The 72,089-nt window shown below is 39.4% G+C and overlaps 2 protein-coding genes across 3 annotated transcripts; one reads left to right on the top strand and one right to left on the bottom strand.

The window, feature by feature from the left end:
- The first annotated feature begins 12,448 nt into the window (after positions 1 to 12,448).
- Positions 12,449 to 59,599, top strand: rbpjb (recombination signal binding protein for immunoglobulin kappa J region b). Of its 2 annotated transcripts, XM_041985768.1 has the most exons (12): positions 12,449 to 12,685; positions 20,205 to 20,390; positions 39,458 to 39,496; positions 46,979 to 47,074; positions 49,270 to 49,435; positions 49,536 to 49,710; positions 52,483 to 52,620; positions 52,784 to 52,896; positions 53,074 to 53,214; positions 53,358 to 53,513; positions 53,652 to 53,755; positions 55,484 to 59,599. In XM_041985768.1, exons 4-12 carry the CDS (start codon positions 46,986 to 46,988, stop codon positions 55,806 to 55,808), a joined length of 1,407 nt encoding a protein of 468 aa, XP_041841702.1. In that variant the 5' UTR covers positions 12,449 to 12,685; positions 20,205 to 20,390; positions 39,458 to 39,496; positions 46,979 to 46,985; the 3' UTR covers positions 55,809 to 59,599. The 2 variants fall into 2 exon arrangements, with proteins under 2 accessions (XP_041841702.1, XP_041841701.1); XM_041985767.1 differs by lacking the exon at positions 20,205 to 20,390.
- A 1,434-nt stretch (positions 59,600 to 61,033) lies between these two features.
- Positions 61,034 to 71,258, bottom strand: cckar (cholecystokinin A receptor). The gene is made up of 5 exons (XM_041985769.1): positions 70,932 to 71,258; positions 70,070 to 70,321; positions 62,815 to 63,076; positions 62,382 to 62,509; positions 61,034 to 62,198 (listed from the first exon to the last, which is right to left on the bottom strand). The coding sequence occupies exons 1-5, from the start codon at positions 71,056 to 71,058 to the stop codon at positions 61,594 to 61,596; spliced, it is 1,374 nt and encodes a 457-aa protein (XP_041841703.1). The 5' UTR covers positions 71,059 to 71,258; the 3' UTR covers positions 61,034 to 61,593.
- Positions 71,259 to 72,089: the final 831 nt, after the last annotated feature.

Below are 72,089 nucleotides of genomic sequence, written 5' to 3'. Positions count from 1 at the left end.
ACCAACAAATGAACGCCAAGCTCAAATCCAACCGCAGGTCGGCGAGAATGAGCTCGGGGACTACCGTGGTGTGGCTCTTTTGTAATGTATATCAAGTTCACCAAGGGCCTTTTCATCTGACAGGCCATTGTTAAGCAAAGCTCGCCGGCGTTCCACTCCCCTCTTAACCCCACCCACCTGACACGGGAGCAGGTTGGCTTGCAATTGTTTTATGGAAATATACGCGGGCCTGGCCGGGTGTCTGTCAGGCGAGGACAGGAAAGAAGGGGGGGATTCTGTGTCAGTGTGTGCGTGCGCTTGTGAGTGTGTGTAGGTGGATGGTGGGGGGTGGATGTGACGCCGACCCCAGCAAACGCCCCTGACCCTGAGCAGATGGCGAGGCAGGGTCTCTCCACTGAGCCAGAATTAATAGCGTGTGCCATGTCACATTGTCTGAGACAGGCCTGACTAAACCCCCCCCCCCCACCCCTACCCCACTCCCCTCACCCCCCCACTTATATCCTGATTTTTGTACTGCCCCACCTTCACCCTCAGCCTGTCATTTCTTTTCCCCCTCATCTTCTTTCTATCTCTTCTTCACCTCTCCTTTTCTGCTTATCCCTCATTTTTAAGTCTCTCTTTATCTTTTTTTCTTTTCTTTTTTCTTTTTTACCTTTAATACATCACCCCATCCTCTTACAACCCACATTACCCCCACTATATCCACAACTTCAAGCTTCCCCTCAAAGTGCTTACTCTTCCACGCACTCGTTTGCTCATTCATTCGCTTATTCATTTATTCACATGCACCTTATTCATCCCTCCTTTTAAGAGCAACTCATTCACAGGTTTGCCCACTCGCCGAGGCTTTATTGGAGGACAATTAAGGCACCTGCGTTTCAAAAGCTCCCTCACTGAATGGCTGCCACCCCATTTCCTCACCCGTCTGTTCACACCACTACTACTGTTCACTCGTTTACTTGTCCGAACATCCGGCCTCACTCGCCTGCTCATGTACACTCGCTTGACTATCACATGCTGTCATTCAGTCACGCCAAATAAATGCAGATATAAGCTCTTTTTCTTTTGGGGTGGGATGAAAATATCTACAGGACCTCCAAATCTCTTCCAACTGGACAAAAAAATTCTCCTTAACATGCTTTTTTTTGTATTGAATGGATGCAGTAGTAGCAGGTTTTTTATCGATTCCAGCTCCCACTGACAGTCAGTACAATTAAGTGAACAGCTGAGTTTAACTACAGTTAGAGTTGGACCTAGCCATTTAATTAGACCACTGTCCTTGTCCCTACAATACATGCACAGGGTTATGGGTTACTCACCAAAGTACGCCTAACACTGTGACATTGTGGACTGTATGAGAAGATGTTTAAGACATTTTGGAGCTTCTAACATCTCTGTAGGAGATCATTGTACATGTAAAAATAGCCAAATTCACTCCGCAGGTATTGTCTTTACAATATTTGAATAGTAATTTCTTTCTTAAGGGATGCTTTTCTGTCACAATTTATCGTGCATTTAACCATCTAACAAAAGAAATTGTGAAATATGTTCATAGAACAGCTGTATTGGGAATTGGCCTATATTAATACACATTTATGAATCACTGTTTAGCATACTGTTAGATAGAACTCTGATGCGTGTATAGATGCATCTCTCATTTTTGTCTTGTTGAGTGTACATGCAGGAATCATTCTGTCCCTATCCACATTATCTGGGTGTATCAATTCGATTTTAAGAGGATTTTCTAAGTTTGCATTTCACCCTTTATTGGGAAAATGATCATATTTGTACACGTCATTCGATATACAAAATGGTTCAGCATACTAGTCCATGAAATCAAAGAATCACACTGAGGTCTCCACATCGATCATCAAAGAACAGGCCACATCCCAGCTACGTTATTGAGATTGGTGTTCGGCATAGAAAATTTGAGAAAACCGTTAATATTGACCACTTATTTCTGTATAACTGTAGTTATTTTGTATTTAAAAAGTATACAAGTTTAAAAGTCTTGTAATAACCTTTTCTGACAGTTTTTTCCATGGCTGAAAATGAAAATTTCTTAGTATTTCAATGAGTGTCCGATAAAAGGCCCAGTTTCAGTTATACTATGACAATATATTGTTTTTTTTTTTTGTTGTTGTTTTTTTGTTGAAGTGTTGTGTAAATGTGGCCAATAATGTGAGCTGAACTTTGGGTGGAAACATGTTTATTCTGTGTGCTACCATTTTTGCTATATTTACTATTTGATTAAATTAAGCAGCTTGCAGGTTAAAAGAGGCACAATGGATTAACAGTTTCCAGCTAGCAGCTTACGCTAATGTCTGACTGGGCCTCAGCAGTACACTAAAAAATAATTTAGCTTTTCTTAGACACAAGCTTATTTACTCTGACCATCCACTCATGTTTTTCAGTTTTGTGTGCTGATGTGGACTTAAATGGAGTGGGACACAGGTGGTGGTGATGAGGTCCAAACTGTCCTTTGATAATAAACCAAAACTTGAGATGTTGCAGCAGCAGGAAAACCATTGTGGTTGCCTTTTAGTTCTCTGAAGTGGTCTGCATGGGTTTTTCAGACATGTTATGTAAGATTCTGAACCATAGAAAGGAAAAACTCAGTCTTGAACGAAATGTGAATTGCATAGGGAATAGCTAAAAAAAATATTATGAAAAATTTAGCTCATTAGCTTGGAAAACTAAAATGAAAATGCTAGATAGCAAGTAAGGTAGCTAGATAGCTAGTGAAATAACCACTGATGTAAGACATTACCTCAAAGCACTTGTTCAAAACAATTAAATATCTTTTGAAAAACAAGCTATAGCTGCCATTAAAGTTAGCCAGTTAGCAAGCTAAGTTTGGTTTAGCAGTAGAAATAAATGTTAGCATTGGCATTTGGTGCTAAAATTACCAAAGCTGCAGTAAAAATATCTCAGTGACTAATGTGATGTATTAAGGAAAATATCCTCAGATGACATGTCCTGAATAGAAAGCAGGAAGTAGGGAATCCCACACAGAGAAAGAGTAAACAGCTATTGTTATTAGCTTTCAGACATGTAAGCTGGTGTGGAAGCAACAGTACCTGGATATGTTTCCTATATTTTATGAGTGCAATGAGGGCTCCTTCTAGAAATGGGAAGAATTTAATTGCCCTGTGTTAGCATTTAAAGAAAGGGGGGAAAAGGATAACAAAAAGGTCAGGGCCTTTGACAAAATGGAAGTATCTTAATGCTCTGCGACTAAGCATAGGTTGGGTTAGCACTGTCGCCTCACAGGAAGAATGTGGAGGGCAGGGGGCCATCTGGGGCCTCTCTGTGTGGATTGTGGATGTTCTCCCTGTGCTTGCTTATATTCCTCTGGCTGTGATGGCTTTTTTTCTACAGTCTCAATAAGCGTTAAATCAATTGATAGTTGTCTTTATGTGTTGACCAGGAACCTGTCTGTAATAACAAATATAATATTCTATATTATTATTTTACTTTGTTAATCCCAGCTGGAAAATTCTTTCTCTGCATTTAACCAGTGGGCTGCCAGGCCAGATTCTGGAGCAGTTGGGGGTTTAGGGCCTTGCTCAGGGGCCCACAGGGGTTTACCTCAGTTGCCAGCCCTGGGACTTGAACCCATGTTCTCCAGACTCAAGACCACGTCTATAACTATAAGATTGTTTTTTTTTTTTTAGTTTTTTTTTTTTTTTGCTGACCCAAACTACAACCTACATTTTTAGCCCATCTTGGCAGCCATGCTTGTAGCCGAGCCTTGACTAAAAATCCCATTATGCCTTGTTTGAGTGCAGGTGTCCACTATCTGGTCTGTGGATCCGGAAACATCTCAAACACATGCAGGACCTCCCCCCTCTTCTTCCCTGGAGCGGCAGGGTGGCTGCCAGAAGCAGGACAGAGGGTCAGGGGTATGTTCACCCCTCCTGATGTGCCCCCACCTTCCAAATCCTAATCACCAGTCCTCTTCCTGCCCCTCGCTAACCCCCACCTCCCTTGTCTCTATTGGCCCACAGACAGATAGCCAGTGAGGAGGAGTGGAGAGGAGGGCGCAGAAGGTCATGGCCTCTGCGGTGCAGCCACTTGGCCAGAGAGTGTTTTTGCGAATGTTTGCATGCTCCATGTGTGGGCGTGTGCGGGTCGATCTCATACTGTATCAGCTCTGCTCTTCTTGTGTGTCACAGAAAGTTTTCTTATTTTCTTGTTTTTAGGAAGGCAGCCGCTACAAAATGGTTTTTTGGTGCGGGTGTGAATGTTAATCTGTATGTGTGTTCTTGTTGAGACAGAGAGACAGTGTGGGCGTTAAAGAGGCAAAGGTCAAGGTTTGAGAGGTTCATTTGGCTGAAGCTTGCTCCCTCTAAACCCCCAGCAACCAAATATGCAGTGGTTACCACAGTAAGGCTGTCTATCTAAACACCATCTTCCAAACAACTGCAATAGCAGCCTACATTTTTTAAGTCACATAAATATACAATGTATCATGTTTTACAAGTTCATGAATGCAGGAGAAAGAGAAAAACTGAGACCAAAAGTATGAATATTAGTTTAATAATCATAGAAGCAAATTCTTATTTTTCATTTTACCAAAGCAAGTTATTAGAGAAACAAAACTGCCTTTCCTTGAGGTTTGGGCCTAGCAGAGCAAAGCACTTTGTACCCACAAATAACTGTCCATCAGTCTTTTTGTCATGATATAATACAGCCTGTCATTCGCTCTTGTTAAAAAAAACATTAAAATTCTGCATTGTAATCTTATCAGTCTGCTTCTGCTATAAGCCTTCACCACAGTTTGGTTCCAGGAATCTTAACTGACAAGGAAGGCATGCCAAGCTAAACGAGTTATGCTCTTAGTTTACTGAACGTGAATATCCCAGGAGCATTTACAGAAGAGCTTTACTTTTGTTGGAAACTTGCTTTGTTATGACATTTTTGAACCTGTTCCTGATTAGTCTCTTAAGGATTTGAATTTTGGACATGCTTTTGCTATTTTCTGGTACAAAACATATGAAAACACTGGTTTTTGGCCTGGCAGATCACAATACTGAACATTTAAGACTCAGACGATGAAGTTTCAGCCACATCATAACAACAGACAACATGAATTGCGTTTAGGTTAGTGGATTCTTGCAGTGTGTATTCCTTATAGCCTCCATAATTCCTGCTTTTGATATATACACATGCAAAAGAAGTAAGAAAAGAAAAGTGTTTTACTACTGCATGCATCGGCTCACATTTTCTGAGTTAAAACATATACATGTCACACGCAAGAATATGAAAAAGAAAGAAACATGCATTTAAGGAAGTGCTACAGAAGTGCAAGTGGTTGGATGCATCACAGCTGAATAATCAAAGAAAGTGCAGATGAAGAGAAAAATACAAGTCAGACATTGCCTCACTCACATATGAATCAATGAATTTTGATCATGTGAGATATGTGACTATTATTTCAGAGCTTACTCATCCATGGAGGGTCTGATGATGTATATTTATTACAACACAGTCCCAAAAAAAGGAAAGGGGGATGGGGTGGGGGGTCATACCTTTGAGTTTCTGTGGCTGTTTTCTCCATTCTTAACAGCACCTTGAGATGCTATTCAGCAGTCCCCATGGTAGTTATGAAAAACATTGGAGAGTATAACACATTTTCTGTTCTCAGCAACATCCTCCCCACTGGGTTGAGAACTGGAAGCAGCAAACTCTACAGAAAGCCTGTTTGGCTGTTTTTACAATTCCCCTGTGCTGAAGTTTTAGAGCGACTGAACCTTCAGATTTTACTTCATATTTAATCTGATTCTGTTTTTAAAACATAGTTTTCCCCCACAGTGAAAGGATAAGATTTTTAGTAGCTGGATATGAAACATGGCAATCAAGGCATTTTCTGTAGTTTTGGATTGATTGGTTTTATAAAGAAAAAAGAACAATGACTTTTGTTTGAATACTGTAAATTGCAAGGATCTTAAACTCCAGCCACTGTCCCACAGGTGTTAGATGCTTCCTGGCTCCAACACACCTGGTTTAAATTAAATAGATCCAACAGCTTATTGTCAAGTCCGGTAGAAAGATCCATTAATTTGATTATTAGCTAGGCTAACCATGACATAGCTTTGAAATGAATAGTTCCACATTCCCATAAATATGTTCAACATTTTTCTTGCCAAGATTTGGATGACAAAACTAAAGCCAAATTTAAGTTTGATCAAGATAAATTTGCCCCTAGTAAGGCAACTTAACACAGAGACTGAAAGTAAGCTGAAACCACTGGCCTAGCAACTTAGCAGGGAAAACAAAGCTCCTGTATGTTAGCCATAGACAGAATGTTTAAGAGGATCATAGCTAACATCCCATCACAGGTAATGAAGATTCACACTTTTAAGGCTTAAGTTCAGCATTTTGGACATTGCTATCTTGGTTTTCTGAAAAAGGACATTTGCATGAATGCAGGATGGATAAACTGTATGTAGAAACCTTAAGACATGGTGTTCGCTGGTGCAGTAAAGACTTGTTACCCACATCCTAATATGCAACCTTGATTATAATCTTTTATACCCAAAATGGGACAAAAAACATTATCGTGTTACATTGATGAAGACATGAAGTTATAGCAAATAAATTTTAAAAAAGTAAAAAAATTCAATATTGTTACTCATACTGAGCCATGCTAAGTTTAGCTGTATACTGAACAATTCAGTTGAAATGTAGGTTCACTGGTATTGTGTTTGTCAGATTTTGTGTTAAGCTAATGAGATTTAACATGTGCTAACTAGTCAACTTAATATGCTTTGTTGGGTAGATTTGTTAACACTGGGCAGAACCAGGCTAGCTAGTTTCTTTCATTCTCAGACTTTGTGCTAAGATAACTAGCTTTTTTAATCAAACCAAGACTGGTGTCGATTTTTCAATCTAACTTTTGGAGAAGGCCTTCTCCAAGCACTTTGGTGGTCTTGGAGATGGCATTCAGTCATATGTCTTGGGGAGTCCTGTGGAGAGTGCTTCAGGAGTATGGGGTACCAGATCCTTTGTTAAGGGATGTTCAGTATTGGAGCTTGGCCCAGATAGCCGGCAGTGAATTTGATCTGTTTCTAGTGAGGGTTGGATCTGCCAGGGCTGTCCTTTGTCACTGATTTTGTCCATAATTTTTATTGACAAAATCTATTACACTTAACACAACCAGCATGTTGGGCCCATTTTGGTGGACTCAGGGTTGGATCTCCATCTATTGCAGATGCCTTCCTGATTTGCTTTACTCATTCTTCAGCTCTCATTGAAACAGTTCACTGCCGAGTGTGGAGAGGCTGGGATTAGGATCAGCACTTAAAATCCGAGATCACGGTCCACAGCTGGACTCTCTGGAGTTTGGAAAGGCTTCAAATATCTCAGGATCTTGTTTGTGTGTGAGGAAAGAATGGAGCGAGAGATCGACTGGTGAATAGGTGCAGCATCCACAGTGATGCAGGCTCTATATTGATCTGCCATGGTGAAGAGGAAGCTGAGCCAAAAATGCGAAGCACTCAATTTACCAGTCCATCTATGTTCCTACAATCACCTATTGAACAACGAGGAGCCATATTAGGTGGCTCAGGCATCTGGTTAGGATGCCTCTTAGACACCTCCCTGGTGAGGCATTCTGGGCACATCCCACCAGGAAAAGGTAGACCCAGGACACGCTGGAGGGACTTTGTCTCTCAACTGACCTGGTAAAATTCAGGACATCTCGGACAAGCTAGAAGAAGTGGCCAGGAAAAGGGAAGCTTTGGTTTCTCTGCTTGAACAGCTGCCCCTGCAACCTAGCCTCAGATAAACGGTAGAAAATGGATGGATGGATGGATGGATGGATGGATGGATGGATGGATGGATGGATGGATGAAAAAAAAAACAAAGAACTACTCTTTATCTGGCTCCATTATTGTAACCCATTTTTATGACACTTTAAGCAACTTAAACAGCCAAAGTCTTAAATAGCCAAAACCTCCTTTATGTCTTATTCAGGCTGCCATAGAAGTCCATCAGTGCTATTCTTTAGGACAGTATGTTATTATAAAATGTGTCCTTATGTACAGAAAAGTTAAAACTATTGTTGATATAAAAAATTTTCGTGTTTCACTTGCTTGCTAGGTATGTCACATGTTTTCCAAGGGACAGTTTTTTCTGCACAAATGATAGGCGTCAATTTGCTTTTTTATTCCTTTACTTTCCATAAAATAATGCATTCGACATATTTTCAGCCCTCTGCTTTTTAAATCAATGTACAATACCCTGAGGCCAACAGTTCTTTAAAAGGATGGCGACAAGACACAAAGCCAAGTCGGCCCAGACTGGGGCTCATAACTTTTTATGAAAACGCTTCCCCCTAGTGAAAACAGGGATCAAATCTGCAGTGCTCAGTCCTCTCCAGGGTTATTTGCAAAATGCAGTGGTTGCAGGAGATACGTCCTGTCATTTGCTTTTTGTATCTTATTTTTTCTGCTGATAACCATTGCACTGATGGATTTATGGGTCTTGTGACTGTTATAAGCATATAATAAAGCTCTGCATCATCAATATAAAAGGCTGTAATAAACACACTCAGTGGATTCATTGCTCTTCAGTGCATATCCAGGATCCAATCAATTATAAGACAAAGAGCAGATTATAAAGATTTTCATTAAAACCACAAGTCATGAATTGTATTTCTAAAGGCAGATGCTTCAGAGTCATGCTGGCTTAAGTTTGTAATTTGCACACACACTGTCATATACAGGATATGTCAGAGCTGCCAAACAGTGTGGATGTGCAGTTCTCACCTCACACGCTTTTGGCAGCTTGAACTCACCATGAACTGCTAAAGTCCAGGAAAGGGGAAACGTCTCTTTCCTCATGTCTCTGAGTTGCCTCTCTTTCAAAAGCAAACTTGCAAAACAGGCAGCTTCAGCTCCCTTGACAGTCTGCAAACTTATCACCCTGTCATTTTTTAGCAAAAGCAAGTCAGGGTCTCTGAAGTCTTTGGGACCTAATTGTAATGACAGTCATGTGATTAAAGAGGGGGGCTTTGAAAGGAGGGTTGGGGGAGCAAAGGCGTGTCCCCTTCGGACTTATCGTTCTCTCCATTTGTCAAGCCATGAGCTCCTGTCCACCCCTGAGTTTTCCCTTGTGACTGGAGAGCAAGACAGATGCCTGGTGGATGGACAGACAGGGACGCCCTTCTCTGATGTGAACTTAGTCTCACACTAGCTTTCTTTTTTTTTTCACTTTAGACGTCTACTGAGGGAATTACATCAAGTGGTCTGGTCGCTCAGCTGAAAAAGAATACGAGTTATGTGTCTGTGGATGGATGCCGTGCCAATTTCAGACTTCCTGTCTGTCTGGCGCTCAGCCCATCCCTCACGTCCACATTTATCAGCATGTCTGTCTTCTCGTCAGTCTTTCACTTGACCCAGTGTTTCAAGACCCACCTGTCTGTCACTGCTTCTCACTTTGACTGTGCCTTTGCGTGTCTGCTCATTTCAGGAAGTTTCACCATCCCTCTGGCTGTATCAAATGACATTGAGTCAAGAGAGCTTCTAATCATGAAACTTTAGCTGCACTTCCTTAATTGCTTTGCCCTCACCTCTTTTTCTTTTTGTTTTCACTCAAATCTACAGATAAAAATATTTTGCCCCCTGTTACATCTCTGTATTTATAATAAGTTTTAGTGGTGCTTTAGTTTAGCCGATAAGCTGGATGTGAAAATTGCCTGGATCTTAGAAAAAATTTCAATGATTTAATCTCAAAAGAATTATGACTCTTTAATGCTGATTGGTCCCCCCTTAACCAAATAGGCCAAATCTATACAAAGACAAAAGAGATAGAATGATGCAGTCATGAATGGTGTTTCCACATGGGGATGAGGATTTTTCTTTCTTTCTGTCTGACTTTTTCTTTTATTCTGAGCCACGAGCTTAAGCAGTCAAGTGAGTGGATTTATAGACCTGAGGCTTATGGCTAAGCTATGATTGCTTGCATTGGTTCTGCTTCTGTAAAAATAAATGGTTTTAACTCCTAATGAGAGAAAGGGACACAGGGGAAGATTGTGATGATGAAGAAAATGTTGAAAAAAATTAGAGGCGACTCATAGAGAAGAAACAGGAAAAACCTAGAGGAAGACCTACATCTTGTTTGTGAGTGGCCTTTTAAGCATGTTGTGTTTTACAAGAACCCAAAAAAGGTCAAAGTTCAACTCTTGCATTTCTTAAATTACCCATATATTTTCTGTAATCATAAAAATGAAGTATCTTTTTCTGCTTTTCAGTTTTCCTCTGAGTTTCTCTGAAAATAGGTTGCATTTGTGGATGAGGTTCTTTTTTTTAAACTGTGTTCAGCTGTAAAACTTTTGAGGAAACTTATGCTTCCCTATTCAACTCTGAGTGTAACTGGAGGTTCTCTGATGGCTATAAAAAAAAAAGGGAAAGGAAAAATGGTTGAGGGCAGGACGAGGTCCTCGTCTCTGCGTCTTTGTATCGCGGGCTGCATGCCAGGCACACTCTCTGCTGCTCAATTCTCTCCTCCCCCGTTTCTCTCTCCTTCTGGCAGGACAGTGAAGCTCTGTAAAAATGAGTTATGCATCTGAACAATATAAAATGTGCAGATTTAACTGGTGAACGCTAGGGGATTTTGCATCTGCCACTTTGTCTAAAGAAACTAACAGTGTGGTTGCATCTTGATGTTAATTATCTGTCACAGAGGTGAAGCAGAGATGCTATTTCATGCACTTGAATCTTATGATTGGCTCTTGAGTTAGAGCTTTTCTTTTGTTCTTCATGCCAAAGGTTATTTGAAAAATTATCACACTTAAAAACATTTTATGCAAATATGTAGCTGAAGCCAGAAGCCCTTCCGTTTAGCTTATAGCTCTGGAAACAGAGCAAAAACGCCTCCAAGCACATTTAAAGATCACTAATAAATATTTTTTTCAACATTTGTTTAATCTGCTAAAACATAAAACATGTGTAAATATCTTTTATATGAGCAAGTTGAACTGAACTTGCTGCTGAACTTGTTCTTTAATTTTGGGCCCACTTATATGAATAAAATCATCTAAGCTTGCAGCTCAAAAAAATTGAACAATCCTGCTTCTGTTTGTGTTGGTTTTTATTTTTAGTTTTTTTTTTTTTTCTTTTTCAGCCAAAAGCCACACTTTTCCATACACAACAGCCACGAGAAGATCACACATGCAACATCTAACAAACAAAAGGATCGACTTGCCATCGGTGTGGTCTCAGAGGCCTTTGTTGTTTCTTTGAAGTTAAAAAAAAACTCCCAGCAGAAGTCACTTGTTAGGTGAACAAAGATGCCAAATACATTTAAATGAAAGCTGTGAACCTACATGAAGGTTTATGGCTTTCCGGACCCTCCCAGATAAACAAGAATGGCCTGACCTGTTTGTTGTGGGGATGATATAACACACTAACTTTTGGAATGCACCCTAACTGAGGGAAACACACACACACACAAAGAGAGAGAGAGAGAGAGAGAGAGAGAGAGAGAGAGAGAAAAACTAATAATGGCTATACCACATTTCCAAGTGTGATCATTCCAAATAATAGGCTCCCTTGTACTTTTGACTGAGGTTTGGTTTGGAGGGTAGTCATGGGACTCCCCAATGTGATGGCAATGCACTAATCTGCCCTGTAAGGCCCATTCACATGTGTTCACACCATTGTTTCCAAATTCTAAACAGGGAGTGCAATGTTACCCAAGGGAGTTGTAAGTTTGGTGTGTGTCCATTAATTCCTGCTCTTCAAAATAAATAAATAAATTAATTAATAATAATAATAATATAGCATGTACTTGGAGGCTCATCACCTCTTGTGCTTGATGTGTTATTTCCTTTTTTTTATTTGTAATGGGGCATATCTGTGATGCAAAACTCTGAAACATTGGACAAAACAGAGCAACAAACTGTAAAAACCTCCATGGCATTACAGATAATATAACAAAATAACAGATATTCAGCTTTTGTTTTTGTATGCTCAAATATGGAGTTGTATTTTAAGATCTATTCTGACTTTGTTGCGTTATCTTAACTGCTTTCTGTTTTGCAGTAGTCTTCTGAAATTCAAATTTATTTTTAATTATTTTGTAATGTTTTACACCCAAAGCATACAAGTATAGTGATACTTGTATGTATGAGAATAGAATGTTGGCCTTTAATAAGATGCAGCTGTTAATGCGGAAAACCATCATGAGAAGACAGGATGCATTTAACAACATGTGTGTGAGCCTGGGAAAACCAAGGTTTCCCTCGCCACTAGCGGTTTTCCCCTTAAACCGATCGGTGCTGTAATTTATTACCCGGTAAACACGTGGGAATAGTATTTCAGTGCGACAAGATAAACAACTGCTCTACTTCACGCATATCTCGCGATAAGGGACGCTCCCTCTGTGCTCGTCTATTGTGAGAGTTTTCCAACTCTCGCGTTAACTTCGAAGTTTCCCACGCCTGTTGTTGTGGCGTCTGCCCTTTTCGCTCACTCTCTCTCCGTGTATTGCTGTTGCGTGCCGCCTCCCCTTTTCTCTGTCTTCCTCAACCACCCCCTTTCTCTCTGTCTCCCTCTTCCTTACACCTCCAGTCTGCTTCTGTTGTCTCGGCGGATTGTTGGACTGTGGGAGAGAAAGGATATCGCGAGTACTGGAGTTTTGGTGAGAGTTTGTGGAAGATGGCGCCTGTTGTGACAGGGTGAGTCTGAGATTCGGGGCTCGCGGTGGGAAACAGAGTTGAGGGGAAAATAAGTTACTGACCTGAAATAGCTTAATATTACTTCATATAATGTTGCCTGTGTAAAGTCAACTGTTTTGTGAAACACTGTAGTGGCCAGAAGTCGCTTCATTATGTCAGTGTGTTTGCGTGCGAGTGTTTTCCTCTTTGACCAGTTATCGTTACTTGCCTGAGCTGACTGTTGCTGCAGTGTTTGGTGAGCTAGCCCCAGCTAAGCGTTACTTCACCCCCGGTGGTCTCCTCTTCGACACAACGGAGTGCTGTTAGCTGGCTGGCTAGCATGCGGGCTAAACACAATCAGTTAGGCACATTTCAGAAAATAATTTAACGCCAATATGCCTTCTCCTTTTAGATGAACTCGCATTAATGGCTCCGGTAGAATCTCTTACATTCTATATGTTTTAGAAACGTGCTCACCCGCTAACCGGGCAGCACGTTTACGTGTCGGATTCAAGACTCCGCTAGCTGTCCGATAATGGACGATAGCTAGCAATGTTCCACTGAAACACGTTGCTGCTTTGTGACCAGTGTATCCCCTTTGCAGTGTTTGTAAAACGTTGACTGTGTCTTTTGACGCCGCTACAGAGTATGGGTTTGCGCGGTGTGCTTACTGTAAATATATAAGCTCAACCTTACAACACATGTTAAATAGGGTGTACTTTTATTACTTCTGTTTAAGTTCAGCTTAGAAGTCGTATTTACGACACGCATAGCTATAAAGTTCTTATAAAAACGAAATTTTGAGACTGAATTATCAATACCGTGTACATTTATGTACAGCCATGTGTTGTTAACCCTGTAGTCACCGATGGATTAGTTTGTGTACAACGGAGATGTGATGACTCAAGTCATGAAACACCTTTTTGTCCAAGTCTGGGTTATCATCGGATTTTTCCCAGTTTGAAAGCGCCCATCATATTAGGTCATTGCTAATAGTCTTTTCAGATATAAACACATTAAATTGGCAAATACGCTTAATATGACTTATGTGTTATTTACATCTTAAAACAGCAAAATGCATTGTTGGGTCAAGTGTATGTTTTCATTGTAAGTAGTAGTCTTCTGCCATGTGATCTTATCATTTTACAAATATAGGTCACAGTCTGAGCCTAATGCTACGTTCAAATTAGTCGATTTGCCTTTCTTTTATTTTTTCTTTTTGTAAATCCTGTTAAAATTAGTTTTCACATTAGCTAGACACAGCCCCATTTTTTTGCTCTGTCGATAGCAGTAATCCCCACAGACAGCTCAGTGGGTGACACATTTCCATGGCTTGGTGGAGGTGTGTGTGTGTGTGGTGGAAGTAGAAGGGGGAGTGAGCATGTTCATTTGGGGCTTTCCAGCAGACCTGAGCTGATTTCGGTTAGTTGGGGGAGGAGGCAGAAGGGCCGTGGGGGCAAGCAAAAGGGCAGGAAGGTCGGGTCGGGGTGGCTGGCCACCTGTCCAGATGATATCTCCAGATTCATGTGTGTTTGACTGTGTGTTTTCTTAGGAGTGGGGGTCACTGTGGAAAAGCAGCATTATATGGTGGCGTGTTTGGGTGAGAGAGGTTTAACAGAATATAAAGTGCCTTAAAAAGGTTGTTCACAGTAACAGTTGGCGGCAACAGAGAGCCTAGCCACTTGCCCCCACATACGATGTAAATGTTTGTTGCCCTACACAAGGAGCGGCTCAATAACCATAGGGTTGTAAACGTGTTATGAATCATGTCTACGCTGTTGGAAAAAGGCTCAAAATATATAAATTTTACTAAGAGCTATTGCTTATCCAAACTTAATTGAAAGTATTTATTTGCAGTCTGAATTGTTGGATCATATTATATATTATGTTTAATTTTAGCCTAATTTTATTTAGTGCTGTTTAACAAACAGTTTAAGATCGAGCTACTGTGCTGTGTCTCAACATCATCTTTGCTACAGTTGTTAATGGATCTGAGGTAACAATTGACAACAGGCTGTTTTTTTAAGAATGAGTCTTTCAGTATGTAGTTACTTCTAACACTACTGAGCTTCGTAGCATGGACTACAGATGGTGGTTATGATGCACTATACACAAACAATGTTTTGGGTGTTGAAACACCCATAATCTGCAGACTTGAAAGATCACTGTCAAGAGTTTGTCGGGATGCAATTTGCTTGAGTTAATTATACTTAAAACTATGTAATTTACTATTGCTCACACTGGGACTTCTATTAAACCCAGCTTACACTGAAAATCAATTAATCAGTAAATAGATTTTTATCTGAAAGGACCAAGTAAAACCTTCATGTTGAATATCCACAAAAGCACACTTATATCTCCAAATCTGAAAACTAAAAACGGTTCATGTATGAAAAGGTACTTTTTATTGGCTATAGCTCAAAACCCTTGACAGTGTACTACAATATGACATTAAAAAAAATTCAGGGTGGAGAACACCATCTTAAAGGAATTTTCTTTTGTTACATTCATATCAAATAAATGCACAAAACGGAGCATTTTGAATAATAAAATAGATATTAGGGTTGCAAGTGTATTTAACAGTGTTTATAAAAGGAAAATAAGAGGTTAATCATGTCAGAAATTTTCACAATTTCTTAAAATCCATGGTGAACTTGGTAAATTACTTACTGTTTTATTATCTCATCAGCATATAAAGATGCTCAGTTTTCAATTGATATAAAACAGAAAAGTAGTTAAGAATGTCGTACCTGCATATTTGTTTGAACTAATTAATAAGTAATCCAATTGGGGCAGATTTTTATGAGTTTTATAACTGATCATCATTATGTTTCAGTTTAGGAGGACACCATGTAGTGTTTATGCTTCTAAATGCTGGAATAACCTGCATGTTTTATGTCCTGTCATTTGCCCCGTTAATCAGAATTTTCTGCCCTTGTTTACCACTGTCTTTAGTTGGATTTATACACGTGCAACGTCTGTGTAAAGTCTGTCTCCAGGTTTCTGGATTTCTGGACGTTAATGCTGAATTTGAGCGGTAACCGCCATTTTTATTTGTTTGCGCTGTTAATGTTTACCTTGAGTTGGACTGATACCAATATTAGCATTGGAAATACTTGCCGATCCTGCCAAAAGTAAAGGGATCGGGATTGATGAATATTTCTGTCTAAACCATAGACTGTATATAAAAGATAGATGAACCCTTCATGATGTCACCTGTGGGTTTCTGAAGAGCTGAATTGAAGCTCATTGGGCGGTTCCCACCGTCGCCATCTTGGCAGCGTCACGCATGTCATCATTCCTGAAAAATCCAAAAATGGGCAAAGAGGTGGAGCTGAGAGGGGCGCTGCGAAGGTCGGTGTAGATTAACACCCATCAAACTCCGAGCTGCCTGTACCTAAGCGCTACATTTTACCGCCGGAGGTTGCCGCTTAGTCTAAAGACAATCAGATACCGCATCAGATTTGTTTCCTTCCCAACCCAACCCCACCACACATACACAGGGAGATACGCAGTCTTGCGTGACGATTGTTTTGAGCTTGAAGACGGAGAAGCAGCTGCACAAGTCACTGCTGTGCTACCATTTAACATTAGTGTTATGTTAGCAATTGTGATTACTCATTAGATAAACCCCACTAGCAAAACGACAACATACTGAACATACAGGGCTTAAGTTTCCAGAGGCTGTAAGTTTTAACACCAGCAACCTTATAAAGCATCTGGGTTTCCATCACATGAAGGAGCACATTGTTGCCTTAATGAAAAATCGCAACGCACTACAGGAATAACAAACATTGGCAAATGCTTTTATAAAACGTAAGGAATTTGCGAATGAATTACACAGCAAAAACACAGTTTTATAACTTTTTGTTCAAAGTCTATAATAAATGTAATTTATTTAAATTATTAATTTAAGTGTCAGCTACACCGGCTCTACCGTACGCAAATGCGAATATAAATCCAGCTTTACTTTTAACATCATAGGTTGCTACCAAGTGTTTGGACCCATGTCCCCTGTGTCTGCTGAGCAGAAAATGTAGATCAACTTTTTTTTTTTTTCCCCTCCTTCTTCCTGGCAAAGAAACTGATTGTGTAGCTGAAAGAGCAGCACTGTTCACCTGAGATGATAAAAGCATGAATTACTTATTTCAACACCGCCCTGCTATAGCTGTGCCTTTGGGGGGCACAGTTCCATTTAGCTCAACCCCCTCTGTTTTCCTGCCACATGGGAGGCAAAAAAAAAAAAAAGATGGAGTCTTTCAGACCAAAAGCCAAGCATCTCAGTGCTGGTGTAACAATACTACTGAACCTTTCTTTGAGATACAAACTTGTGTTCTTGTATTTGCCAGCATCTGCGTTCCTTTTAGGCCCTAGGGCTATGTTGATCTGATTAAGTTTGTGTGTATATATGGAAGAGAGAGTCAGTGTACCTAGACATAAAAGTTGTGTGTGTATGCCACATGCAAACCTTTCCCTGGGGTCCTCTCCTCTTCCCTGCTTGCTTTTATAAAAGGAAAGATTCAGAGAGAGCAACAGATGTCGAGGCGCTGACCTTTATGGTGGCAAAGGCTCAGACGAGAGTTAAAAGAGATGCCGAGTCACCCTCCCACCCCCTCAAAGCAACAGCCCCATGTCCATCCGCAGGCACACACACTCACAGTCTGCTACCTTAGCTGCAGCACTGATGGATAGGTTAACAACGTTGATAATAAGAGCCACCTGATCTGTGCTTCACCTCAGGATCCTGCTGCCTCCAAAGCTGCAGTACATCCAGTCAGAGATGTGAAAATCTTCAAAGTGTGTGGCGTGTGGAGGTTATAACCCAGGGGGAAATGTGCAAAAATCACTGTCAAAGCAAATGTTTCATAGCCAGAAATCTTTGAGGGGGCTGGGGGTAGGTTATTCATTTGATTACAATAGCCTATTATTTTGGAGATTCATACATGTCCATTACGTCACCAATGAACCTTGAAGAATATAGTTTAATTTGGGTTTCAGATTCAACTTGTTTGGTCAAGCATGGGTGGGTGTGTTAAAGCACCACACACCCAAATTGACTCAGTGACTTCATTGTCTTATTTCATAAGGTTGTTTATGTCTGTCTATCGCAGGGGAACAAGAAGACACCCCAGGGAATAGAAATGTACATTTCTGTAAAACTTGGCTTGGATTACTGCCAGCATGGCACTCCTCATTCTTGGTCTTTAGTTACCTGCTCAAATTTTGCACAAACCAGAAATACAAGCATAGTACAGCATGTACCTGCACTGTTACTTCCGTCTTGTGTATTCAAAGCACAAAGGGGCTGTCTTTATTGACAATATGTTTAATTTGTTAGTGCAAGGTTGTAGAAAAACCAAAGCCTGACATAATGGTTGGATTTCTATGCAAAACCACAGCGAGGAGGAAATTTATTTGAGCAAGGCTTGGGATGTTTCGCTCTTAGCTCATAGTTTTTGTCTGACTCTTCCAAAGGTCTTGCTGATCTTTGGTGAGGATGGAGCAAAACATGCTGATGTAAACTGAAAGCCAGTGTGGTTTTGAAAACATCCCTGGCGTCATGTTTGACAGAGGCCCAAGTCCTCTCGGTGGTGTTGTTGTTAGCATCTGCTTTATTGCTTAGCTAAGACAGGAAAATGGGACCGTAGAGTCAGAAAGCTAACAAGGCAAGCGGAACATGTAGTGAAAGGACATACATCTGACTCTTTGTCTTTCAAACATTCACTCTCCCACTTCCAAGCGAATTTCCTCACGATGGCCCCAGAATTTGTGTGTGCCCCCTGTTCCTTTGCTATTTGTTGTGATTACAGCTTCACCAAGGGAATGATTGTTTCTACCGTGTCAGCAGTTTTTGCCCCTGCTGTCCCTCTACATTCAGGATGTTTCATTCAGAAAAACATGAGCTGATTTGTCCCAGTCTGACTCCTGTTTGCTTTCACTCCACTTCAGCGAGCAATTCCTTCTTTAACTTGCTTCCTATGTTTGAGCAGCTCACTTTGAGAGGAAAAAACACAACACTTGTTTATCATTCAGAGGAAGATGTGTATGATTTAAGTTATTTAAACAGGGAAGTCATATCTAACCACTAACATACTGCTTGGAGAGTTCGACTTAAAGGAAAGCAATTTTATTTGCACTTTTTGGAGCAGATAATTGCCATGTGTGAGGGTTCAGAAGCATTGTTCAAATGTCTTGCCATTGTCAGAAAGTTCTGTCAGACAGCTGTACTGACCCAGTTCCAAACATACACAGGGTCTCCTGTGTTGGGAAAACCCCCGACAATGCCACCTTCTAGAGCTGTAAGCAACTGCCACTATTACTGTGTTAGATAAGGGGGGAGTGGCAAGTAGTACGCCAGCCTGTAGTAAACCTTCCAAGCAAATGTTATTGTAGCCTTGGGGTTGTTAGTGGCATCATATAAGGTCTGCTGATAACCTCAGAGCTCTATTCTCCTTTCCTGTTTGGGTTGATGACTGATAAAAATGAATAGTTTTTGTGTTGCTTGATTGTTTTGCAGCATCACCTCACTGGCAAATCAAAGCACAGCAGCGTGAGTTTATGAATATGGTTTAGTTGTTTATATTTAATCAAATCAAGCTTACTTTGAAATAGTGTTGCACCTCTTCTTTAAATTTCCTTTGAACCCAAATTTCTGACTCCTGCAAACCAACATCCAGGGAGAGCACTTTTATTTGCTCAGACAAGTGATGGCACATCTGCAGGGATGAGCCATCCGCATTCTCCTCTGCAACAGTAAGAAGAAGGAGTTATCATGTGCCAGGAAAGTACTGAAGGAAAAGAACAGAGGGAGAGGGGTTGAGATTCCAGGAAAGTTAAACTGTTATCTCCAAATGTTTCTCCGCATTGTCTGGTTGTTTAACTAAGCCTGGCGGAGACTTTTACTGAAGAATCCGCCTGGTGGCATTCCTGTGGCTGTTGACGTCAGGAGGTTTTGGCCTTTGCTTGGAATCACAATGAAGTAATGGACGTGCATGTCGTTTTGTAGAAATGTCTATTGATTGTGGTTTAGGAAACAATGCTTTTTTCTTTTTTTTTCTTCTTTACTTGATGAGAGGGCTGTTTTATGTTGTGGCTGATCATATTGCGCTTGTGGCTTGCAGTTTGATCTCTACTCTTTCCATCATTTTGGAAGCACTGCTGAAGAATTTATGTGGGATTTCACATGAGCTCATGGAAGGAAACTAATTGGCTTTTGTATCCATTTTGTTCAAAAAAGTCATGATCAGTAGGGTTTCTCTATTTATCACACTGCAGGATTTTTTAGAATTTGACTTTAAATATCATAACCTCAACCCAAACTTGTTTAAATTTCTGGAAGAAAAGCTAAGAAGACTTCTCTTTCATTTACAAACATTCAGCTACTATTCGTAACTCATATTCCCCTATATTATCTTATAAATCTCTTTTTTTGCCACCTCATTTGTTTACCAAATCATTGTGCTTGTCAAAGATTCAAGAAACACTTCTTGTCTCACAACATGTTCATGATAGCTGTTTTTTTTTTTCTTTTCTTTGAAAGAACATGTTTTGAAGAGGAACAAATAGCAGGAACAACATCCCCCTTCCCCATCAGCAACACTGAAACCAGACTGCCGTCTTAAGCTGACAGACTCATTGCTGAACTGCACACATACGCATAAGCGTGCTTCGGTCTCTACATTTGGTTTGGTTTGCCAAGGATCATCTCTCAGCATGTGGGCTAAAGGTCATGTCTCACTCTCCCTCTCTCTGGTTCTGCCAGGAATTCTATCTTTTTTTTTTTCTCTTGCTGCAGTGCAGTCAGTGTTTTGAATGGTTTTGAGGCAAGGGCAGGGCAAGATAGTGGTTAGCTTGCTTGAGCTGATAAATGCCAAGAAACTGCGCTGAATTTGAACACTTGAAAGACACATTGAGCGTTGTGTGGAGCTAGAATGGTTTGATAATCTCTTTTAAACAGTTTGCAAATCATTTGTTGCAGTGATTTTAGAAAAATGTGATCATTGATGTGTATTAAAATTTATTAGAGGTAGCTCCAGAATTGGATGCTAATCTTGGTTTGTGCTTTATCATTGGTCAGCTTGTTGGTCAGACAGATTATAGAAGATACACGAATTACCTGATTTCATTGTATTCAGACATTTTTTTAAAACCATTCCCCTAAAAATGGAGTTGGAAGAATAATTTACAGCCTGAAAATTTATTTAGTTGTTTTCTCTTTTTGCCACAGTTTTCCCACTTTTGTGGGTTTTTGTTGTAAAGATGAAAATCTTTTATGCATTACCAACAATAAAAATGTTTGTGAACAAGAATGAGGTATAGGAAATTGTTAGTCTTTATTTAAAGCATTACTTTTAAGTGGAAAAGGAACATTATAAAAAACAAAATGAAAGCGCCAGCTTCACTGAACTGAATGAAACTAAATATTTCCAGTATTTCCCCTACTATTATACTAGCCCCAGCCCTCCCAAGGTTAATTTTATCTCTTCTTCTCTATATTCCACTCGGTGTTACCCCCCATAGTGAAAGGCATCTCCTCTTCGGCTATGTTTTATGAAATGTTAATGGCTACTCAACCAGCCATAAAAACCCAGCTTGTTTGGTTGTTACACAGCAGTCTCTCATCAGTAGTTTCATAGACAACAATTCATAGGATTTTTTTTTCTCATATTTTCTTTGTGACAGCTTCCAGGTGTAGCTAAGACACATGGGGTGAGTTTGATGGTGGCTGCTCTTGTTCTGGTGATGCTTGTCCTTGTTTATCAGCAATTGTCAAATTTCTGGTTTGTGCAAGTTCTTCCATGTTTTCTGCATCGTGCAAATTAAAGAACGGTAGAAAAACGTTCTATAGACAGATTTTGTTTCTTCATCTTGAAATAATATTTGACTCACTTGTACAATTCTTTACCGTACAGGATGCCTTATGTGCTATTTGCAATTTAAGAGCACCACACAATACGGTACAACTGTGGATCAAAGCCAATCAGAGGCAAATACCCACCTCGTCCCTACCTTTACCAATTTTTTTTTTTTCTTAAATCACAGTTTGGGTAAAGGGGGAAATGAACACAATACACAGACAGACAATCTGGGAGATAAACGTCCTACACCTAGACATGTAAAATGTCACCCTCACTGCTGTGACCAAGGAAAAAAACATTAGTCGTACTCCACAAACTTTTGTCGCAGGTGTAGATGAAACGGTTGCACTTCAGAGCCATGACAGACAAAAACTAAATACGATCAATTGAGATGATTCAGTAAATCATCAGTTGTTAGTTGTAGTCATTAATCATTAGTGTGTTGACACAATCAGAAAATACCAGCTGAAAAATCAATGTTGAAATTCTGTAGCACAAGCAAGAAGCAACCACAATTTTCCAAGTAAACATCAAACTTGTGCCAGTGCATAGTTAAAACAAAGGAAAGGAAGCAAAGACAGTTGACTATAACTTGTGCTCTGCAATGCAAATGTCTGCATATTTTAAGTTTACGTTTGGTCTTCACAGCAGTCTGTGTGGTTAACGTCTTCTTTACCCAATCCACAACCTGCTCCTGCTTCGAAGACTGTTTTACACCACAAGCTACTGTAGTGTTGCTGTGGTCAATGTAGACTCCTCACAACACTTCCCCCTGGGTTCCCTCTTGTTCCAGCAGTGAGTCATCAACCCAGCAGAGTGAGAAAGGGGGAGAGGGAGCGGGAAAGGGTGGTTCACTCAAGGTTCAAATCTCTTTTGCATCTTCCCCTCTCATTTCTCTCGTCACAGTTTCTCCTTCAAGCATGTGAGTTGTATCAGCCCCAAATCCCAGCTGTTTCTTTTTTTTTCCAGCTGTTGTCGCACTTGTCACTCTTTTGATCAGATGATCACATTTCTGAGTTCCCTGGCCTGGTTATTTTTAATTTGCTTATTTTCAACATTTATTTAAGGGATTGTGGTTTACATTGTTTTCCAATTTCCTAAAATGGGTTTTGTTGAGGTCTTAGCTGACAGTCTTCTGGTTATGTGGATATATAACATGTATAATAATACAAGCATTGTTCAGCAATTACTGTACAAACATTGATGCAACCCGGTTAAGGGGTTAAACAACCTACATGACTTTCATCTTTATTTCTGCCTTTTTGTGTCACTAGTGAGATGTTAGATCTTTGTGGTTTGCACAGGTAATTGCGTTTGATTGAACTTAGAACCAAATACTCAAATGGTAAAAATTACAATGGAAAATAAAATAGGATGTCAAGAGGTTTGTGTATTTGTCATATATGTAGGCAAAGATAGTCACATTCAAGTGGTAAATGTCACCCACACATAAACCAGACTTTTTTTTTGTGGGGCATCGCTTGGCTCTTGTTTCCTGTTTAATTTCTCTGCCTACACAGAGAACAACACTTATGACTTTTACCCTGCAAATGTCCCTTCACAGGCTCACAAGCTTCCCCTCTTAATTTCTATCGTAAGCTCAAGCTTTGTCAGACTTGAGAGGAGTGATTTAACTTTGCACTCCATGATGCAATTGTACTGCTGAATTTTATTTAAAGGTGACGCATGACCTTTTTTTTCCACAAGCTGACACACTTTCCTGATAACTTCATTAAATGTCGATAGTTTTTGGTTGAAATATGGCAGACATTTCAACTCTCCCCTTTAAAGCTACGAATTTACAGCTCTTCACCTTGCAACTACCCTCACCCCTCTTCCTCAGGAGGTGTCTTGATTATGACCTGTCTTGCAGCTTCCACCTACAATGTAATTTTAAACTGGTTACAAAATGCACTCAATAAATCTTGAAACATGTCATTTTATGTTATGTTTGAGGTGATTATATATTAGTGTAAAAGCTAATACACCTCAGCTCACCTTAATGAATGGCAGTTTTATTTCTACATACTTAATTTCTTTCTTCCGCAGTTCGTCCGCAAACAGCGCGTACTGATCCCTCTTTAAACATGAACTGGCAACTCATGTTGAGCTGGGCTGCTATGCAACTTTATACTTCATTCCAAAGTCACATAGTTTTCCTCCATCATATATTGACTCTATGAAACTTACGATTCACTCTTGATCCACTTCTCTGTGTTTCACATGTTATCTGAGGAATGAATGGTAGCAGGTGGTACATGGTATAGAGGACACAGAGTCAGAGCTGTGGGATTCACAGGAGACTTTGTTCAAGATAAAACAAGCATTAACAGATTGTGTGTGTGCACATCTTTCAGGACAGATTATATGTTCACAAGTAATAGAGTATGTTCTTCAGTATGTTCCAGCGCCAATCTCAGCGCCAGATTACACTCATTAAAGTGTAAAGTTGGTGTGCATCTCGAGGTCTTATTGTGTGCCAGGCGAGAGAGTTTTGAAAAAAATCCACCCTGAGTGCTCCATATGGAGCATTGATGTTGGAGAGTGCGGTCAAGAAGGAGAGAGGTGGAGGGAAGGAAAAATGAAGGGAAGCAGGGAGACAGCTTTTTTGGCTACTCTGCCTCTGTCATTAAGCTCTCCCATGTCAAAGACAGATGGAGCTGGTGCCGTTTGTGTATATGTGCATGCAGGCTTTTGCAAGTGCAGGCTGAGGTGACCCACCCAACTCTACACACACACACACACACACTGAGCCTTGCTTTTCAGTCTGTCCCCAGCAGGGTGTCTCAGGGCAGTTAGCAGACCTCTGCCATCTGCAGTCACTCAGCCTTGAGGGTCAGACAGCTCGTCAGCAGCAGCTTAGTTCACTGTGTTTCCACTCGTATCCCCAACTTAAAATGTGATGGCCGATGGACTAGTGGAATGGTAAAAAATTTAAAGAAATGGACCTAAATGCAGATGAAATTTTATTATATATATCAAAACCAGAACTGACCATTCTTAATGTTTTAGACCAGATTAATATATTTGGTATTCTTTCTGGATATGAAATTAACTGGAAGAGGGCGTTTTTTCCATTTTATATGGATGATTTGGGAAACATTGATGGATTTCCATTTAAGATTTGCTCAGATAAATTGTTACTTGCTTCTTCAGGCTAATTTCTTCCTTTTAATAGATCAATTACGTACCAAATTGATATTCTGGGAAACTCTCCTAATTTCTTTAATTGGAAGGGCTAATCCTATAAAAATTATATTTCTTCTGCAGATGCTATACCCGTATCAAAATATCCAATTTTTTCTAAATAAAAAGTACTTCTAAATAAAAAGGCAAATAGATTATTTAATGTTTCCTTTCTTATGGGGATATAGAGCTTAGGGAATTAGCAAAACTAAACTGAAGATAAAAGGTGGTTTGGGCTTCTGACTTCGCTATATCTGTTAAGAGTTTCAGTCTGGCTGGACTCCTGCTCGACAGTATGTGAATGGTTAAAATGGAACAAGATGACTGCTATCCATTTTCAATAGGCAGAATGTTACTTGCTCTATTAAGGTTAGCAAGATGGAGTATAACAACAATCCTATCATATTTAATCTTCTCCGCATTAGGAAATGGATTAAATTTAATTTCAAACATAAACCCATATCCTTTTCTTTTCCCAGTGCAAATATTCCACTTTTACTCCATCAAACTTAGATGGTGCCTTTCTGAACAGGAGTAAATTAGGCATACAGTGTGTGGGAGACTTGTATATAAATGGAGGATTAGCTTCTTTTGAACAGCTTCAAGAAAAGTACAAATTACAAAGTAATAGCTTCTTTCAGTTCTTACAAGTCTGAGATTATATTTGTAAATATCTAAAGAATTATTAGTATAAATGATTGTCCACATTTGCCCCCTAGCAAGAAAAAGCTGCTGTCCCGCATATATCGCTGTCTCTTATCATTAAGTTCTCCTTCTTTTGCTCTATATAAATCCAAATGGAAGGAAGAATTTGGAGTACAAATCCTAGAAGACATGTAGAAAGATTATCTTGAAAATATACACACCTGCTCCAGAAAAATGCCAGATGCTGTCTTATTCAAGTTAAACTCATCCATAGACTTCACTACTCTAAAGACAAATTACATAGCATTTGTCAAAGATGTCCCGTTTGTGAAAAATGTAATGTCTCGTTAGGTACTCAACTTCATAGATTTGTACTCTGTCCCAAGATTCAGAGTTTCTGGAATGACATCTGTTGCATTATGTCTTTAGGTTACTAAAACCATTATCAATCCAGAACCATCTATACTAATTATTGGTGTCTTTGAGTCATTTGAAAAATTTAAGACAATATAGACAAGTTTTCTCTCTTATTCTTTCATTGTAGTGAAGAAAATAATGCGGAGGTTGTAGAAAACCAGAGCTGTCCCCACATCTAAGAGGTGATTAATACACTTCATTTAGAAAAGATAAAACACGCTCTAGAAGATAGGCTTCTGCAATTTAATGAGACCCGGAAACCCTTTCTGTCATATCTAACAAATAGGAATTCACTATCGTAATCCTGTTAGCCGTCCTCTTAATGCTTCATGTAAATAGTGAAAATTATAAATAATGTAGTTAAATGGGAACTTGTGTTAGTGAGTGGGTGGTGAGATAGTTTCATGTCCTTTCTTTTCTTTCCCCTTGTTAGTTGTTTGTTTTTTCCAATTTATTATTGTTATTTTTATTATTTAGTAATTTTACTTTTCCCAATAAGAAATCTCTGGGTCAATATAGAGCTGGGCGATACGGCCTAAAAATAAAATCAGATTTTTTTTAAACCAAATCTGATTTCCGACTTTAATATATTTTTTTCCTTTTCTTTCCTAAAAACACTATAATCCTAATAAAAACAACATTGAACTTAATGCTTAATGCTTTTGCATGCCAAATGTGGTTGTTTATTTATTTATATGAATGAATGATAGTGACAAAAGAAAATAACATAACTTTTCCACTGCATAAACGGCTTCAAATCTTGCATAGATATATGCATCAAAACTGCATTCGTGATCTCTTTCCTTCTGGATCCTTTTCATTTGGGATCCACTGCAGATATAATTACCCTGATGTTGGTTGTCTCTTAACGAGAGTTTGTGGGCTGAAGTTGTCTACTGCATCTCAAATGGAACAGCGCTACGGTTATATGCACAGCTAAATTGCAGGTGCGAGTGATGGCTCACTTAACTATCTGTCTGTTAATGCTTTCAGACAAATACTGTTCTGGTGCGGAGGGAGGGCTGAGTCCGCTGCTAACTATGGTAACCCAAGGACAGCATTTGCGACGCATATAAAGAAGAAAAAAAATCCATCGATTAATCCCCCATCCCTAGGTGTATATTATTTTCCATCTATTTACTATAAAGACAACATAAAAGTGTTAGTAATTAAGGTGGCCTGAGCTATGTGTAAATGGGGTCCACGTCTACCTATTTTTTTCTTATGTAAAATGAGCCTGGCTTGTTGGTACATACAGTACTTGAAAATGTTGAAAAGTGAAGAAAAAACAGATAAAGATGTCATAATTGCCGTGCCACTAGATGCTACAATACACTTCTGTCCATGAATTGCATATGATTGCTACATTGCTAGCTTCCTTCATTGAATCCATCCTCAGGGCTTTTGTTTCTCTGTACAACTTCTGGTACAACTGGTCTGTAATCGTTTGCCAAGATGGGATCTTGTACCACTGATTCAGGGTTTTTATCAGCTGGTGAAATTCGGTCTTCTTGGTGATGCTTTGCTGTGAAAGCTCCAACATCAGGGTATCCTGTGCCTTCTTTCGAACGTGGATTGCAACTTTCTCATTGACTCTTCTATGATTGGGCTCAGTGAAAAGTTTTTATATCGTTGTTAGCCGAAGCTAACGTTAGCACAACGTGCCATTGGCGAATGTAGTTCATCATATTAGTTGTGTTACATATTAGGGCTGCAACGATTAGTCGACGTTGTCGACAATAGTCGACAATAAAAATAGTCGACAACTAATTTACCCGTCGACTATTGTCGGCAAAAAAAAAAAAACAAAACAAAACCTACAGAGTGAGACATCGTCTTCTTCCCTATCTCTGCTTAGATTTGCACAATGTACATGTGCAAAAAAAAAAAAAAAAAAACACTACAGAGTAAGACCTCGCCTTTTTTTCTTATCTCTGCTGAGAGTTGCACATGCGCAATAAAGTCCGCAAGGGGAAAAATATGGCGGCCGACTGGGGAATAGAACGGTGGCAGAGGACTTTGAAAGTCTGAAATAACTTCACGTTAAACTTACAAAATAATTTAAAACATGTCAGATTTGTAAAGGGGACCTTGTGTACCACGGAAGTACGTCTGCAATGCTCGAATATTTAAAGATGAGGCAGGTCGGACTTACATAACAACCTAATGCAAGATTTCAAAGTTGAAAGTGAAATAAGATCCATTTAATAATTATCAGATACATAATCCGATTGGTCGACTAGTCGTTTTAATAGTCGGTGACTAACCATCAGAATAGTCATTAGTTGCAGCTCTATTACATATATATTTAATGTTTGCGTGGCAATCTTTACAGATTATGCAGCTGTTGCTTTCCGGCCATATGTTAGCTTTCAAAATTGCGTGCATTTTTCTTTTTCTTTTGTCTCTTACTGCTTCTGTTTCCCTGCATGCTGCGTGTACTGTGCAATTGTGCAACCGTGCCTGTTTATCGACCACAATGCTTGCAAGCCTTGTTTAAAATGTAAAACTTCTTATCCAGCAGAAGCTGGGAAAGGAACCGGCAACTTTGTTTCATTTTCAGTTTAAATGATATTATTCTATGACATAACTGCATCGATTCAGAATCATCCCATTAAAAATCCAGATGCATCTTTCAACGAATAATTTTTGGCATTCCTAGTTCAAAGCTGTCGGGATACACGATGGTGTATGTCAGGCAGCAGTGCCAAGCACGGAGCGAGCCTCCAACTCAACCCATGTCTCAGTTGCTCTTTAGGAGACTTTCTGTCCACTCCGCTTGTATTTATGCGTATCCCTTTGTCCTTGTCTCCACCCCCCTCTTTCAAAAACTTGTTCAGGGTTGACTTAGAATACAAGTTTAGTGCCCAGACTTGGCTGCCTTCCGTTCAACATTTTTTTCCGTCTTCAATGATTAAATATGTGTTTGAAAGATGTGTGTTTAATACCAATGTTGCAAGGCCACACACAAGAAAACCATACTGCTGCTGAGGAAGTGAGTGTGTATTAAAGGAAAAACCTGATGTTTATGCTTGCTGTGTGTTAAGAGCTGTGCAGGAGTGTGTGTTGGGCTTTTGAAATCAGTATGCAGGTATTTTTCAATAGGCTGCCATGACTAATGCAGCCAGTGAGTTTCAATTTCCAAATTTCTTTCACTGACACGCACATTTACTTGCTTGGTGAGACTTGTTATTTCCACCCATTTTTCTCTGTCGGGTCTTGTGTTTTTTTTCTTTTTAAAACTACATAACTGTAACAAGGAGCACAGTGTCTTGAATCTCAGCCTGTTCTTGTCTTTCAAATGGTCCCGATTTTTGGCTGGACCTCAGTGAGTTCATGCTATGTTTGAACTTGTAAGCCATTCACAAGCCTGGCAACACCAGCACATGATTATGTTTTTCTGATTGTGCCTGGCAAATCAATACGGTTCTTAGCATGTGTCTGTAAAGGGTTGAGTTTCCTCTCACTTGAAGATGAAACCCTTTTGTACTTAATGGATACTAGATCGCTGTGGGTTTTCATAAGAAATGAATCAGTTGTGGATAAATGCTCCATTGATATTTCTGTAACATCTTGGTTCTTCACCAGCTCTCGGGACGCCTGCCAGAATCCCATTATGTCATCTCAGTTCAGCTTAGCTTGTACTGGTTAGTAACTAGGAAATAATCTCAATAATAACATTCAGTCTAGGAGAGAGCTTCACTTCAGAAATCTGTCTGTCTCATAATTTAATCACAAATAAGGTTTTTTACTAACATTGAAGTGATAGCATACTGTCCAGTCAAGAAGTAGTGATCATAACGCTGTGAAAGTACCTTGTTTTCAGCTCTGATTGGAGCAGAGTCCATAGATTTGGTGTCACTGAGTAGACCCGCGGCTATTGAGTTCAGTGGACGCTGTGAGGGAGGCTGGTGTTGATAATGAGTTGTACCGCCACTCCGAGGAGTTGTGATATCTGCTATCAGCCCTCAGGCAGGGAAACCAGACACCCTTTTTATGGCCCTAATCCCACACCCCATCCCTCATCTTTCCTGCCCACTGCTTGTGTGTGCTGTCCTGCAGTTCTGTGTGTTTGAATGTGTAAATGCAAATACATGCACACAGTCAGCTATGTAGTTTCATATTTACAAATGGGCCTGTATTAGAGCATACTTGATCCACCCTGGTGTGCAAAGGTGACACATGAGTGAAAAACCTTTTAATTATGTATAGACTTAAATTGACAAGTTATCTTCAAGTTGTACAAGTGCAATAAAAATGCTTACTTATAGTGAAATGAAATTTGTGAGTAGAATAAGAGATGTTTGAAGTATAGATGCATCTTTATGAAGTAGTGCACGCCAGATCCGGCTGGTTGACCCCAGAGGCTACAGCTTACCCCTTGACCTGATTGTATGAATGATGGTGTCTGGCGTCTGTGTGTTGTGTTTTGGTCCTCTGGGAAGCACTAGATCTACAAAAGACAGATGTGTGTGCATGCTTTTGTCTATTTGTGTTTGTCTTTCTTAAATCAAGGCAAATTTGACAGTACAAGAGAGATTAAATTATGCAGTCAAGTAATTTCGTATTGTGAATTATGGAGTTTTTACAGAATAAGTATTTCATCATTTAAATGTTTTACTAGATTTCTTTGAACATGAAACTCTTGATAATATTCTGGAGTTCAGCTTTTTTTTCTTGGGTTATGCAAAGATTTTTTAGCTCTGACCAACATTTTCTCTCACACCTTTAGTAATAAAACATGGGGAGCATATACATGGGTTATGGTATTGGTAACACCCAGGGTGTGCAGTAGAAGTCCCATTATTGACAGAAATGCAGAAATCTTGGTCACTTCATGACTAATTGACATCAATGATTACATCGTTTCTGTTAGTTTTCATGGCACTGTTCAAAATACTGTGGAAATATAAAATTTTTGTGAGTTTTACCTGTTTTGAATCCGGTGAATAAAGACAATTGTGAGATTTATTTAACCATGATCATGATTTTCTGATAAGACTGCATATTGTTGCCTTTAGGTAATTCAGCTACAGCAAATGCATTGATATGACTGTCTTCTGATACTGCAGGGAAGGACTGAAGTCTACTGAGGTTTTACTATAATCAAGTCTCACATTGAGTCATTTTGACTCAATGCATTTCTTAGACTTATGGCAAGTGCATTTGATGTGGGGCCAAACAATAATATTTTCACTTATATGCAGGTATAATCACTGTGTGTGTGCGTGCGTGTCAGCTTTACCTCAAAAATTGTCAGCATGGTTTGTAGTCTCTTCTTACGTCTTTGTGAAACAGTGCTAATGTTCCTGTGAGGAGGAAATGGTTTTATACTTATTGCTTTGTAGTGTTTACAACATTGTCTTTGGAGATGGGATGTGTGATATATACTCTTTGATCTAAGTGTGAGACCACTATGACAAGGTGGCACTATAGCTTTGTTAGATTTACAGTGGTATATGATTTGTACCCTTTCAAAAATGCTGGGTTTATGCTGAGAAAAATTAATATGTGGCTGTCAGTACATCATTGATCTCCCATTACAGGCGTTTGTAGTGTGTTCGTACTGTTAGGTTTTAGTCACTTGATCCTTAAGTGTTTTTACACACTTCTCCTCACTGCAGATATCAGTCTTTATCAGTATTGAGTGCAACAAAAATTTACTTCCAGTATTTCTATGATGAAATATATTGCCATCTTTGTGAACAGATGCAAACCTTAAAGCACTTTGGATTGCAAATTTTTAAAGGAGCTACAATGTTATATTGATTGAGGTGAACAGAGGTTTGTGAGGAGGAAATACCTTACTTTGCCTCCTTTTAATTATCAATGTTAGATAAAGATATGTATCAGACAAAAGATGTGTACCAGCATATGTATCTTTTCAGTCTAGCATACCACACTGTGAACATGTCAGGTTGTGTATTTTGGTCTCTTCTGAGCCTTTTGGTGTTGATGCACGTTTGCTCCTTGGCACTGTTTGGACGTCAGTCGCATCCTCAGATGAACAGCAGAGTTCACACCCTCTCAGTGAACTCTTCTGCTATTGTATGTGCAGATGTGTGTTAATACATGTTTCTGTGTTATCCTGAGAAAGTGGGTGGTCAAGAATTTATTCATAGCAACTTCCACCCTTCCTCTGTCACCAATACCTCATATGTTATACTACCTGTCAAAGAACGATGAAAGAAGCCTCCCTGTTTACCCACTGAGCTGCATCCAGAGGTTAATTTTACTCCTTCGCCAATGTATGGGTACATCAAATACTCCAGCAGCATGTTTAACTACAGTTAAACTACTACTTTACTATAGTTACAAGCTATAAAATAGGTTTACGCAAATAAAAATAAAGTGGTGTAACATATTAACATATACCACCATTCAAAGCCTTTTGTATCACAACATGAACTTAAGTAGACATACAATATGTTTAATATTTTTTGGGAAAGCTAAGTACAGTTTCATATTTTAGATGTACAATGAAATTAATAAAAACAGCAAAAATCTATTTTCAGTTGATTGTATTGGTCTAAATTGCTCACTTTACCTGTGATAAACATACATAACCTACATACATACGTACAAATGTCAGACAGTTAGTGATTTATGCTCACATTTGGTATAGCAAATAGGGCTGGGCAAAATGAACCAAATTTCATATCTCAACATCAACATCTCAACCTAAATCACAATATACAATATGTATCTTGATATAATTTTTTTTGTCAAGTAACCAAAGAGACAGTTCTAATTTACAGGCTTGAGTGCTAAATGCACTTTTATTAAGGATCAGCAGCACATGTGCATTAAAACAGTTGACTGAAAGTAAAGTAGCTGTATATTAAATTTAAAGGTGCCTCCTAGTGGAGGTTGGTTGCAGAGGTTATCGTGGCAAGTTCTTTAGCTAAAGGCTACAGCAAATTGGGCATCAAGGGAGAGAGGAAGAGGAGCGTAAGGGGAGAGCCATTCAGAATACCACCGAAGTGGCATAGAGGGCCTAAATGTGGCTGAGGCTCAAGAGAAGAGATCCTTGAAGACAGGGTATCCAGCTAGCCACATGGACACAAGCTGAGGTCGGAACAGCCTTGGCTAGGTCACCTGGTTGAAGGTGTATGATGATGAAAGACACAAAACACCCAATGATTCCAGGAACATTACTAAAGATGTGTGCAGAAGCATCAGGAGATGTATTTTCAAAATTGTCTTAAAATTAATGAAAAATACTTTTCAGTGAACATAAAAAAAGTATTATGCCCCCACCCTCCCACTGTAGGAACACCCCTCTTCTCTACACGACTCTAGGTGTGTCATTCTGTCAGCTAACTGTGGTCTAGCCTTTTCATTCATTCATTATCTGTACCGCTTTGTCCATTATGGGTTGCGGGTAAACTGGAGCCTATCCCAGCATTTTAGTAGGTAAGAGGCAGGGTACACCCTGGACAGGTCACCAGTCCATTGCAGAACATATTCTTTTGTTGTGAGAGATGTTCACTGTTGCTTTTTGTTGTGTCAGAAGTGTTAAGGTCAGGTTTACTGTGAACTTTCTTAGTGGTTTTTGGTTTTAAGAAAGTATGGTTTGTCACCTTGACTGTTTTTTCCAAACACCCTCTAACCAGATGATTATCACCATTGATTAGTCAGAGATAGCCTCTGTTATTGATAAATAAATCACATGGAAACAAAAAAATCCCAAAACTGAATTGAAGAAATTTAAATGACTCTTTGTTAAAACTGTTTACATCCAGCAATATCAGTTAAGTTTATTTAGCTGTCTAACTGCAAAGCAACACACAGGCGCATAGACTGTAAAATCTATACTGATGTGTAGGAAGGGCACTATTTTTATACACCATGCAAGCCATCACTTGGACTACAGAGTCAGGACAGCGTCCTCCACTTGCCAAAGTTAAATCTCATAACCTAGTTCATAAACAGATGTAGATGTAACTTGCCTTTACTGACACTAATAGCTGTGATAGACTTGCATGTGCAGTACTGGTCATCTGTTATATGGGTTGGGGCTTTTGGGGTAGAAAAAGATATGTGGAGGTCTAATATGAGGTAGTATTTTGTTTTAGTTCCAGTTCTTTATTGGTGTTGATTATATTGGGCTTATGCTGGGTACTTGTTAAACCAGCTTGATGTAAGAAATAGGCCATTAGACATTGGGATAAAAGATTACTATATATATATCCCAGCTACTTTATTACATTGTTATTCTCCTTTATAAGAGTGGGATATGACGTGAGGAAGAGAAGGAATGAAGGAAGGAGAGAAAAGAAAATTGGATATAATTATTGTCATTGTGCAGCATCACGTTCGAAACTTGACACATTGTGTGTTTATTCAGTACGCTGTATTGTGTAGCACCTTGAGGAGATGCAGAACAGTGTTTGCCAACAGAGCAAAAATAAAAAAAAATTCTGTGATTCTATTCTGTGATCTATTCTATGATACCAAATGTCAATCAACTTTTTTTGTGTTGCTCATTATTGATTTAACTCGAACAATTAAGTTGATTTAAACTAATACTGGACAAAGTCCCAAAATTCTGAGCCTGCACTTTGGTGAACTGTGACTTGTCATTCAAGACGAGCCTACCAGCGAAACTGCACATGCAACAGTCAGCATGCTTTTCCTTTGCCTCTGCAACTCTACCTTTTGCGGTTTCCTGTGCTTTTTTTCTTTTTTTTCTGCTTGATGTTTGACTTGAGTGAGTGTGCTGAAGTGAGTTTGTGAAGGTGATTACACGTGTGGACAATGGTTTGTAACGTGTGACTACCTTGATCTCTCTTTCTCTAGCAATACTCCATAGTAAAGCCAACTTAATGTTCACATGTCTTCAATGTAACCTAATTCAAAGTTCTTAAAAATGGTAGTGATTAAAAGATTTAATTGTGGTAAATACACTAAGTACACAAAACTATATATTAATAAATACATTTAAAATGTAAACTAATTAAATGTAGCTATGATAAATTTATTTTTTTGTGCAAAACAACTTTTTGTGAAGTCTCTTTTTCTCTTTCTATTTCCATCTCTAAATGCATAAACTACATCTCCACACGGATCTCATTCTCCATTTTGCCACAATGCCTTGCCCACTTCCTCTTGCCTCATCTCGCCTTTAACCCCACCCTGCACCTTCCCTGCAGTATCAATTCCTCCATCACTCCCTGCGTGCAGTTACTGGAGTGAAGTTTAGAAATAAGAGAAAAAAGAAAGACATCTGGAATCCATTAGCCAGTGAAGGCATCGCTGTTTCACTGTGGGAACCTTATTGATTGCCCTCCTTTATAATTATTCCACCTCCATTCCCTTCTTCTGGCTCTGGCACCAATCATTCTTTCAGTTTCTGTCTCCATCTTCTGCCCTTAATACCCCTTTTACTTCTTTTTACAGCCTTTTTTTCCTAGTTACATCCCCATTTTTGTGATTTTATGACTGCTTTACTTCAAGCTGTGCATGCAAAAAGTCTTAACTAGCTGAATATCAACTACCTCTTGGTGACATAAGTTATACCACACAAACAGGGAAAAAAATGTTGTCTTTTTAGAGCTTTTCTCTATTCAGATCTACCTGTGCCTGAACTGTACACATATCTACCAGATATGTGGCACATTTGTTTTACTAAATCTTACATGACATACAAAATATTATTAGAGGTGTTGATCTCCTTTTAATTTATACCTGCAGCAAGTAAACTTTTAAGTCACCTGACAGAAATTGAAGCCAAGTATGTAACCTTGACAACAAACAACCTTTCTTACAAGAAACCTCATTTCTGGCTTCTCAGATGTGAAGGTTTGCTGTGTTTTAATCTCATACATAAGAAAGAAATAATTCTTGTGGATTATCCTCTGCTGGTTCTTTGTAATGAAAAATTCAAAAATTGGTTTGTGGGAAATTAGTTGTGACCTCAAGTCTGTAAATTCTGGGTATTATATCCGGATAGAAATATGAATAAAGTGCTGATTCAATAAACAGAAAACTAACTTTTTCTGGGGCTTGTGTTCCAGCATGATTTGTGCTAAACATGGATGCTGCCAAACCTCTGAATTACAATATCTGACATGACTGACAGTGAGGCTAAGTGGTCTGGATGATGTGTCTGACTAAACAGAAAAAGGAGTGTGTGTGTGTGTGTGTGTGTGTGTAGCTTTTTTTCTTATGAAAAAAATCTGTCATTTATATGAACGTTAACCCATTTAGACCTGATTCAACGAATGCATGTTAGGTTTAACCTCTCAAACATCTTTTATTTTATGGTTGTGACTTCTTTAGGCTGAAAAATAAGAGGCGTTAGAGCAAAGCTCCAAGTTATCTGTAAACTGTTATGTACTAATAGGGGAGAAAAAAAGTGGTTTTCACTATAATGTAAATTGTGTGCCTTTGATACAACTGTCAGTCTTTGAGCTCTGATTTAAGAAAATTTCAGATTTACTTTTTATAAACTACCCACTGTTTTATTAAACACTCATATTGCATAATATGTTTTGCAGTTACATCGTAACTATTCCCAAAACATGAAAACACTCCCAAACAAGCCGATGTTGCTGGCTTTTCTTTTTGATCCCTAAATGGATAAGATCTCTTTCAGTGTGTGATGCTAACTGATGAGCGAAGGCTAGTTCGTGTTCCAACACATGACGCACTGCTAAAAATCTGCAGGTGGAACTTTCACTTTTTAATTTGACCCCTGCACGAGCTGTAACATAAGCTGCAGTTTAACTAAATGAGACAAATAGCACTGTTATTATTCACTTCATGGACCATGTGCTGCATGATTCATGCCAAACACATGTACTCTTTAAAATCCAGAGATGAAAGGCAGCCTGTGGAGAGGAAAAGGCAAGAGGTTACTATTGATTTCCTTTCATTCTCCCTACTTTCCTGCTGTATTTTTCGCATTTATTGTCTCTGTTCTATAAGCCAGCCGATGCTTTAGTTTCAAGCATAATTTTTTCACCTAATTCTTTTTTTGTCCTCCCCACCTTTGGGATTATAATTGGAGATATATGTGCTATTTATTAGAGCTTGACTTTAAGTAAGCTTCGGTTTTAGTTTAGTAGCATATTTGCATATTGCTGAAGCAAGTCATTCTTTGATGTTGTGAAGCTAAATAGGATAAGAAGCTTAAAATTAATTATGATTAGCAACAGCTTGGATCTAGTCCTATTTGTGCTTTGGGCTTGCTGTTTTATTCCTGTTGTCGTTCTCAGGTAGAGCTGAAATGTTGGTTTGCATGTTTATCAGTGCAGGCGTGATCTTCCAAAAATCATTTAGCCACATTTCATTAAACTTGGTTTAGAGGTGGATTGCTTCAGGACGAACCTTTGAAATGTTAGTGCTGACTGCCCTGTTAGTGTCCTTTTTGTTTTTATTCCAGATTTACAATTTTAATGGTCTTTTGCCTTTAACCCAGGAAAGCAGCTCTGGCCAACTGGTGTTGCTTGAGAAGTTCTGAACACATAGGGACTGCCTTCACCAACAAAAATAAATAAGTAAATTAAAAAATTAAAATATCGTGCAAGACTTAATTTATTTCAGTAATTCAGCTTAAAAAGGTAAACTCATATATAGGCTCAATACATGCAAAGTGAGATATTTCAAACATTTATTTGTAAGGCTGCAACTAATGACTATTCTGATAGTCAGTTAGTCATCGGCTATCAAAACGACTAGTTGACTAATCAGATTATGTATCTCATAATTATTAAGTGGCTCCTATTTTACTTTCAGCTTTTAAATCTTGCATGAGGTTGTTTTGTAAGTCCGACTTGCCTCCTCTTTAAATGTTTGAGCATTGCAGACGTACGTCCGTGGTACACAAGGTCTGTTTTACAAATCTCACATGTATTTAATTTATTTTGTAAGTTTACTGTGAAGTGTCGCCATTTTCTTCCCTGGTCCGCCGCCATATGTTTCCCCTGGTGGACTTTATTGCACATGTGCAACTCAGCAGAGATAGGGAAGAAGACGATGTCTCACTCTGTAGTTTTTTTTTTTTTTCCGACAATAGTTGACGATTGAATTCGTTTTTATTTTCGACAATGTCAACCATTTATTTGTTATAATTTTGATGATTATAATTACAGCTTATGAAAACCCTAAAATCAAAATCTCTAAAATTAGAATACTGTGAGAAGTTTTAATGTTTTAGCCCCTAAGTGACGTTTCCACAGTCTGTGTTGATTTGGGGAGCCATGTCATTTGCCGGTGTTAGTCCCCTGTGCTTTATTAAGTCCAGAGTCGACACAACTATCTACCAGGAGATTTTAGAGCACTTCATGCGCCTTTCTGCACAAAAGCTTTTTGGAGATGTTGATTTTATTTTCCAGCAGGACTTGGCACCGGCCCACGCTGCCAAAAGAGCCAAAACCTGGTTCAATGACCGAGTTTACTGTGCTTGATTGGCCAGCAAACTCTCTTTACCTCAACCCCATAGAAAATCTATCTCTTTATGTTAGATTTAAGTTCCCGGATATACATTGTGCTGTCATAATTGATGGATAAATTATTAACTGAAGGCAACATGACCAAGATGCAAGTGCCATAATGTTAAGCTGATTACAAAAGACAGTATGGAGAGTTATATGAAATGAAAAAAACAATTCAGAAATTGCAAGACACACACGAGCCTTGACGCATGTGTCATCCTTTTAGTTTCATTTCATGTGACATAAACCACCCCCTTGGTTCTCTGTTTTGTAGGAATTGGAGAGTTGAGGGGGCTCCAGCGGCTTCCAGAGACATTGCTGTTATCTACTCAGGAGAAAGTTAGAAGAGTTTCCTGTATCATGGGGCTCATTTGTAAAATATCTCAGTTCCAATCAACATATAAAATGTGTAGTTTAATTTTTTTAATTATTCATTTATTTATTTATTTATTATTGTTATTTTTTTTTTATATTATTTATTTTTTTACCTTCAGTTGTGAGCTCATTTTTTTTTTTTATTCATTTGGATGAAAAATTGTGATAAGTGTTAGTGTGATTAAGTTTAAGTAGTTGGTTTGCAGTGTTTTGTCCACCTTTAAAATTAATTTTTGCTATGTATATTTTGGCACACATCAATGAAGATGTAAAGAAATAATTTAGCTTTCCATTAGGTGAGATTTAATCTAATTGTGCATTTTCAGGTAATGAAGTATTTGTCTTAGCATCTTACTTCCTGTGTAATTTCAGAATTAAAATTTGCAAACATGAAGCCTGAAAACTGTTAAACTGAGATTTTTATAGCTGCTCTGCCTTCTATTAAAACAGTAATGCTACAGGATGTTCAAAAATCCAGCTGTTAATCATAAACATGTATAATTTACCTCTGAACACAACAGAAGTTGTAAAATCCCACCTTTCATACCTCATTGTTAAGTTTTGGTGAATGTGCTGTAGCAGAATCTAAAAGTCAGAGCTTTCCACTTGATGGACAGCTTGTTTTGACAGATGTTAGTTTGGGTGAAGTTCAGCCCATGTGTCTGCTGTAACCTGCCTGCTGCCATGAAAGCAAAAAGCACACAGACACATCGCACCGCTCGCCTCAGTTTGAGCACGCTCCTGTTAGACTCTTGTCAAGGCCACAGTGTGTGTTTGTGTACCATTTTGTTATGCAGTCAAATGTTTACCGTGCGTGTTTGTGGCTGATAACCAGCCCGCTCATGTTTTCTTCTCGCTTTGTGTCTTTGCAGGAAGTTTGGGGAGCGCCCTCAGCCACAGCGCCTAACAAGGTGAGTGTGCACGCATGTTCCCTGAAAACTGGGTTTTTATGTGAACTAATGTAGATGGAGATATGCCTCTACTTTAAGCATGTTTTTTAAAAATAAACTTTTGGGAAAACTAATTGTGTTTTGGTGAGGTAATGCACCAGCTTGTATCGTTTCCTATTTTTTCTATTTCATCATTTTTCTTCTGATGCTGTTGATAATCTGTCAGGTCTCTATAGACTAAAGTCCACCTGGATGTCTTTTAGTAAGCTTGTGTTGATGTGAGCCGTGCTGGTGTTTTTAGAGAAACAAGCCAGAGAAGCAATAATTCACCTTATCCAAGGACTTAAAATCCAAACCTGCACTCTGTGCCCTGCACTGTGTTGCTGCATGCAGCATAGCTTTGACTAGCTGTACTGTAAGTTTTTGATTATTCTGTTCCTCTTAAGTTTATTCCAAGTATTCTGGGTGAACACAGAATGTTGATGGATGTTGTGGCTTGCTGAGGGAGGTTTTCATGTGTTGGAGGCCAAATGGGTGTGTATGCACTTGTTTGCTGACTGGTTCTTGCCTTTGTTATTAGGTATGGGCTTGGGTTTGCCTGTGTATCTTGTGTGTATGCATGTGCTCAGCCTTTGCACGTGTTGCTCGGTGGAGAAATTGAGGGGTTGCATATTGCCTGGAACAGCCAAGCATGGTTTTGGAAAAAAGAGGCCCCAGCTTTTTTTTTTTGCTTTTTTTGATGCATCCCTTTCCATTCATGTTCTGCCAGTTCACTGGCTTGCACTGGCCCTTGGTTTTGTGTGATGGTTTTGATGGCCAGAAATATGATGGACACGAAGTTCTGTTTCCCCAGCAGCTAAAAGGCACAGAACAACTCTTTTACTGTGCATATGTGTGGTTGTACCGCTGTGTATTAGGATGTTGTGCTCTGCTTTTCTAAGAAAAATGCCTCAGTCTTGTCATGACTGCAGGTTTGCTCACACCTCTTTGCCACCCTTAAAAGTAGACACAGCTCCATGACTTTATGTTGGGCAGCCGCAAAAAAACCACAAAGATGGTGCAGCATCCTGCAGGGGCTTTTTAGGGCAACTAAGGTTGCTGCTCCTCTGAGACAGCAACGAAGAAAGACAGATGAATTGATATATATGTGTGTGTGTAAGGGAAACCGATGTAGTGGAATAGGTTGCACTGATGCTGTTGTCACATTTCCCAACACCAATATTTTATTTACTTTTTATGTTGGGATGGCACCGTACTTTTTATTTGCAGAGCTTGAGCTAATAGCTGAACAATGTAAGTTTTTGTGGTAGCTGCAGAGTATTTTGGCTTATGGCCAACATGTCATGCTGATAAATGAGAAGCACGATTGCTTAACTCAGATTATGCCTTCATCATGTTATGTCTGCAGTGTACTCAGTTTAAATAAAAAAAAAAAAAAAACGCTATCAGCTGAATTAAAGTCTGTATGTAATCAAAAGCGTTGCTCCACAGAAACCACACTAACAAACTACCTGCATTTAGATTTGTAAGCATTTATGTTTTTCCAGCACCTTCTGGATTTCAAAAGGGCAAATAACTGGGCTTATTAATAGGCCGATTAAATAATCAGACTATGACTAGTGTCAATCTTAGTGGTGTTTTGCAGCACATTTTTTTCTTTTCACAAATGATGTTTACATTCATTCGGGGGAAAACCTGATGCACATTAGAATAACTGTCCACACGTATGTGTCTTTGCACATCGGGGCAGAGGAGAATTGTAAACGTGCGACCTTGTAGAGTCAGAAAGGACATGCAATCATTTAAGTAAGGTAAATAACAATAATAAGAATAAGGTAAAGTCATTTCTATTTTCACAAAAGCTTTTAAACCATTGTAAAGAGCTGATATCTGTTCATTTTGAATATCTTCCAACTAAGCTAGTGGTGCTATTGTTTTGTTTTTTCCCCCTTAATTTCTGCTCCTTTATTACTTCTTTTACATTGGATTTTGAATTCTTAATTGCATTGACTGAACCATTTAAAGCGGTTTTGTTCTTGTTTCTTTTTACATGTTGTTTGACCAAGGTAGCCAAGCTACTGTTTTTTTTTTTTTTGTTTGTTTTTCTCAGTTTCATCACTTTATTATTTAACATTGCGTGTTATACTCCTACTTTCAATGACTGAACCAGGAGACGTTTTGTTATATTTTTACGTTTGACCAGGCTTGTGAAGCTTATTTTAGATTGTTAAACTTGATTTAGGATTGCTGTACTGGTGCACAGATGTTAAATAAATTATTCATTCAGTACATTTGATCTGTTTTTAAAATAATTAAGTCAAGTCGGATGTTGCCGTGTAAGGCATGTACAGGACTATTCAAAGTGCTTTACATAAAACAAAGGCATTACAGATATTTAGAAATAGTAAAATGCATCAACACATAATCCCAATAAAATAATAAATTACATTAAAATGATTAAAAGCAAGATAAAATAAAAAAAAGTTAACATGCAGATTTTATGCATAGGCGCATAAGAAAACAAATGTTTTTTTAACCTGGATTTAAAAATGTCTACATTTGGTGAAAGTTTAATCTCCACTGGCAGTTTGTTCCACTTGTTTGCAGCATAACAGCTAAATGCTGCTTCTCCATGTTTAGTCTGGACTCTGGTTTGGACTAGTTGACCAGAGTCTTTGGATCTAAGAGCTCTGCTAGGTTTATATTCTCTGAACATATCACAGATGTATTCTGGGCCTAAACCATTCTGGGATTTGTAAACAATCAAAGGGGTTTTAAAACTATTCTGTGACTGACTGGAAACCAGTGTAAAGATTTCAAAACTGGTGTGATGTGTTCAGATCTCTTAGTTCTGGTTAAAACTCTAGCAGCAGCGTTCTGGATGAGCTGCAGATGTTTAATGCTCTTTTTAGGAAGTCCTGTTAAAAGGCCATTACAGTAATCCAGTCTACTGGAGATGAATGCATGACAAGTAACAAGAAAGATCTTAGTCTTTTCCACACAGTGAGAGATAATTTGTTTGGTAATTCATCGCTGTTTTCTGTATCAGTATCGGATCACTATCGGCCAATACTAAATCTCAGATATTGGTTTTGGTATCGGAAGTGAAAAAAGTGGATTTTATAACTAAAGTAATTTAAGGTAACATTTTTTTCCATCACAGGTTTATATTTAGTCCTTTTTTAAAATAGAAACTAAGCCTGATGTTATTTATCTTATTTACACAATGGCATAATTTACGTCATGTCATACCGTGCTGCGCGCACACACACACACACGTGGGTGAGCTAGATTTATTTTTTTTTATATTTAGATCATTAATGCTATGTCAATGGCAGGCGACCCACTGAAATGCCAGAATGACTAGATGAACCCACCAATTTCAGTCATGTTTTTTGCCGGTGAAATGCCAAGTTACAACTGTTGCTGTTCTTTAGGCAACTTCTTTTCAGCCTTTCCAGAGGCTCACAAGAGTCCTCTGGAGGTCAGACATTAGACATCGAGTTGGACATTTGTCTGAAGGTCACTTCTTCTTGATCCTCAAATGGAGCGAATGGAAATCAGCCTAAAGTGGCTGATTGTTAATGTTTCAACCCAAGCCCGACACTAAGTGTGCATAATCTTATCTTTTGTGGTGCATAAGGGCGCACTTAATTGCAGTCTGATCATCGTAATTGAGCTGTTTCACAGTGCATGTATTAGTATGCCGCCTCACTCTTTGTGTGTGTGTGTGTGTGTGTGTTTGAGCATGTGTGTTCGCAGGGGGGTGTTGTGACAGTCCCACTCCGCTGTAGACGCTGTGACAGATGTACAGGCAGATGCCTGTCTGCGCTGCTGCATCTGCAGCCTGGCTGAACCTAGCCCTTCTTTACACACACGCACACACACACACACACACTACCTGCTGTTAAATATGCCTTTTTCTTCTTCGTCTTTTAGGTGTGTCTGACACATTTTTGTCTTACCTCTACAGAAATTCCAACTCTATTTATATACTCCTTATACTTCTTTCACGCTTGCATGTAAATCACCAAAAATTAAGCATGCTTTTGTTAAATCGCAACAAAGTTTAAACTTGCTGCTTCAGTAAAGTTCCCCTGTCATCTTTTTCTTGTTCACTAGTTTATCAGATTACTTGTGGTGGTTTCACTTCTTTGGATTGATCTCTCAGCTCCTTTTGCAAGCAAGCATTCGTATTGCTTGTGCCCATTTTATGGTTATTTTAGGTAATGATGTGTTTGTCAACTTTTTTATTTATATGCATATTTTCATTCTTCCATGTGTTCTAAATTGCAAAGGGGGTTTTTTTTTTCTTTTGGTGTGTTTGTCTGCACGCTACTTTTCACAGGAAGTTGAGCTGTGTACATTGGTCACTGTCTCTCTCACTTCTCCTTCCGTCTTCAGTTCACAGGAAGAGACAGACTCTATCCTGTGTGTGTTTATATTTATATTTCTGCATTTCACTATGTGTAATGGTGATATCTCAGATGGTCCTGTTTACCCACAGCATCACTGCTTCTTTCCTCTTATGAAGTTAGTTTGACAGCCTTGTCTTAACAGATGATCATAATTAGGCCATCAATTACAGACAGCATTTTAGTTACCAGTTCTCTTATTATTCGCTGACTGTTATTGACCTTTCATAACAGCCTTATCGCCTGAAGGAATGAGACATTTGTTGCCAGAACCGCATCCTGTTAACCTCTCCTGTTGTGTCAGTAATTTCACAGTTTATTTGCGTTGTATAAATCACAAATTTTAATGCTAAAAGCAAAAAACAAAACATTTAAGTTTGCTGCTGTATCTCATCTATACAAGAATATTCATTACTTATGTATGTACACAGTTCAGGCACGGTTTCATTCAATATGATTCTATATTTAAATATAAGTTTTAGACAGGGCATATGTTTGGCGAGCCAGCTTGGTGATAGGTTGTTTGAAATAGGCTCTGTTCACCCAGCACCCTGCTGGTGTCCATGCTCATTGTGATTGTGCTGATCAACTCTGGTGCTGCTTTAATTTTAATTGTAAAATCACATCATCGATTAGTTTGTAGCGTATTTAATGTGATCTGCACTGATTCAATTGCATCTGTAATCTTAAAATCAGGTCCTGATTCATATCTGTTTATCTTTACACCTCTAATATAAACCCCCAAAGGTGGCGTTTTCATGCTTGCAACTTACTGTAAGATTTGTTGTAAATGTATATTTAATTCTAAGAGTTTGAATCAACTTTGGCTGCATGATTCATTTTAGGATAGAGTTATCTACTGCTGGGTTTGCCACTCATTTGATCAAAGAGGCTGCTGTTTCATTTTGACTGTTAACACACGTCATGCATCTTATTTGAAGTAATGATAATGACTACTACTGCTAAAGAGTATATCAATTCCTACTCAGAATGAAAGCATCATCTTGAGCCAAAGCATTCTGGCCATGACAGGGACTTGTCTCCCTTGTCGATAAAACACTGTCTGGGGTGGCTTGGTTAACAGTAAAACAATGTTAACTGCAGGCCAAGTTATTTTAATTATTAAGTTGAGCCTGATTTGTAAATGCAGCACATTACTTTACCATGCATTTGCTTTTTAACTTATTATTGTAAAAACAAAATTAAAAATGGTTACAGTTAAAGAAATTATATCAAAACAGAGGTATCTTGTCCAGTACTATCTTGAACTCATCTTCTAAAATTATATACAGCCTCACATTAGTCATAGCTGACCACTATGGTAATATCATGAGGTGTGTTTTTGGTTCCATACAAGTAAAACAAACACAAGAAAGCTTAAGTATAAACCAGGTGTCAAGTTAAGCTTGAAAAATACACTGATGTACTCTGACTCATAAGCCTTCTTGGTGCCTTAATATCCTATTTAGATCCAAGTTTTTTATTTTAACCACTCTATTAGGTTTTATTAGTATTAATAAGAAAGTAAGTGAAATTTGGAGGCATGATTTCACCTCGCTTAAGCTCATGATAGACAAAGTGGCAGCTGACACTAGTGTATTAGGGGGATGATGGAAAATATGATGTGACTAATACTGATACAGTTTCTGTATAAGAAGGTGGAGTAGTGTGTATGTGTGTGCAGTCTGTGTGACACATCTGTGGTGTGATATTTCCTGGAAGAGCAGCAGGTCAAAGGCATCATCAGAGGTGTGACATGCGCCCTGCAGGCCAGACATCAGCAGGTCTGGGCTGTGTGTTCTTTATATAATCAATCAGAACAAGGAGCACCGGAGTCTGAAAGGACTGCATCATTTAACCTAATCATATCTTGAGGACATCAGTGTTTTCTAATTAAAAGATTTTACATTTCATCTGCCTTTGACATTTTTTGTGGAGGTATAGGCATCAATCTTCTGGCTTGATATGATTTTCTACATGCTGGGTTTAAACAGTATGAAGCTGATGGAGATGTGGAGTTCAAGGAGTCGATAATGAAGAAAATGCTAAATTAACAACAATCATGATGAAGCTTCACTATGTGACTGAATTCTTTAGAAAAGTTGTCGCATCACAGCAAAGTAAGAAAATATTTTCCACTTCATTATGGAACGGATAAACCACAATCCCTGTTACACTTCTTCCTCCTCCTCCTCTTCTTTACCCCCCTCCCTCCCACTGCAGCACTGTGAGGGGGGCCCCTTGCTCTTTATAACAAAGACTCTGTCTAACCGGAGCGTGTAGCCTGGTATTGCGTGGCAGAGTGGAGAGCTGTGTCTAAGCGGGAAGCCCTGTGAACACCCCGGCATGTCAGGTGTTGCTGACATCTGTTCATGGGCTGGATTGAGCTGAGGTGTGTTTATGTCGGCATGCAATGCGTCTTCATTGCACATTCAAACATGATCTGAGCCTTTTATTCCAGCATAGGCCTTACTTGTCCCCCAAACTATTAAAATAATAAGCTTGTGTATGTGTAAAGGAGGTGGGGAGAGGGGAGTTTTTGGCAGAAGTAATCAGAGCTTGGACCTTTGCAACATTTTGACACGAAACGAGGAGTCTTTGCTGGTGAGCTCAGCTCTCCAGTTTTTTTTTTTTTTTTTTTTTTTTCTTTCAGCTCTGGCGTTTTTCTGTTTTCTCTTTACTTCTCTTGCGACACGTTTTCTCCCTGTATCTTTCTCTCCCCCTCCTCTCGTCTCCACCATGTTCCTCCCTCTCGATCCTCACTGTCCCTCTGAGCCGTTCTTTAACGGTTCAGCCCACCCCCACCTCAAATGGACCCAGCTGGGGGAGAACATAGCTTTTTGGCAAGCAGATTGTGCAGGCCTTCCAGAGGTCGTGTGGAGTACACTATATGTTCTCATTCAATATTTGATGCTTGTGTATTCATATTTTTACATTCATATGTGCTAAAGCATTGCCTTCTTTTTAAACCTGCATGATAATTATTGGTTGCCTCGTCACCAATCTAGGGGGGTTTCAATATCGACTCATCTGCCAGAAGACAAGGAAGCCTTTTAATGAATCTTTGCCTCTTTTTTCCTCCCTGCAGAGAAGCGATGAGGAATTACCTGAAGGAGCGAGGCGACCAAACTGTCATGATCCTGCACGCAAAAGTTGCACAGAAATCCTACGGCAATGAGAAAAGGTATTTCAAATTAAAAAGCAGCAGCTTTTTTAGTCACTTAAACTCTGTTGTCATTGCTTTAGCTACTTTCACACATTGCACCACAGCCCCAAAACTTTCTAGACATTTATCCCAAGGGGCTGCTTGATTCCCAGATTTCCAGGCACAAAGTTAAGGGAGTGTCCACAGGTAACTGTTTTGAGGAACTGAGTGATGTTCGCTGCTTAATACTTGTTTCTTTTTTGTCTTTGGGTTGCTATCTGGTTGATATTTCAAACATTCATTTCAGATAACTGGCAGCCTCATTCGACATCCTCAGGATACTTTTTGCATCATGTCCTGCATACACTCCATCCAGATGCCATATTGGTGATACTGGCATAAAAACTGTAAAAAAGATCAGCTTTCTATGTGGTTGTGTTGGTAGATTCAAGACCTTTTTATTGCTGTCATATATCAACAGTTGTTGGAGTTATTAGCATTAAGTATAAACACCTCAGCTTGGCCTCTAATCATTGTCCACCTCTGAGAAGTGGAGCCCTCTTAGTTGAGGATTTATGGGTGGGTAGTGTATATCACTTGAGGGTGTCAGGCTAAGGAGTGAATGGAAAACACATTCCAGTTTTTCCTCTGTGGAGAGTGGTAAGCAGGAGGAAGTGAGTTGTAACCTTTTGCATGAGGTCTTGTTCAGATGAAGGTTAAACAGAGCTGCAAGGAAAGGGAGCACCAGGAGGGGAGTTTGGAGATAAACGTCTCCAGAGGGAATGTTCTGGTGAAACCATGAAGAATTTGGTTGTCAGTGTTCAAGGCTGAGAGCAGACAGGTCTCAGAGGTTTGCGGTGCAACTTAACCTGCTGTTATAATCTTCATGCAGTTTGTGATCACCGGCTGTTGCAACACTTTAACTTTGTTTTTTTCTTTTATCTGTCACATTTGCTTTTTCTTCCTCAAGCGACTTCTGAAACCGATCTCACCTTTCTACCCAATCGCTCTACAACTTTTTATAGCTTTTTTCCTTCCACCTCTACCTCTTGCTCATTTTGCAACTCTCCATCCGCCTGTTCTTTTGGCTGAGCTGCAGCGCTGCTTGCGATCTCATCAAGCCTATCTTTTGGTAAATCAGACCTCGCACGCCAACTCCACGACACCTCAGAGAGTTGGAGAGCAACATTAGGGAAAGATGAATTCTTCAGATAGTATTCTGGAATCTCGGCCAGTTAAAGTGACAGCAGTGAGGCAAACTTGCAGCTTCAGGAACCATTGGACCACTCTTTGTCTCATAGCCAGGCTTACACAAGATCCTCTGTCAGTGGTTCTGGTTTGTGAGTTGCTGAATTTCACAATCTCTGTAACCAACAGTCCATGCAGCCACAATACTGACAGATTCCTAAGTGAGGCTACAAAATAATCCCCAAGGCTTCTGCTACGTCACAAACAAAAAACTGACCCACGAATCACATGTTGATAATTTTCTACAACTGTCTCACACCTTATGATGCTACTAGCATTGTAAGAAGTGAGCCTATGAAACTCCAGAAAGTAAGTGCATGGAGAATGCTATTGCGCCGTCTTCCTCTTTCTTGCCACCTCTTGCCGTCTGCGCTTTTTATAGGAGGTGAAAGTAGACAAACACACACAGAGGCAGACACTGGTGTTGCGAAATAGGTCGCTCTCCAGTTCCACACTGACACACTCAAATTCATTTGAAGTGTGCTGCTTCAGTAATGAACCGATTTCATGTCTTACAAAGCTGAAGTAGCCTCGTATTTTTTCCTGATGCTCGGTGCTGTATTGAAGTGGAAAAGCAGGGAATGGGGATTCTTGAATTGGAAAGACTTTTATGTCATATGATGGTTTATATTTACCAACAGATCATTTCTCTGCTGGATAGATTATAACATGCTGGAAAAAGTTTGACAGTTTTAGGATAAAGTTTTGAGTGCTTGTACATAACATGTTAATAAAGGTTTTTAACCATGTTAGGAAGTTGGTGCGAGTCTGCCCTCTTCTGGTATAAATTGTGTATTGCACTATTTTGTTGACTTGCTCTTCCAGTCCTTTGTTTTAGCTCATTTATTTGTCTAACTAAGCAGTTCCTTAAAATAATATCAGTATTTAGGTAGAAATATTGAAATAGTAGCATATTATTCAGGTCAATAACAGCCTCACTGAAGCATTTGAAACTAATTTCTTTAATAACGTTTGCTTGTGTGCAGGTTCTTCTGCCCTCCTCCCTGTGTGTACCTGATGGGCAGCGGCTGGAAGAAAAAGAAGGAGCAGATGGAGCGAGACGGCTGCTCCGACCAGGAGTCGCAGCCTTGTGCCTTCATTGGCATCGGCAACAGCGACCAAGAAATGCAACAGCTCAACTTAGAGGGAAAGGTAAAACATGCTTGAAGTCAGAACATGAGTCGTTTTTCTCTGTTTTTCTGCTTTTGAACTGATAGTTGCTTTCCCCAACACATTTTTTTCTCTTCACCAGAATTATTGCACAGCCAAAACCTTGTACATATCTGACTCCGACAAGAGAAAGCACTTCATGTTATCTGTCAAGATGTTCTACGGTAACAGCGCAGACATCGGCGTCTTCCTCAGCAAGAGGATCAAAGTCATCTCCAAGCCCTCCAAAAAGAAGCAGTCCCTTAAAAACGCTGACTGTGAGTTGGATACACAAATCCATATTCCTGGTTAAGTGTAAAACATTTGTGTTTGTATGATTTTTTTTGTTTTTGTTTGTTTGTTGTAACAATGCTTCTTGGTAATCCTATATAGCCAAACAGCTTGCTCTTCTATTGACTCTTTTTAAGCTTCTGGAACCCCAGGTGCTGACAATCAAGGCCTGATTAGCACCTGATGAGCAGCACCTGTGAGCATGGAACCTGCTATAGTGTTAGGATTGCAGAGTTAAAGTATGGCGAAGTGGAGAATGCTGCTGTGCTTATTGCTGCACTGACAGGGTAACAGCTTTTGGTGGAGGCAGTGTGATGGTATTGAGAGGCATCAAAACAAGGCTTGTCATAACTGGAGGTAATCTCAATGCAGAGAAATGCAATTCTCCAACCAGTGGCCATTCCATCTTCCCACAGTCTGGAACTGGACTCCATCAGGGATTTCTTCCAGAGTTTGGGAGTAGAGCGGATGGAGTTGCCTCCTTGTAGTCCTGACCTCAACACCATTGACCTTCTGTGGGATCAGCTTGGGTGTTCTGTGCCAGAGTGATCAACACAACCACATTAGCTGACTTGTGGCAAATGCTGGTTGAAGAATGGGAAGCTATCCCACAGCAATGTGTGACCAAGCTGGTGACCAGCATGAGGAGGAGGGGCCAGGCTATCTTCTTCCCAAGCAACAACCTCCGACAGTAAAATGTGAAGCCTATGCGGAAGTGCAAAAGTTGCAGTTCACCCCTCATCCGCTAGGGGCTGGCTCCAAAACGGAGCAAATCCCTATAGACTCCTTTGTTAAAAAGACCAACTTCACAGCAGCAAGAAACATGTTTAAAGCCTGGTACACAAAAACATTTTAGGATTAATAGGTCAAGTTTACCTTCATGACAACTGTGAGGGGGGTAAAGTTTTTCCTAACTCACCACCATTTAGATGTTATTTAAGCTTGAAATTTGGCAATTTGGCAGTTTTCAGCTGGCTAACAGCGTACCTTAGCTTTAGCCCACCTACCTCACGTTAGCTAGCCCACGTTAGCTGGTTAGCTACCTTTGATGGGTGTCAATCATCCACCCCCACCTTCACAGTCACCCTCTCAGCTCTACCTCTTTGCCCCTTTTTGGATTTTCCGGGAATGACGACACGAGTGACACTGCCAAGATGGCGACGGTGGGAACCGCCGAGTGAGCTTCAGTTCAGCTCTTCAGAAACCTACGGCCGACATCATGGAGGCTCCGTCCATTTATGGTTCTTCCACATGCTGCTGAAGCCCATGTTTGTTAAATAAATAAATAGCTTTAGTTTATATAGTTATATTTAGTTTCTTCAGACTGTAATAACCCAATCCAATAAACAACAAGAATCAATAACAGAATACAAAAGTGGAGACATTTATAAGGAAAATAAAGAGGCTTTCCAGTGGTATAAGATTTCTTGACAAGAAGTATTGTTACAACAGAGAAATAATCAACCAAACGCTAGTTTCCTTACTTGATGTGTAAGTTTAGTTCACCTGCATTTGATGAGGTTTTTCTAGGGTTATGTTGGGTTTGGTGTATTTTGTATGCATGAGCCTGACAGCACAAGTTAAGTTGCAGCATGGCATAAAGCCATTGTCTTAGGTTCTTCTGTAAAGGTTTAGCTGTGTGAGAGCAGATTTGAATTATAAGTGTCCTGCTGTTTCTTTTCAGCTTCGCGCTAAAACATTCATACTGGCAAACATTGCTTCTTACAGTGAACAACGCTGAAGGAATGCAATGAATTAATAATCAGAGTTGGTGGGGCTTCATTATTTGTTCAGGAGAAGAATCTTTTTGACTGTTTCTTCTGCGTGTTTTCATGCACACCATTTTGAGTCTCCTAATTTATGTGAACGGGTCCCTTGTAAAAATTCATGTGAAGTTATAAGTTAATAGAATATTTTATAATTCACAAAGTGGAGCTGGGATCTTTATTTTCGCTGCTCATTTTTCATTATTTTTGGACTTGAACTTTGAATTTATTGGTTTTGTTTTTAATCTAGGTATTTGTACAGTGTTCACCTTAAGGTACCTTTGTGTCTGTCAGACGTCTACATTCACCTGAAACTGGTTTGGTTGGATTTTTGTCAAATAGAAAGCAGCCTAATGACCATGAGTGCTTTTATAATAATCTGTTGAAGAAGCTGCTGTAAGAAGTAAGCGTCCTTCTTCTTCCACAAGGCTTTTTCTTTAGAACTGTATAAAAAAAAAAGAGTGATTCTTCTCATTAATTCTTCCTTTGTTTTGAAAAAATCCCCCAAGACCATTTTCCAGTGGTACTAGCACATACTGAATGTTTTGTTTTGTAATGCTACCAGTTTATAAACCAGAAATTTCCTGTTATTACAACTGATAAGCTGCAAAAGGTACTTGAGTTTTGTTCATGTTCAGCAGAATTTAAACCAAATCTAGTGATTGATGAGAGATTGAGGCTATATAACTTGTCTCAGTTCAGATAGAAGTTCTTGCTTTATTCTTTGAGAAATTTCCTCAGGATTCGGCATGGAGTGGTCCATGCCTGCAGCTCAACATCTCAGGGCAAATATCCCCTTTAAAATTTCCCACCACTGGAGGTCAGTGTTGTAACTATAATAACTCCCCAGTAACCCAGTTACGTGACATAAAGCAGACCCCCTCTGCCTCTAACCGACTGTTTTTATACCTCTTATCATACCGTGTGCATCATGTCATCTTTGGGTTCTTATGTAACCTGCTGGTGCTCGTTTGTTCTCGCCTCTGTCCACAGTGTGCATTGCATCAGGGACCAAGGTGGCACTGTTCAACCGACTGCGCTCCCAAACAGTCAGCACACGCTATCTACACGTGGAGGGCGGCAACTTCCACGCCAGCTCCCAGCAGTGGGGCGCGTTTTACATCCACCTGTGTGAGTCTCCATAAAGTTGCAAGACTAGATCAAAGTTTAAGTTTAACAGCTTGTTCGCTGTCTATTAGAGTAATTACACTTCTTATTAAACAGGACAGAGTGATTGAGCAAATTGGGTCAAGCTCATAATCAAGCTGCCTTTTCTCTTCTTTTTGCTTTTCAGTGGATGATGAGGAGTCAGAAGGAGAAGAGTTCACTGTGAGAGACGGTTACATCCACTACGGTCAGACAGTCAAGCTGGTTTGCTCCGTCACCGGCATGGCCCTGCCCAGACTGGTAACAATCGCAGCGTTTGAGATTAAGAAAGTCAGACATGATTTGAGACGTTAAAGAGACAGTTTCTGACACTTTAAAGTAATAAAATTTAGACCCATGCTTTCTCATATCTTCTTTCTATCCCTCCTGTTTTACTCTCCTCCTTCTCATCTTTTTGTTCATTTTTCTTCCTTTCAGATTATCCGAAAGGTGGACAAGCAGACGGCACTACTGGACGCCGACGATCCAGTCTCCCAGCTCCACAAGTGTGCCTTCTACCTGAAGGACACAGAGCGCATGTACCTGTGCCTTTCCCAAGAAAGGATCATCCAGTTTCAAGTTAGTGTCATTTATATCCCTCATCTGAGGACGACTGCTCTAGTGAAATCTCCTCAGTCCTTCCTGTGTGCTCTGCTTTTGTTCAGTTTGGAGATGAAGAAGTCAGGAAGTCTCACATCTCCCCTTTCTTCCCCCTCTGCTAGGCCACTCCATGCCCAAAGGAACCAAACAAGGAGATGATCAACGATGGCGCCTCCTGGACAATCATCAGCACAGACAAGGCAGAATACACTTTTTACGAGGGCATGGGCCCTGTTCACTCGCCTGTCACTCCCGTGCCTGTGGTAGAGAGCTTACAGGTACATAGAGGAGACGTGCAACCTCCAGCACAGCATTTTGTGTTATTGTGCTTCATGCCTGAACAGAAATGCTGCTGCAGTCTAGGTTCCATACATCTGTTTTCACTGACGTTGCTTCATTATGTTGCCTCCCTGCAGTTAAACGGTGGAGGGGATGTTGCCATGCTGGAGCTGACGGGACAGAACTTCACTCCAAATCTGCGGGTTTGGTTTGGAGATGTTGAGGCTGAGACCATGTACAGGTGGGCCTTTAGTTTCAATTTCTGAAAGGTCATCCATCTGATATTTTGGCTGACTTTAATTAGGATGCATTGTTTCCTTCTCACTACTCTCCTGCTTTTTACGCAGTCTGTAATTTACCATTTAGTTCTCTTTTCTCTTGCTATTCAGATCTATTGTTTGAGCCTAAAAGGTCCTTGTGGCTAATTTTTTTTTTCCTACATTAACATGTAATAATAGTGTTAAATTTTATTTGAAGTGATCTGAGAAGTTTATAGACCCATCTCTCTTAAATCAGTCTTTATGCCTGATTACTATAACAGAGACATGAACAACCCAGAGCTGTAAAAGGTCTCCAAATGCTCTGTCAGATTTAATGCTGTTTCTGCCTTTTATGCATAATGCTACAGCTACCTCATATGACACACTCATCTCAGCTTTAGTGATGTAGTTGGTGCTAAATTACATCATTCAAGTGGTTTAGTCTGCCTGTCACTGCTCATCTAATCAGCTTTAAATAATAAATAAGCCTGTAGGCCTGTTTTAAGAGTTGTTAACAGGTTATTGCAGCTGCAGCTATATGTACATCACTTGTATGATGTATGTTTAACAAGTAACATTACTCACCTTGTCTCTTCCTCTGTTCATAGCGAAAACAGTTTAACTGACAATGTAAAGACATGGAGGAGAAAAAAGTTAAGTTTGAGAGCTAAAGCTACCTGGAATGTCTAGAAGTCAAAGTGCTCAGAGACATGACAAACAGCCACCAGTCAGCAAACGAAAGCAAAAACATGAAGATGGATGTTTCAAAGGTTTAATGGACAGAAAGAAGTTACTTTCTTTTTTGGTCTGAGTGCAATTTAAGTGTTTTTTTGGCACTCAGTCTTTTAGCAAATGCCTGCAGTGTTCGACTTGGTTCAGTAACGCACAGCTCAGGTGCACGTGCTAATTCTTAGAGAGGATACTTGTCGTGTTTCCTTTACAGCATCACACCATTATCAACTGACAGCAACAACTCAAACATAAAGATCGTTATCATTCAGCTGTAAGTTAGCACACTCCAGCTATGTTAGGCTTATGTGTACGGTTCAAACATATCAAACAAACTTAAATATCTCAGAGTTGTGATTATCAGAAACATCTCGCAGGATACTGCGTAACGTCATGCCTTTGTGGTGTTGTTGATAACTAGAAGGCGTAGCAGTGCTTTCTAGATGTAGCCCTTTGAGCTCGGAGGGTAATCTGCGGTCTGAAAGATTCTGTTTTAAAGCAGTGGCAGGAGAGGGAGAGGAAAAAAGACTAAGGACTGAGATTGATCCAAATATTCCTTTTGCTTTGACCAGCAGAATGATGACCTGAACACTTGTTTTTCATCTGACTTAAATCTTTTTTAGGACATTAAGTGACTCCTTAAATATCAGATTTAAAGTAAAGGAAGATAACCTTTGTATATTTGGGTGTCTGTGGTTTCAACTTCAAGGAAAGCTGATCATGAACAAAGAGATGATTGAAAAAGAGAGCTTAACTGAATGTTTCCAGATGTCTGATATTTAATATACCTGTCATTTTGTTAGGGTTAAATTAAAAATTGAGAGTAAAAAAAGTAAGCTGGGTCCATTTTTCAGTTTTATTTATCTAATATTTCTTAACGCTATCTCATAGAAACTGATTTCTGTTATGAGACGTTCAGGTTTAAGGTTGAACGTTGAGGAACTAACCTGTGTCGTCTCTTTTCCACCGACGTGATGCAGGTGTGCAGAGAGCATGCTCTGCGTGGTGCCCGACATCTCCGCCTTCCGCGAGGGCTGGCGCTGGGTGCGGCAGCCCGTCCAGGTGCCCGTCACGCTGGTGAGGAACGACGGTATCATCTACTCCACCACACTGACCTTCACCTACACGCCGGAGCCCGGACCGAGGCCTCACTGCAGCGCCGCCGGCGCCATCCTGAGGGCCGGAAACTCCACTCTGCTCAGCAACAGCAGCCAGGAGGCCGGCTCCGGCGTCTACGGCCCCAACAGCACCTCCACCGGAGGAGTCACATCCTCATCCTCCACTGCCGCGGCTGTGGTGTCCTAACGCACACAAGGGAGGGGGCCCACTCTTTACAGTATGCCTTGAGAGCAAGTATACCATAAGGTATATAAAGACTATAGGAAATAAACCGAACTGACTCACGCTAAAGTGCTGCGTTTTACTTTTGAATACAAAGAAGCTGAGATGGAAAAAAAAAAAAAAAAAAACCCGGCAGGACAAAGGAGCAAACGCAGGGGACAACTAAAGGAGTGACATCATAAAACATGTCAACCAACAGGGAAAAAAGCAGCTCCTTAACACCCCCACCCTCTCCTGTGGTTACTTTAGGGACCTGCCTTTCCAGTCCTGGTGTTTGGAATGAGTGAAGTTCCTGCAGGCTCAGAGCACCAGCACCTTCCTTCAGCTGTGAGAAACCACAACAACAATACATCCACCGTGGCCAAAAGAGGAAAAAGGTCTCAAAATGAAAATATATTTTAGCTCTGCCCTGCTTCCCTGAACCCTTCATCCACTTGTTTTGTTTGTATTCCTTTTGTTTGTTATCTTGCATTAAGTTGCAGAAACCTTACGGGGACTGGATGTATTGTTGTTGAAGGGAGCGCAAGGATGCAGAGGGACACACATAAAACGTGACGATAACATAGTTTTTATGGACCAAGGATCTTGTATAAGCTTTAGTAAAGGTACATTTTTCTCCATACCTTTTTTGTATTAAACATATAGTACACTTTTGTTACCAAATAGTTTCTATTCTTCCTCTGAGCTTGGGCTTTTTTTTTTTTTTCCCCCCCGTTTGAGGTCCAAAATCCCAACCTGTATGTTTTGACCTTACTACAAAAACGCCTGCTTTTCAGTCTGTGGATTGAATTTTTGTTTTGATACTCTTGTGTCTTCTTTTGGGGGGAAATCTGAAGTTTGGGTTGGGTATTTGCATAAGCAAAGTTTTCTTTTTTGTTTTTTTGTTTTTTTTTTAATTGGGGAAAAACCTCAGAGGGCCTATTTTTTATCATTGGTTTTATGAAGTCTTTAAAGAGAAAAGCTTTAAGCAACGCCTCTGCCTTGCCTGCAATACTTAATGTGCTCTACGTCTCCTGGAAAGTATACACGTCAGTACATCTCACATGGAGCCCTAGAAACATTTGCAGAATCATGACAACAACTTAAATAGTCTTTCATGGTTACAAAAACAAGTCTGTTTGCTGTTTTCAGATTCATGTAATAAGCGTAGTCATTGACTTAAACGGATAGCCTTAGTACTGTATATTCTTACTGTGTACACAGTTAGACCGGTCACATATCTAATGTCCTCTTTATCTGTTGCTCACTGCTAACTTATCAAACCATGTTGTGAAACTTCCATCAAACCGCACCTAGCGAGGTGTCTTCCAGTGTGTGCTCTAGTTCTGGTGGCATTTATATCTGATGGTTTTCCAAAAAACAAAACATTTAAGAAAAGATGTGGCCTTACTGATAACTTCAATTGCATAAAAAAAGAAAAAAGAAAAAACACTTTTTTTCCTATCTGCTGTTTACTCATGTTGGAAGAACCTGTGCATAGCACAAAAGCAAGCTGATGCCTCGCTTCTTATCACAGGAGCTCTGCTGTCTTGAGCTCATTGCTGCGACTCTTAAGACCACCTTTTCACGCAAAGCAGCCTTCCGAAGGGTCTCCCAGCCTTCGTTCTTGGAGTACAAGTACAAACCCCTGTTTATTTTATTTTTTTTTTTTTTAACTCGTGTGGTGCTCGGCACCCTTTTTACTGTTGGTACAATGTGTCACGAGCGCTGTAAGCTCCGTTCAGCCTTGTTTTCTTTCAGATATCCTGTGGTTTGACTCTGCAGAACAAGCGTGTATACATGTGAACTCACTGTCTGACTAGTTGCACTTATACACGTTCATGGCGACTGCGTCTCCTGTGGGAGCATAAAGGCCTTTTAAATGTGTGTTATTGATTGAATATGTGCATTTCCAAACATTACAGCAATATTGTACAGGTCATTTTCATCTTCTCCCTTTTTTTTTTTTTTTTTTTTCTTCTTTTCTTTTTGGGTCAGCCTGAGCACTAGTTCACCAGCCAGCCAATGCATATGTGTTGTGTGTGTCTTTCATATATTGTCGCTGTGATGGAAAATAGAGTCAGACTCGCTCCATTTCAAAGTGTTCCAACTCCAAGAAAAAAAAAAGTATTGGGTTTTTTTCCGTCTTCCATCGGGATCCAGATGTCTGCTAACTGTGGGGAAATATTCATTCAAAGGCAATACTTGTGATTTTACAGTACAACTGTATACACACTGGGGGGGGATAAATAACAATACTGTAACTTGAATGTCTGCTTGATGAAGTGTTTCAGCATTTTGTTACACCTTGGAATAGGAACAGAAAAGGATTCGCAGCCCCATCAAATGTAAAAAATGAAAGATTTAAGTTATGCCCTCATTTTTGCCATCCTTTGCCCACCTGTTTTGTCATTAATGTTAAATATTTTATATTGTAATATTGATATTTTTTAAATTATTGGTACAGAGTCTCCCCTGTCTTATGTCCAAAAAGAGAAAAAAAGAAGATAAAAGTGCATTATTGCCCATGCTGCCTATGTTGGCTTGGACTTAAAGGTGCTGCTGCACCAGTGTAGCATCAAAACCCGAGTAGTGGCGCCTCTTCACACCCCGCAGGTCAGCCTGAACCCTTTACTCTGCAGGACGAAGGTCAAATCACAACTGTAGATTTTTAACGTGAATCTTTTTCTATACGTCTTTTAAAATCTGCGAGTTTTTAAGCAGAGCCTCTGCATTAGTGTCACCTGCTCTCTCGCCGCCTTCTCCTTCCTGTCAAGTTTGGATATTTTTGGGAATTTTTGTTTACATGTCGCCTCTTTTAAGCTAACCACCCCTGGCTCTTCGTCATCTCCTGCGAGTCCAAACAGAGCAGCTGTTGTCACATTCACTCAAAGTTCATAAAAGCGGCGATGCATGCATGTCCCAAATGTGTCGCTTGGACAATCGGAGCTGGTTTTATAATTTAGTTTTTTTCTTTCTTCTTCCTCCCCACCTCTTAGAACGTGCAGATTTAAGGAATCAGGAGGGGTACAAGAAGACATGAAGGGGGGGATGAGCTTAAAAAAAAGTTACAGGCCTTCCTACACTGCACATTGGATTAATGTTAACCCAGCGACGAAGCTTTCAGAGAGAACAAAAAAAAAAAATCATTTCATAAACATTCGCCTTTTCCTCTGTGTCTGGTCATGTTTCTTTGTTTTTACACCTCCAAAAAGCAGCTGTTGTGTATGTGTTTTTATGAGCTCTGAACAATGTATGTATCCTCTAATATGCCAAATGTCTTTTATAATGTAGTTTTCATGCACTGCTAAAACAAAACGGGGCCGAGTGAGAGGCAGCTTTAAACAAATGTTAAAAAAAAAAAAAATAAGAGTGTGGAGCTCTTCTGTCGCACTCAGCCTTACTTCTCCTTAAGACTATTTGGCTGTTTGCACTGCAGAGCGCTAACCTTTCTATTTTCTCACACATTTCATCTTTCATTGCTCATGTTTTTCTATGTACATTAAGACTACGCACCCCCCCCCCCTTTTTTTTATAACATTCTGTTAATGCTTAGCTTTGCTACAGTTGAACAACTTTTTCTTTTGTTCTCATCTCCACTCTATTTCTCTTCTTCACGTCCTTCCACTATCTTTAACTTATCTCACTGTATCTGTGTATTATTCTAGTAAATGGTAAACAGAGGTGTCATTGTGGTAGTATACTCAGTGCTCAAAGGGTTGCTGATGGTAGAAACCTGTGCCGTTTGTAACATTTAGCAATAATGTCAAAACAAAGGGGACGTTTTTTTTTTTTTGTTTTTTTTTTGATAACATGTTAAGTTTGTTTTTGTACATATTGCAGCTCCAGATCATGCTCAAAACTGTATGTCATTAAAAGAAGAAGAAAAAAAAGCAAAAACATGGAAAAAAAACTTGCAATATTGGTATAAAAATGAAAAATAAAAAAGTGATATAAAATCTCAGTGATTTTTATTTTTATTTTTTTAATTGAAGCTTAAGTGAGTACATGTAGTCGCAGCTGGAAAAGTACAAACGAATGACCCAGACTCTTTTCTTACATAAAGCATATTCCTTTCTGCTCTCCCAGTGGCTGCAGGGTGAAGGCGGGTGGGGATGTCTGCATCAGCAGAGAAGCCCAACTACAGTCTCTCCATCCTTTTTGGATGCACTTTTAATGAAAGCTGTTAAAAGCACTGAGTTATTCCGCCCTGGGTCTGCACACTGGCCACTCATGGTCTTTATGAGCTTGACCGAGAGCCAACCATGAGCTGATGGGTCATAGAGAATACAATAGCCTACCTTTCCCAGACCAACACTCAAATGTACTTTACAGGCCTGTAAATCCACTGGGATTGGGTTTATACATTCAGTTATGTGCCTAAAATGGGCACAGAATATCACCACATACCAGAACATGTTTTTTACAGAACAACATTAAAGTTAGAATAGAAACATAGAACAAAGAAAACGGGAAAGAGTTGCTACATCAATGCTGCTACAGTTCACAGGAAGAATCCGAGAAATCACGTGGGTGATGGCGGGAATTCACTCTGAAGAGAAGAAGCAGGTGTTCAGTATCCCACAATTTGATAAGGCCCCTCCAGCTTCAAAGTGCCTCAGGTACACACACAGAAGGGGTCAAGGGCAAGGACTATTTGTCAAAGGAGGGTTCAACTATATACACAAATGTAAGCGATATGTTCAAAGTTTTTCAACCCATTAGTAGCTCACTGATGAATAGGTGGGAAAGTAGGGAAAATAGACTTCTTTTGTCAAAGTTGGTTAAGATAAAAACAAGTTGTAAGGTATCAATTAGTTTTATTTACAGGTGTTGAGAGCACTTCAAACTGATTTGTTTGGTGGTTAGACCAGCTAGCTCTTCAATTCTCATTTGCTTATCTTGCTAATCGCTAAGCTAGCCACTCTCAAGACTTCTGTTAGCATTCATTTCTGTGGGGAGTAAATAGCTGCTTTATGCTGCATTATCACACAACAGTTGGAGTAATATAGTTAAATATATAAAAACAAAGACAGAAAAAGGCTCAGCTGTCTCATAATATTGTCATTGGATATGACTGGAAGGCTAGGGAAAAGATGTATTGCTAATCAGCTAGCCTTGTTCCTTCATGTAGACTGTATTTTTTTTCCTTTTTCATTTCTTTTTTTATGACAAGGGTCCATTAAAACGCATTAATATTTAAGGAAAACATTAATTAAGCACAAAACTTCCAAGGCTTACAGTCAGAATATCATAGGCAGACAAAGAGATGTAGCAAAGTGAGTTATGAAGTTTTAAACTCTGGTGTTACCTTTATATTAGATAATAAGTTAGAAACTATATTCTTTTTTTATATATATAAATAATTGTATTTTTAAAATTGTGTTAGCTGTTGTATTACCTGGTGGTTGTATAATTTATTCTTAACTGCAATGTGGTATGAAATCTATGAAAAGGGAGTAAATGGAAAATTATATAAAAAGTGGTTTGCTGCTTTAAAACACTTCATGTCAGACTTTTGGTTCCTCAAGTTGTACAGTATAAGACATCACTTAGTAGTCTATACATAGAAAGTTTGGACGTGTTTGATGTGAGAGCACTAAATGTACAACAGTATCGCTCCACAGTCATGACACACTTAGTTAAAGCAACATAGCTGCTCATAAACGAGTTCCTATAAGCACTGTGAGGGCTGTATAACACGCCATGGATTCCCTTCATGTGTCTGTAAAATGGCCAGCTCTCCTACATGCAGACATATCAGTCCATGTTACGTCAGCTCACTCCAGGCAGATGCACGGATGCTACTGTAGGTGAAGCGTGTGCTGGCTCCACTTGGAGAAGTATGACCATTCTGCTCTTGGGTTTTTGGCCCTGATCTCAAGCTTCCTGCTTCCACTTTAGTGATTCTGCTTCCAACTGACCTCCCTGAGCCACTGCTCCTTCTGTTGATCCTCCTGAAACAGCTGCAGCAAGTGAAAGTGGATAACATGCCTTGGCGGAAGCGCTTGTTCATGAAGCAGTAAATGATGGGGTTGACGCAAGCTGATGTGTAGGACAACAGGTGGATGAAGGAGATGGGAGCGCCGGTGAGACGATAGGCTGAGCGCCGGTCAAAAGCCTGCCAAGCGTTCACCACGAAGATGGGAGTCCAGCACAGGAAAAAGAGGAAGACGATGACCAGGAGCATGCGGATCACACGCTTCTTGGCCATCAGGTTGGATGTGGAGCTGTTGCCACACACTCGCCCCACTGTGGGGTTGCTGCTGGAGCTGGCAGTGCTGCTTGTCGCTGTCAAGCTCTTCCTTTTAGATGGCTGTAGATAGCAGCCATCACTGTCGCCTGGCTTGATGCTGCCAGTGCTGGATTGTCTGTCTGTTGCGGATGAGAACATAAAAAGAAGGTACTGTAATGTCACTTGTTTCAATATGTGTATTACTCTGCAGCTATAAATAGTTCCAACTTGATACACATTTACCATATATGTGAGCAATATTGTGTTGACTTGTACTAAGAAAGTACAAAAATTGTCACTGCCTCCATCTATAGTTTTCATACCTCTGCTAGATTTCCTGTTGGACAGCTCAAATTTGATACCACGGTAGAGCTCCAAGGAGATGAGTCCATAGGCTGTCATCATCACGATGCCAGGGATCAGAAAGAGCAGCAACAGCAGAGACACATACCTACAGTTTTTCGGACATTTTTGAAGGAATAAATTAATTAAAATAAGCATTTATTCGAGGTTCTTAAAAGAAACACTACATCCAATCACCTGGCTGTGAATTGTTGGACACAATATTTTGCTAAACTTGTTTTTATCTTTAAAATGGTGGACTTGATAAATTAAGCAAATAACAACTGAGATTGTGTGTTTTTACATCTAAGGGTCAGATCTGTGTATTGCCAGATTCTCCTCAATGGCTGTCCTACATCTGCACCACCAGACTGAGAAAAATCATTTTAATCAAATATAAAAGATCATGCACACCAGGACTGTTGGATGACGTCATTTGGCCACACCAGGCGGCACATGTGTCCGGTGCTGTTGTTGAGGCGGGTGAAGGACTTCAGAGTGCTAAAAATGGGGTAGGGGAGCATCAGTACAAAGGATGCTACCCAGGTGGCGGTGATGACCTTGGCAGCATGGGATTTGGTCTGCCATGCCCTGGAAGTCAACGGATTACAGATGGCACTGTAGCGCTCCAGGGAGATGGCCACCAGGTTGAAGGTAGACACACTTACTGAGACGCCTGCACAGAGTAGAAAACCTTAAATGGATAATTGTCAGTATTGAGCTCCTATTGGCTGAGCCCTAGAAGCCTATTTCTTTTTTCTGTTTTTTAAAGTCACATCTTAACATGGGATGCTCAAAACCTAGTAACTTTTTATGACAATATCTAGGAAAAGAAAAGAAAAGAAAAGAAAAGAAAAGAAAAGAAAAGAAAAGATGCATACAGGCTTATATTACTGTAAATGTGATGCGGATTATCCTGCTTGACAGTACTTGACATTTTTGGGTCTGGATATTTTTTTTCCTTACTTAGGAAGGTTCCTAGCTCTGTGAAATGACCAACAAGTATCTGAGTGGCAGCCACAAAATAGCTGTTCAAATTCTATAAATACTTCAATGCTTCCAAATACTGTGGCCTGTATAGACACATTATGTAGAGGGTAAAAATAAATGATTGCATAACAGTGCACAAAACAAATTAACAGTAGCTAATTATTAATTTATAGAATAACAGTTAATATTTTTCAAGTTGTAAACAAGTATATTTAATGTTTTGCTGAGCTTTAGATCTACTGTCATGTCTGTATGATGCTACAGCCAGATTATAACCAAGGCTAAAGACATAATTGGGCTAATTTCCGCATTTATGCTTTAATTAGGAAATGTACAGTACAAGCATAACCTGGGCCAGGTTAAAGGCTGGGTTATGGCATGGGCTGTATTAGCCTGATGTTGCCCAAATTTCATAGCTCTGTACTGACATGGGTGTTGGGAGGACTAAGTATGGCCCAGAAACCAAATGAAAATGCAGATTTGGGTCATGTTTGGTACAAACATTCTTTGCTAACTGGGAATTAGCTTGGCAAAAAGAGTTGGGGAAACTGGGAAAAAACAAGTATATATTTAACTATGAAAAAATACCACAGAACAGCCGTTATGTTAATTAATAAACACTGTATATAGACAATGTTCAATTATTTTAATGAACAGTTAGATTAAATAATTTCTCATCTTCAATAAAAAATAAAAGCTGAAATTTAAACACTTTTGATTCACTTTTGATTGTACAAAACTGACAGATAAGGTATCAAATGTTAGCTAGTGAAACATGTGCTAATCTGTTCATCTTAACCTTTGAACAGTGCCTGGCTAACTTTTAAGTTATGCTAAGCTAACCGTTTCCACTTCTGTAGCTTAATGTTAAACGGAAAGACAAAAAAGTGGTATTAATACTATTTTATTAATCTTTATTTACTCTCAGGCATCCTTAAAACATATCCAGTGTAATGTTTTTGATGATTTGGCACAATAATCTTTTGTCACATTAAATTTAACGAGTGAGCAACAACAGAGCACATACTGGCCCCGTCTGATCACTGTTAACATACTCCGTAACAATAACAAGAAGATCTATAAATACACTGAAATGATTTCTGTGCATGACGGAGAGTGACATAAACAGACAAACACAAGGACAAATGAGGAGGCAGTCCCTGAAGACAGTGCTCTGATCTCCATGTACTGCTAAATGGGGCAACAGGAAGTGAGGACAGGAAATTAAAATCAGATTTCCAAGCAGGTAATTGGATGACAATGAAATATTGGTATTCAATGCGTCAGCTGTAATGATTTCACCTTGTTGCAAATGTCCCAACAGAGTCTTTTTGAGAAGTACAAGGAAACACAGGTTGGAGAATTTACCAGAATAACATGACAATAAAAATGATGGGACCTCATTCACATCCCTGAACACACTGACTCATCTCGTTTCAAGCTGCCTGTATGGAAGATTTCAATCCCCTGACTGACAATAAATGGAACAATGAAAGGAAATGGCATAGAAAACAGATCTAAATATGTGTTGGTAATTAATGAAGAGAAAACATGCACACGTTTTATTATTTGGTGTTTAATTTTTAGTAATGGAACAATATGCTATTCCATTGGTCACATATAAAGCTTTTCATGGCTTTTGTATCTTAAGGTTTCCATAAGTAGAATGGGACCCAGAAGTTATCAGGCCCCTCTTTTATGGAACCAGATCCCAGTTTTGGAAGCAGACACCAAATCTACTTTTAAGATTAGTCTAAAATCTTTCCATGTTTATAAATCTTATAGTTAGGCCCCTGATAACTGGCTTGGGTGACCCTTAGCCATCCTTTTGGTTTTACTGCTTACACTTCTGGGGGACGTTTGTCCCATGATGCACTGAGTACTTTCCTCCATTTTTCTGTCTTAACTCTTTTTACCCATATCTAAACATTAAATTATTATTATCATTATGTTGTGTTTTTTTTCTTTCTCAGCAGGTATCCCTGGCTTAGAGTTATGGTGCTGTTGACCACATTGCCCTGTCCTCTTCACCCCCAACCAGTTAACTCGGTCCACCTTTCCTGAATCTGGCTCTTCTGGAGGTTTCCCTGGACTGTCTGTCAAAGCACCTTGAGACTTTGTTATAAAGTGGTGGCAGAAAAATAAGGCTGTATTGGATTGAACAATTATCTGTGTCTGCTAATGATTTAAAAAACTTTGTAATAGATTCTAATAAGAAATAATAATAATAATAATAATAATAAAAGGCTCTTTCTCTTTTCTGTTGAAATGACTGAATCTTTTTCTGCCGTTACCTCTGCTTTCCGCTCCTGGAGGATTATAAAATACTTTGGAAATATCATGAAAAGCCATTTGGATTATAAATTAGTAAGTAATCCTATTTGCGGTTTGAAAGGAAAAGGGATATTTTTTACTCTTGCTGAAGACAGGCTCTGTGTGGACATTTGTGTACCCTTCATATGTCTGGACCGGTCACTCTGCAATGAGGCAAGCATCTACGAAACTAACACGAAACTAACACTACGAAAGCTGAATTTAAAGAGAGGCTTTATGAAGACGTGCTCTGTTATCTACATCTGTATTATTTATCTTTAAAAACATGTCAAGAGAGGAAACTCGACCAGACTTTGGTTAAAAACAAAGTATGTGTCTGCTTTGCCACAAATATTAGTGTAATCTACAGTGCATTCCCCTTCTGCACCTGTGCACACTCGTTAATTTTTAGAACGTTCATAAAAGCAGAATTTCCTCTAAGTGCCCTCACTAATGCTCCTGTGTTTGTCCTATTTCAGGTCAAAATGTCTGTGATATCGTGCTTGTCTTTCAATTAGAGGGACTCCTTCGCTGTGTCTGTAGGCAACACAAGAACCATCCCAGCTTAGAGGGAAAAGTGACTTTGCTTCTTGCTGAATGAGAGGGAGTCGAATGGATTTAATAACAGTCAAAAAAAGATTTTTCTTATGCCATAAGTCAATCAGGAAAGCCCGTCACTGCTGTGGTTTTCACCTCAACCACTTTGCTTTCAAGACATAAAAATGCAACAGAGATCTGTGAGGATACATTTTGTGAAATTCAATTTGTGAAACACTCATGTAAGATTATTTCTTTATTCATGTGCTCGAATTTTTCTTCTTTTTTCTGAGTGTACATAGTCTTAGGGGGAAAAAAAATCTACATGTTTCCAGTTTTCAAAAGCAACAAAGTCTATTTTAGGAGGTTGATTAGGAGGGCTGTGGAAAAACCCAGTCTTCATCCAGATGTGGGCAAATCACTGAATTAACTTTTACACTTGATTTCCTTTTTTTAATCGATGTTTGACTTTTATTATGCAGGTTTTGCTGGTGTATTCGAGTGCAAACAAGCCAGGCGGACCTCATCACGAGGACAGACTCATTCAGAGTTAAGACACAGCTTTGAAGCAGACAATTCAATTATCTGAAAGTAAATATGAAAAAATGTTGCTGTCAGATTGAATGACTGTAGTTTTCAATAGAGATTGTTGCATCCTCTGTATTTATTTGAGTCTAACATCACAAATCATATGTTACCTTGACATGACTTTACAGTCTTTGCTGCATACTATTGTCTAAGTTCTCTAATCCACAATTCACACCAGGAATTCAGGTTCAGGGCAAAATATTTCACATAGAAATAAAACAACATTATTGGGAGATCATGCACCAGCTTGCAGCTTTAGTGCATCACATCTCTTCAAAGTGCAGCAGCTTGAAAGGCCATATCAATATGGTGTTCAGAACCATCAATGTATCGGCTACTGGTGAACAGGGCTGGGTCTAGAAAATTGATGGGTGGGGGCCACACCCAGGAAAATGGTGGCACATGTAAATAAGACCTTTTTAAAAAAGGGTCTAGATTTCAGGAAATGATGAACTGTCTATTAAAACTCAAGTGCTCATCTGATGTACAAATTAAAGTTGAATTTGTACAAGAAAACAGCCAATAATTTTATTCACTGTAGCAGTAACCCTTCCACCAGTGGGTCCAGGTCAGTACAGGACGGTTTGGTTCGGTAAACCCTGTTCGGCCGAATAGCAATAGATGCTTAAACTACAAAATAGTGTGATCTCATAGCATCACAATGCCTTACTTAAATCATAACGAAGAAGAAGGCAACACAAAAACAAAGGATGAGAATGGCAGACGTCAAGCAGTTTGCATTCTTCTTGTTTTGTGGCTTTAAAAGAAAATCCACAGTATATTTAAACATTGTGCTGGTTCTTATTTGTTCTTATTGCCAAGTTGAACAGGAAGTGATGACTCTTTTGAACAATCACCTGATTGCATTGTGTCAAGCTCCACCCTTTTGAGTTGGAAGAGTTTTAAAAAAAGTGGAATTATTCAGGATGGATATTCTGGTACCCTTTCCAATTTTTGCCTGAGAAAACGTAAAAAAATGCATATTTGTGGAAATGGGACTTTATACTTCATTGATAACTAACTTGATTTGAGCCAAATCAAAAGTTTTATCTGTGTTTCTTCAGCATTATGGGCTGTTTAATTTTGCAGCCATCACATCTGGTGGTTTTCGTACTTTCGTGCAGTCTGGAGAGGCAAATATTATCACCCAGATGATGCAACATGAATGCTGCAAAAAAAACATGGTCGTGCTGATGTAGAATATATAGAAGTTCTTTACATGCTGCATTCTTGAGCATCTGAGGTTTACCCTGGTAAAGGTTTGCTAGAATTAGTCTTTTCTTAGGGTGGCACCTGAAGGGTTAATCGGATTTCAGGGATGGTCTGTGTCCCCTAGGCCACCCCTCTGGCTGTGCCCTTGCTGGTGACCACCTTTCAGAGTGTTTTTAAACATTCCTTCTAAATGTATTTTCAAGATATAGAAAATATAAACTTGTCTCTGTGGGGATTATGCATCCACCTATCCATGTCAATAATGCTTATTCCATTTCAGAAATTAGCACCCGGACAGGTCGCCAGTCTGGCTGGATTAAGGCTTCAAAACGTTGAATTAATTATTTGAAAATCTCAGTCCCTGAGAATGTACAAGTTACTTGACCATGATTTGGCCTAAACATTCTTGCTTGCTTGTATTTGAACCCAGATTTAAGGTAAGGAGAGAAAAACCTTAAACTTCTGACTAAATCTTCATCATTTTTTTTTTCTTTTTAAACACAGGAGGACCAGGAAACTAAACTGGTGGAAGCTCTTAGCGACCCAAACTTCCTTCTGGTTCTTTTAACCATATCTAGTGGCATTCTTCCTTCTTGAGGCATGAATGTGACCTACGTAGATCAGGAAACAAGAACCTAGAGTTAAAATTAAGCAAATCAGTGGTTGGGGGAGAAAAAAAACAAAAAAAAACAAAAAAAAAACCATGTGTGCTACAAACATGTCTTGATCTACTCTCACAAATCTCCATTGACCAGGACTGTTTTAGCTCAAGCTCATTAAATCTTCAGCTGCATTTGAACATTCAGACAAATGAACCTTGTACAGAAGAGCCTCGAATGTCTTCAATTATCCTGCCTCCAACATGTACATGGCAATTACAAACACAATCAAATAACAAAAAAAAGAAACAAAACAAAGTAAAAACTTTACTTTAAGCTGATCATTTCTAACTTTCTTAAGGAAAAAAATCTGTGGAATCACGAACCCAAATAAATCACTGTTAATACTTTCCTTGTCCTCCTTTGTCAGTTTTAATGTTCTAACGTGTCGATTTCATGAATCAAAAACAAATTTCCTTATCAGTCAGACTCCAACTTTCCTTCATAGAGGCGAACATCTTGTCATGGACAATTTTTTCTAATTGCCACCAGGAGTCTTGCCAGCGGACTGAGATCCAGACTGTGATCATGTTAATGGGTTGATTACATCTTCCCCAGAGAAACATGTCAACACTTTTTCTTCTTCTAAAGATGTATTATCATCCTCAGCATCATCAAACACTGTTTTGATGGATAGAATGACAAAAGTTTCCAAAATTTTAGATCCTTTATTTGATATCAACCCCACATAATCCACAATTTAGTTTTATTCTCAGGCAGTCACTTTTTATATGATCAGTTGGACAAGCAGTTCTCAGCATCATCTCCTTCAACACGTACTGTATTGCCAATCTTGTTTTCTCTGTTTAACTCTGAATATAAATCTTTTTTCTTCAGCTCAAACGTTCATTATTCCTATTTATTTATGCTATAAAGTAATTATGGTGCATTTTCTATTTCCAGACATGTTGCTTTCCTTTTTTAAATTTTTTTTTTTTTTTTATATTTCTTGATCAACCGGTTTGTTACCTTTTCACAACCCTCCTATATTTTTTTTGTACTTTTGCCAACTTTTAGATACAGCTGGGAACAACAAACATCTTTTTACCACCCCCTGGTGTAGAATTATCTTCTGGAAGGAGTTTTGTAATCTTTTCAATTATTTACTCTGACATTTCTCTAGTTGATGCCAAGTTTCCTGCCAATAAACTCAAAGATCTGCTGCAATTTAAAGATTAAGCTGCAAATTTTGTGCTGTGCAGGTATATGTGTTATAGAAAAGCATTTTCTTTTTTCTTTCTTTTTTCAGTATTACAACTATATTCATTTTTTGGCGTGAAAATCTTAAATTTTATGTTACTAAATTAAATTAGGCCACGATCAAGATATATCAATTGTTCTAAAACTTTCTGTACAGCATATCCACATACCCATGAAGTACATGACCAGCTTGCATATGCCGATGCCGAAGATGAAATCCCTCATGAGGTTGGGGATGAGAGTGAAGGGAATGCACACCAGGGAGACCATAAGGTCACTGATGGACAGGGATAGCAGGAACAGGTTGGTAACCGTCCTCATGCGTCGGTTTCTCACTAAGACAGCAATGATGAGACTGTTGCCCAGGACACTGAGGAGGAAGATGAGACTGTAAAGGACAATCCGGACTGTCTGGTTGATATCTGAAAGAGAGGGGGACACACAGATGCACAGACAAATATAAAAGTAATTCAAATTATTTTGGAGCCTACCTATGAGCTCCTCTGACTCACTCCCACCATCTCTGTTTCTCTCACGCAGAGCATGTCTAAATTTTCTAATTTATTTACGTCCCTTCAGCAAGCATCACTCTAATATTCATAGAACAGTGACTCGTGTACAACTCACCGGTTTTTTGTAGGTTGCGCCCGTTTTTTTTTTAGTTTTTTTCTTTAACCTCTTGCTATATCACCCTAGGCTATGTTGCCTCTGTGGGTTTTATTCTCAAAAACATACTAAAATGATTACATTTTGCTTTCTATTTTGTGTCCACAAAGTGCATAAATGCATTTCTGTCCACTTCACCGTGCAGAACCAGTGGGCACTGACTACATTAGCCTCATGGAGGACCTGAGCCATACGCGTAATGCGCACTGACGCAAGGAAAATGCCCAAAGCGGTCGCTCATTTGACACAAGCTCGTGTAAAAATGATATATTTCTTTCTTTTCTTTTCTTTTTTCATACCAGACATGTGAAAAGAACACATCGGTCTACATTTGGTTCTGACAAAAAACAGATAAAGCCACTTTACCTTTAGCCTCGGGAGACAACTTTTCTTCGCGCTCACACTCGGAGACATTCTTGATCCCAAAATTGCACAAAATCTTGTTCAGATCGGTGGAATTTATTAGCACATCATGGATGGTAAACGTTTCCATTTCGCTTTCTCAAAAATGGCTTAAGTCAAATCAGTCACAGAAAGAGTAACAGTCATGCTCATTCAAGAAAAAAAATTAAAAAGAGAGAGCGAGATGAGATGAGATATAGCTACATTTTCATATATCCATTAGAAAAAAACGCTCTTAGATATTAGAGGAGCGGTTTCTCCAAGTTGTCGTGCGCTCTCGGCGCGCGGAGCTCTTCTGGTGCTCAGCAGTTCCAGCTACTGGCAACATGTGGTAGGTCGCATTCTGTAGATTCCGTCCGCCCTTAACACTCCACAACCCCTCCCCTTAAAAAAAAAAAAGATGCTAAAGTTGCAAAATGCAAAACAGTCTTATTCCTTTGATCACAGGAAAGGAAGGTGGGAACCAAGGTGGAAGGTGTTGCTCTTCGTGTTTCTCTGCCAAATATCTGGCATGCTGTGACGTGCGTTTCATCGGAATCTGTCAGCAGCATTATGTAAGCTCCACAAATCAAGCTGTAATTGCAGTGATCACTGGGAAGACAAGCTATCATTACTACGAAAACATCTCTGGTAACTTGTAACCAGTCACGTGTTCAGAAAAGGCCTGAACTCAGTCCCGTTCAGAGTTTGCTTTTGATTGAAATCGGACGAAAAGAAAGAAAAGAAGGAAAAGACCCTCGAGGGAGTGAAGCTGCTCACACGTGAAACATACAGCTCCTGACATTTAAGCCCTATTGTTGTTGTTATTCAAGGCCAATCAGACACAGGCAGTTGTGTGGCTTCAGGACAAATATGCATCCATTTCAAGTCAGCTCCATATGGTGCATTTAAAGCAGACTCAAAATGCAAATGAATTGGAGTCACAGCAGAAATAATTTCCTTTGTTGCGTCTTATGCTTGAGAATTTTTTAGAATTTCAAATAAGGTGAGCTGGTTTTTCCTCTGTTACAGTTGCCAGTGTGTGAACAAGAGCCTGTTTGGACTGAAAGTAATTTTACACACACCTAAATATATAGTTTTTGACACACAGACTTGGACCAATACTGAGGTTAACTTTACTTT

The sequence above is a fragment of the Melanotaenia boesemani genome, chromosome 5, assembly GCF_017639745.1.
Source record: "Melanotaenia boesemani isolate fMelBoe1 chromosome 5, fMelBoe1.pri, whole genome shotgun sequence".
In the NCBI taxonomy this organism is placed as follows: domain Eukaryota; kingdom Metazoa; phylum Chordata; class Actinopteri; order Atheriniformes; family Melanotaeniidae; genus Melanotaenia; species Melanotaenia boesemani.
This window is presented reverse-complemented; position numbering and strand designations above follow the sequence as displayed.

Coding starts and splice junctions, on each gene's coding strand:
- rbpjb (XM_041985767.1), top strand. CDS start 12,666: ATGGCGCCTGTTGTGACAGG. Junction 12,686..39,457: donor ATGGCGCCTGTTGTGACAGG/GTGAGTCTGAGA, acceptor GTGTCTTTGCAG/GAAGTTTGGGGAGCGCCCTC. Junction 49,436..49,535: donor AGCTCAACTTAGAGGGAAAG/GTAAAACATGCT, acceptor TCTCTTCACCAG/AATTATTGCACAGCCAAAAC.
- cckar (XM_041985769.1), bottom strand. CDS start 71,058: ATGGAAACGTTTACCATCCATGATGTGCTAATAAATTCCACCGATCTG. Junction 63,077..70,069: donor GCTGGTCATGTACTTCATGG/GTATGTGGATAT, acceptor TACTCTGTGCAG/GCGTCTCAGTAAGTGTGTCT. Junction 62,199..62,381: donor CAACAGGAAATCTAGCAGAG/GTATGAAAACTA, acceptor CATCCGCAACAG/ACAGACAATCCAGCACTGGC.